General features: G+C 40.7%; 2 protein-coding genes across 3 annotated transcripts; one reads left to right on the top strand and one right to left on the bottom strand.

Moving 5' to 3' along the window:
* Positions 1 to 1,633: 1,633 nt before the first annotated feature.
* On the top strand, positions 1,634 to 7,752 carry FEZF2 (FEZ family zinc finger 2). The gene is given in 6 exon segments (XM_026676879.2): positions 1,634 to 1,970; positions 2,562 to 2,704; positions 2,706 to 3,470; positions 4,071 to 4,205; positions 4,392 to 4,524; positions 7,044 to 7,752. Coding segments are annotated over 5 exon segments (1,446 nt in total). The 5' UTR covers positions 1,634 to 1,970; positions 2,562 to 2,563; the 3' UTR covers positions 7,316 to 7,752.
* Positions 7,753 to 31,904: 24,152 nt separating this feature from the next.
* CEP15 (centrosomal protein 15) lies at positions 31,905 to 59,215 on the bottom strand. 2 transcript variants are annotated; one of them, XM_026679622.2, is made up of 5 exons: positions 59,088 to 59,215; positions 55,382 to 55,455; positions 52,533 to 52,656; positions 36,995 to 37,069; positions 31,905 to 34,258 (listed from the first exon to the last, which is right to left on the bottom strand). In XM_026679622.2, the coding sequence occupies exons 2-5, from the start codon at positions 55,432 to 55,434 to the stop codon at positions 34,130 to 34,132; spliced, it is 381 nt and encodes a 126-aa protein (XP_026535407.2). In that variant the 5' UTR covers positions 55,435 to 55,455; positions 59,088 to 59,215; the 3' UTR covers positions 31,905 to 34,129. The 2 variants fall into 2 exon arrangements, with proteins under 2 accessions (XP_026535407.2, XP_026535399.2); XM_026679614.2 differs by having other exon boundaries at positions 59,025 to 59,168.
* Positions 59,216 to 72,089: the final 12,874 nt, after the last annotated feature.

Raw genomic sequence — 72,089 nt, 5'->3', positions numbered from 1 at the left:
GCCGATCCTATCGGACCCGCCCGTTTGAAAGGCGTCTTAAGATCCGGGAACAAAACGGGAGGGGAATGAGGAAGGGGTGGCACAGCAGGGTCACCCCTTTTGCTCCTTTCACTTCTCTCCCTCCCTCCCCATCCCAGAAGATGTGGTATTGTGGCCGGTGCCTCGGCCTTCTCTCCAGGAGCTCGTCGTGTTTGCTCCTCAGGTGAAAGCGAGAGAGACGGGGGGGGGGGGGGGAGGGAGGACAGCCGCTCGATCCGGACGGCGGACGGCCTTTGGTCAACTTTTGTTCAAGCTACAAAAAGCGGGGTTTCCTCCTAAGTATCCTTCTCTTAAAAATAAAAAAAATAAAAAGACGTGGGAAATATGACAAGGAGGGTAGACGGTATTCAGGCCTTACTTTGCCTACTGCGGAAGCCTCTTTCTCCCCCCCACTTCTTTCCTTTCTCTCGCCCTCCCTCCCTTCCCAATAATCCGTCCCTTTCTTGTTGAAAGAGAAAATCAGGTGCCACGCAGCGCTTTAGATGAGAGTCTCCCTTATTGAAGGAGTTTTGAAGCGGCACCCAATCGCGGGGAGGGGGCTGAATCCCCGAAAAGCAGGGCAGCCTCCCACTCCCACCCCACCACCCCCGCTAGGTGGAACGTGGACCATTTCTTCACACCTCCCCCCCTCCGCACATACAAACCTTTTCAAGTTTCTAGTTCTCTCTGTTCCCTCCCTTCTCTGATTTTTTTTTTCTTCTTCTTCTTCACATCCTTTGATAAAGGCAAATTTCCCTATTTTGAGGTTGAGAAAGGAAAAGAATACATTTTAAAAAAACCCACCTCAGGGACGTTATTTTTAAAAGAGAAACAAATATCGAGGCGCGCTCAGAGAAAGAAAGAACTCAAAAGAAAGGGTGAAAGAAGGAGCGGAGAGTTCAGCCCTGCATTTTGTGGAAAGGGGGGGACTTCTCTGCCTCAGTGAAAAAACCCCTATCTCGCTCTAGAAAGTTCTTGGGCGTGTGTTTGTTTGTTTACTGTTTGCTTGTTTGTTCGCTGGTTTGACTGGATCCGTTCGTCTTTTGGCAAAAGCAGGTGGCCGGTCTATAGAAAGGCAAGACTTTGGGCGCCAGCCTTCAACGGCGTTTAATTCGTATTTACGCCTCCAGGACCTAATTAAAGGCGCTTGCTCTCGGCCGAGGCGCTCTCCAAAAGCGGGGAGGCGGGCCGGCCGGTCCTTAAATTTGAGGGTGGGTTTTCCCGCCGTTTCGCCCCACCCCACCCCCTCCTTTCCCGTTTGCAAAAGATCTGATGGAAAGACGCGCCGTCCCAATTGAACGAAGGGCGAGAACTCAGCTCCCGAATCCCTCGTTCCTCTCCTCCCTCCTCCTCTTCTCACTTTTGGTTAAACCAAATACAGCTCCGCTCGCCTCTTCTGGGCGGCTTTTATTTTATTTTTATTTTATATAGTTTCCAACCTCCCCCCCTTTTTTTTTTTTTTTGTCGCTGCGCGATTTGCTTGGCGCCCAACTTGCGAACAGCACTTTCCGCCTTAATTTGCCACATGCAAAACGACGCTTCGGCGTTTGCAAGTCGCTCTCCACACACACACACACACCCTCCACCCTCCCCTTTCCGCGCCCCCCAACCCCCCATCCCTTCTTCCCTTTGGAAGGGCTCTCCAGCAGAAGAAATCCAGGGTGTGCCTTAAATTGGAAAGGAGGGAAGGGGGGAGTTTCCTTTATTCTGCTCACCCCTCCCATCCGTCCAGACCTGGGCTGTAACGTTTGGCCGAGAAAAGAAACCCTCGCCCGCTTTCTGCCTCCCTCTCGCTTCCCGCCTGCCTGCACGGTGGCCAAAATCCCGTGTCACTCGGCTTGAAGTGACTTCATGTGATGTCAGCTTGAAATGCCAGAGACGTTCGGGAAGATGCTGGCGATCCAGGTCTGACCGGGCGGCTACACTGCGGAGCTCGGATGCGTCGGGCAAAGGTAACTCACCCCACTCCCTCCCTCCTTCCTCCTCCTCCTCCTCCTTTTCCCCCTCCGCCTCTTGGGGTCACGTCGCCACTCTTAAGCGAAAGAGGTCGCGGGGTGGGCAGCCTTTGCCTCCCTCCCGCGTCCCCCCCCCTCCCACGCCCCGCAAATATCCCAGGCCGGGTCGTCTCGGCACCCGCACGGAAAGGCTGCAGAGTTTGCCGGCGACTTTTTTCTTTTTTGTTTTAATCTGGCGCGCGTTCTGCTGAATGAATGAGCAGCGGTCTGGTCCCCCCTGCGCGCAGCCGGTTCATTTGAATGTAAAAGGGAGGAGGGGATGCGGGGGGCGCGAGAGAGGCGGTAAACGAGCGAGGGAGAGAAAGAAAGGAAGAAAAGAGGCGCTTATTAAAATGGATATTTGCCTGCAAGACTGAGCTGAGGACTGAGCCGAATTGGGCTTGACTTCTCGGCTTCTTCTTCTTTTTCCTTCTTCTTCTTCTTCTTCTTCCCGGTTCTTCTTGCTCTGTCCATTTTTATGGGCGACCTCCGGCTTCGGATCCCCACTTTTGCCGTCCTTCTTCCCCTTCCTTCCCGCTCTCCCCGTAGAGATGGCCTCGTCGGCTTCCCTGGAGACGGTCATGCCATCCGCCTGCATCCGGACCGGAGCCGCCAACCCCGCCAAGAGTTTGGCCTTCTCCATCGAGCGGATCATGGCCAAGGGCTCGGAGCCTCACCACAAACCCGCCGCCTGCTGCCGCCGCCGCCGCCTTCGAGGTCAGGCCGAGCGAATCTCCCGCCAAGAAGCTGCTAAGCCTCTGCTCGCCTCTGCCCGGCGTGATCCCGGTCCAGCCCCTGCCGGCCTACGAGATGCCCTCCAAGGCGCTGCTCAACTGCTCGGAGCTCTGGAAAGGTAGCTTGCGGCACTGTGGGGCGGCGGCGGCGGCGTTGGGCGGCTCGACCGGCGCCTTTTGCAAGAGCAACTGCGGCGCTTGCTACAAAGGGGAGCTGCCGCCTCCGCCTCTCCTGGGCCAAGCCGCCTTGCCGGGGGCCGGCCGGGTGATCAAACCCCAGGTCATCCACCAGACTGTGGCCCTGCCGGCCAACGGATCTAGCCTCTACTACTTCAACTGCCTGGACTCTTCCGCCTACCACCCGTCGGAGATCCTCCAGGGCCAACTCTTCGCCTCCGGCCTTCTGCATTCTCCCAGCCCGGCCGCCGCGGCGGCGGCTGCTGCAGCCGCCCTATCCGCGCATCAGAAACTCTTTCTGCTGGAAAACGCCAAGTTGGCCGCTTTGGCCCCGCCGGAGAAGTTCTCCAACCCCCAGTACCCCCACAAAGAGCGCCTCCCTGGCCAGCTAGACCAGGTGGTGAAGGAGAACTCCAGCCTGGCCGTCGAGAGGCCCGGCGGGAAAGCCCACCACCACCACGCCAAGCTGGGCGCGGGGTCAGGCGGCGGAGGCGGCACCTCGGCCGACGGGAAGCCCAAAAACTTCACCTGCGAAGTGTGCGGCAAGGTACGGGACGGTTTTCTCCGGCTTACCGGGAAGAGAGGGCCATCTTTAGGCTTCTCCGTTACTCCTAGGTGACCCACCCACCCTCATAGCTCCCTGATTATTACTGTGCTGAGGAATGAATTGGGCGGGGGGGGGAAACGGGCCTCCTCGCACGCCTCCTACATTGATGTGCCAGGCCATCCTGTCCAAAGTGAGGTTTCAAATTCTCTCCCTCTGTCTCTCTCTCTCTTTCTCACTCTCTCTCTCTCAAACACACACACACACACAACACACACACGCAGGGTCTTCGTCCTGGCCTCTTTGCAATCTTAGGCGGTCCAGATAGTTCATAGCTTGATCGCCTAAGATTGGCACCCACGGCTCCGCAACCCCACGTGCGCTTCCGTTTTTGCAAAGGGTGAAAGGCGGCCCTCGAGGTTAAGGGGAAGACAGCAGGGTCCGAGGCGGGGGTTGAGACATTAAAACGAAACATCAGATCGAGCCTTTTAGCCCACTTCGGGCTGGCTGGCCTGCCGACTGGCCGGCTTAGAAAGGCTAAACGTGGCGGAGAGCTCCGTATTCCGGCCTAAAAAGTTTCCCTGCCTTGTCTTTCTTTTGTAGGTGTTCAACGCCCATTATAACCTAACCCGGCACATGCCTGTTCACACCGGAGCCAGGCCCTTCGTGTGCAAAGTTTGTGGGAAAGGTTTCCGTCAGGCCAGCACGCTCTGTAGGCATAAAATCATCCACACGCAGGTACGCTGGGTCTTAAAAGAGATACCCCTCCGATCGCTGTGTATTTCCGTTTTCCTAAAGGGAAAGAAAAAAAAGGAACGGAAACTGGGTGAATTAAGTGCCATACTTTTTTTAGGCAAAAACAAAAAACAAAAACGCCACGGGTAATTTTAAGAGCAGCCGCTAACTCTCCTTTTCCACCAACAGGAAAAGCCCCACAAGTGTAACCAATGTGGGAAAGCCTTCAATAGGAGTTCCACGCTAAACACTCACATTAGGATCCACGCCGGCTACAAACCGTTCGTCTGTGAATTTTGTGGCAAAGGATTTCATCAAAAAGGTATCTGGGCCGGGCAAATGTTCCCGACCTCTGTGCGTGCAACCGATTCATTTAAATCGCAAAAGACCTTATTGGAAGGGGGGAGTTGTGGGAGGGTGGAAACGTTAAGAACCAGGGCGATTCTTTTTTTCGAGAGGAAAAGCCAGCTTGCCTTTTGCGCCTTGTATTGTTATTATTATTTTTTCTTAACGGGGGAAAACACCACAAATTCGTTTTTGTAGAACGCCAAGTTGCAAACGGGAGATCGGCGTGTGTACGTGAGGGAGAATAGAAGAAGGTCGGGAAAAGAATTTCCCACCGATTTTTTTTTTTTCCATTAAGCGTCTGATCAAATTTCGGCTTTTTCAGAGGTTTCTTAATAGAACGTGGCGAACGTTCGGGATAGAATCTTGGGGTCTCGGCCATTCCAAAATGTAGCGGCAGAATTGAGCTGACTTTCAGGTTACCAGAAGGTGACCCTCCTCAAACGTCCCGAACTGTGGGGGGAGAAGAAGGAGGGGATGTTCTTTCTCTGGGCTGCAACGAAAGACTAGTTCAGTCCTGTCAGTTGTCATTAAAACTGGGGGGGGAGTAAATCCTGTCCTCTTAGGGCACGATCCCGCCAGAATGAAAGCACTTGGAAAGATAACAAAAATAACAACTCCTTTGGTGTCCGTGGGAGGCGAGCAAAGCCCATGTTTTCGCGCACCCGAGTTAAATCAAGCAAAAGGATAAAAATGCTGAACCTGGACTGAACCCTGTCCTTTGCCTGAAATTGAACCGGCAGAGAGGGCCCTTTTTTTTCCCCCCAAACGGCGCCGCGAGAAAAAAAAAGGCCTTGGCAGTTTTTTCTTTCGCCATTCCCAAACTCGCTTCAACGGGAAGAGTTTGGGAAAAGAAACTTCCGAAAGAGCACGGCGCGGCTTTCCCCCCCCCGTACTTGCTAAGGAATTCCTCTGGCTTTCAGCGACACAATTTGTTAAGCTGGAGGCGTCGAGTCCCTTCTCCTCCTCCCCTCCCCCGCTCCCACCACCCCGGCCGATTCTCCCCGTTTTGCCTCGGGTCAGGACGCTGACCCGGCCTCTAATTTTTTTAATTCGTTAGTTGGCATCGCGGCGTGGCCCGTGACACAGATTGAGTTTGACAACTTCTGGACTGTCCCCTTACTTTTCTAATGAAGCTCGTGCAAAAGAGGCCGTAGCCTACAAGGCCCGCGAAACCGGGCCCGAAAAAGCGGGGCTGGGGGGTGGGGGTGGAGGGGGCTGGGGTGGGGGGAGAGAGAGAGAGCGGTTGAGCTGCTGCTGCCGCCGCCGCCGCCGCCGGCCTCAGACGCCGGGCTCCGCAACAGTTCCCTTCCCGCCAACAGAGATGTCTGAGAGAACTTGGGGAGGTTTTGAACTTGGCTCCTTTGCATCACTGGAGGTTTTCAGGAAGAGATAGGGCGACCACTTGGCTGAAATGGTAGAGGGTTTCCTAGAGATTGGGACTGACTTCGGTCCTCACTGTGAGTTGTGTTGGGAGATGGGGGTGCACGAAGGGAGCCTCAGGCGATCTCATTGTACACATGTTGTACTCTGACAATAAAGGGTAAATAATAATAATAGGGTTTCCTGCCTAAGCAGGGGGCTGGACTAGAAGACCTCCAAGGTCCCTTCCAACTCGCTTATTCTATGACTAATGGTTATGATTGCTTTCGGTTATGATTGACCGGGGCGGTTGTTTGAGAAGGATGTAAACTTGGGCTTTCTGCTAGTTCGCTTTGTGGTGTTGCAGAGTTCCTTGGTTCAGGATCTTTCGCTAAGACTCAAGGACAAAGTCAAGAATTGCCCATCTTTGCAATCTTCACCTCACTTTTGCTGACCCTCTCCCTTTTTTTCTTCTCTTTCTCTCCCTCTCCTCTCCTCTCTCTTTCTTTCTCTTTCTCTCCTCTCTTTCTCTTTCTTTCTCTCCCTCTCCTCTCCCTCTTTCTTTTTCTCTTCCTCTTTCTCTTTTTTTTCTCTTTTTCTTTCTCTCTCCCTCTCCTCTCTTCTTTTCTCTCTCTCTCCTCTCTCTCTTCCTCTCTCTTTTTCTTTCTCTTTTTCTTTCTTCTCTCTCCCTCTCCTCTCTCTTTCTCTTTCTCTTTCTTTCTCTCTTTCTTTCTCTTTCTCTCTCCCTCCCTCTCTTTTCTTTCTCTCTCCTCTCTTTTCTTGTTCTCTTTTTTCTTTTTCTCTCTCCTCTCCTCTTTTTCTTTTTTTCTTTCTCCCTCTCTCCTCTCTCCCTCTTTCTTTTTCTCTTTCTCCCTCTCCTCTTTTCTTTCTCTTTCTCTTTTTTCTTTCTCTTTCTCTCTCCCTCTCCTCTCTTTTTCCCTTTCTCTTTTCTTTCTCTCTCTCTCTCTCTCTCTCCTTTTTTTTCTTTCTCCTCTTTCTCTCCCTCTCCTCTCTTTTTTCTTTTTTCTTTCTCTTTCTCTCTCCCTCTCTCTCTCTTTTCCCCTTTCTCTCCCTCGCCTTTTCTTTTCTTTCTCTTTCTCTCTCTTCCCTCCCTCTTCCTGCTTCCCCCGGCAGGGAACTACAAAAACCACAAGCTGACCCACAGCGGCGAGAAGCAGTACAAGTGCAGCGTCTGCAGCAAAGCCTTCCACCAGATCTACAACCTGACTTTCCACATGCACACGCACAACGACAAGAAGCCATTCACGTGCCTCACCTGCGGCAAAGGCTTCTGCCGGAACTTTGATTTAAAGAAACACGTGCGGAAGCTGCACGACCCGGCCGCCGCCGCCGCTGCAGCCGCGGTGCCTTCCTCCAAAGAGCTCTCCAGGACCGGACCAAGCTAAAAGAGCCCCAGCCCAGCACCAGCCGCTCGCTCGGCAAAGGCCGACGGAGCAGAGGGTCTTGTTCGGCCAATCAAGACTTGGAGCGACCGTGAAGGCCGGAAAAAGACCAGAAACAAAAGCCCGAGAGAAGGACCGGTATGCGTGTCCAAAAAAAAAAAAAAAATGTTTTAAAAAGGGATACACACATACATGCAGACATATATGTATATATGTATGTGTGTATATATATACCCTTGCGAAAAGGAAGGGGAGAAAAAAAAACAATTTAATACTCTGTTGCTGCTACGGATTCCAGGCGGGTTTCCAGGACTGTAAAGACAAAATACACCGGCCGACAAAATATGTATATAGAGGACTGTACATTTAAATTTTAATGTCCACTCGATTAATTAAGGAATATATCACCTACCAGGCAATAAAAATCGCTTTTAATGTGAGTCGTATTTCCAGGTCCCCTCCTCCTAGACCTACGGTTTTGTTTTTATAAAAAAAGAAATGATACAATTCTGGTCCAATTTATGAGTAGTAATAGTTGTAATAGTGGACTGCACAGTTCAACCCTTAGAGATGTTAGTAGTAATAGCAGAAGGATCCGAAGCTATCGCCTCCCATCCACAAGGCCTGGAAAAGAAAAATCTTCCCTTTTGTATGTACGCCCCCCCCCTCTCTCTCTCACACACACACTCTCCGCCCCCTGCCCCCCAACTCCCTTTTCAGGAGAAGTCGTCGTCCCATGAAGCGACTCCACTAAACAGGAGTGGAGTTTTCGAAGCAGTCGCGCAAGACGCCGAGTTCGCGTGTTAAACCCGGAGCAAAAGGCTAAAGAGGAGCGGCCGGGCCTGGGATGGGGGGTTTCCCAGCAGAGGATGGGATTAAGATAAACCTCCTCCCTCCCCTTCTCCATAGGGGACTTTGGAGCAGAAGGGGGGGGATTCTTCCAGCCCTCTGCTGGAAAAGCCCCCCCTCCTCACCCCTTCCTCACTGCTCTATTGAATGGGCCGCTTTCGGATCTCACTTTAAAGGAAACCGAAGAATTGGCGAACCGAGATGGGGAGAGGCTGGCGGAGAAACGAGGAACCAAAGGACCGCTTGCTCTCGTCTCTCAAGAGCGCCTGGTTGGACCAGGCCTCTCTCCTTGCCTCAGGCAGCCACCAGTGCGTAGTGGGCAGGCAGGGCTGGGCGGGGGGGGGCATCCCAGCGGCGGCCCTTCTCCTCCCCCGCATCCCCCCCCGCTAGAGAGTCCGATAAACCAACCTTTTGGCATGGGGAGGTTGGCAGAGAGGAAGAAAGAGAGAGAGAGGTTTCGCAGCCTCGCCTTATTCCCCCTTCAACTGGGAGTAATGTGAATAGCCCGATTTGATTACGCATTGATTTGTTCCACTACGGAGGAAGTCAAACGTTCTGGCTCGCAGCAGATCACCGGCGGCAACCTGCGATCGCCAAATTGGGGCCCTCCCTCCCTTTCTCTGCCACTCCCCCCCTCCCCCTCCCCCAGGCGTCTGCCACCAACACCCACCACTAATTCCTTCCCTGGGTGGGTAGGTGGGTGGGTTGCGGGGAGGACTGTGTTTGTGTTTTTATTTGGGTTAGAAAAGAAAGAGCTTCTCAGCTAGGTGGCATCTTTCCATCCGTGGTTGGGGAGGAGGAGGAGGAAGGAAGGAAGGAAGGAAGCGATGGGAGACGATTATTCTTTAAAGTTGGATATTCATCTCGAAATTAGAAGCTATAATGTGCCATCTTCTGGTCTCCCTCAATTAAACTTCTTTTTGTTTTTCCTCCCTTAAAAAGCGATTTCCCAGAATGTATGTGTGTGTGTGTGTGGGGGGGTGTATTATCATCTTCATCCTCCTCATCATCCTCGCTGCTGTCCCTTCTTCTAATCCCTGGACGCCAAGGAAACGATCTCATGCTTGCTTGCCGAGTAATGACCCAAATTAAGAGGGGAAACACAGACCCTCCAAACCTATTACATTAATCATGTAATCATCCACAGCAGGCACCAGAAATGTTCATTAAAATAAAAAAAAAACCACCAAGAATTCAAGGGGTTGGATTAAGGGGAGGGAGGATGCTTGGCTGCTTCTGGTTCTTGCCGAGCCTCCTTAATGCGTTGATGTTTATTCCGCCCACAAGATCAAGGCAGCGGCGCCCACGCAAGTTCCCGTCGCTCCTGCCCAGCGGCCAAGGAAAGGCGGGGAATTAAGCCGGACACCCTGGGGTCCTGGGGACAACGTCCTCGGGACTGGTGCGGCTTCCCCTCCGCTTTAATGGAGTGCTTAACATGCTGAGAAGCGCCCGGGTTGAAATGAAGGAGGTTGCTTCCGAGCAAGCAGCAGCAGCCGCCGGCAAGGCCGCTTTCGCTTCTCCCACCCACCCCTTTTGCTACTTTCTTCTTGGCGGCTCTGCAGTAAGTCACAAAATAAAAGTTTGTGAAGCCTGTTCAAGAGCCAGGCCTGTCTCTCTCTCTCTCATGCAAAACGAGCCAGACAGACAAAAAGCCCAAGTTAGCACAAGTGAAAAGGGAACACAAGTACGACAAAGCTCCAAAGAAACACAAGTAGACAAAGCTCCAAAGGAAAAAACAAACAAACAAAAGTTTGATTGGGCAGGGGTGGGATTCAAATTTTTTAACAACTGGTTCTGTGGGCGTGGCTTGGTGGTCATGTTATTGGCTGGGCGTGGCCAACTCAATATCACTCACATCGAGGCATGCATCTCCTCGCCCGGCCTCTCGTGAGTGTGAAAAATGGTCATGTCACTTTTTTCAGTGCCATTGTAACTTTGAATGGTCACTCCACACAAGCAAAGTATCAGCAAAGGAGAGGGGAAAAAAACTCCAGAGTTCCAGAGACAGGAAGTCTAGTCCTGCCAAGAATGTAATAAGGGTTAACGGAGAGGCAGTTTTTGTAAGCAACACCAGAATGTTTCCTTCCTGCCTTCCTTACAGGATTAGTCCAGTAATTTCTTCTAACAACCGGTTCCTCAAACTGCTCAGAATGTTAACAACCAGTTCTAGCAAATAGGTGCAAACTGGTAGAATCCCGCCCCTGTGATTGGGGCAGGAGTCCCCAAATTTGGCAAACTTTAAGATGTGTGGACTTCAATTCTTGGAGTTGAAGTCCACAAAGTCTTAAAGTTTCCAGGTTTGGAGACCTCTGGATTAGAGAAAGGAAACACACTGGTTTTGAACAAAAATACTCACAGGGGTTAATAATGTGGAAGTAATCATGCCTGAAAATGCCCACCAGGATAATAAGGTGGAAGTACCTCTGCCTATCTTTATCTCCGTCTCTTCCTTCCTTTCCAATGTTCTCATTTTCAAGATAAAAATGCACTGCTCTGCAAAGCCTCGGGTCCTGCAACATTGTTTTCTCCTCCTGCTCGTACTTAACTATTTCTCTTTTATTACAACCTTAGGTTCCCATCAATACCTCATTTCCACAATGAAATCTTCCCAAGGTGGCCTCCTTCGTGGCTAATCTCATTCACCCTTCATTTCTCACCCTTCGTTTCTCATTTATTGGCTACCGTTATTTACAGGCAATCAAAATGTTCAGAACTTTTCCTCCAGCTCTTCAATGCAGAGGATGAAGAAAATCACAGCTTCTTCCAAATTCTTCCTGATTCACCCCACCCCACCCCGGGCTGGTGGTGAAAAGGAAGACCCTTTTTGCTAGCTGTGTAGTCTAGCTATGTCAACTGCTTTGTGTGCAGTTGACATTGTACTTCCTGAGTACAATGGTGGAAATGATCTTTTGTACGCTTCCACAGGGATGTGCATTGATGTTGCCCTGAATCAAATATCCAAGTGGATGTCAATATTTCCAGTTTACAGATGGATTTGCTCGTTTTGAGAGTTTGCATAATAGATAACTGATCAGTATTCAGACTGATCAAGAAAAGCAAACTGACAAGATTTCCCTCCTCAAACATTTGCTTTTGCATGCTCTTCTCGGGAGAGGCAAAAAAACCTAGCAGAGAGTCACTTGATAGTGACATGAGTGGCATATACATTTAATAAATAAATACATTTAAAGTTGGAATGCGTAAATAAAACTTTAAATGGGATTTGCTGTTTTGAGGGTTAGGGTGTTCCTGTAATCAAGCTCCTTTAAATGTTGCTTCCATAGATTCCATAATATATTCCGGATATTATGTGATCTTGCTAGAAACTGGGTTTGATGTAGCAATGGGCAACAGAGCTCTGAATGTTTAGGGGGGAAAAAAAGAATGGCAACAATTATCAATTAAGGATGGAACAGTAACATCAGCAAGACTCACCATCTTGAAAAGGTTGAAGAATGGCGGATTTAGAGCTAAATTGGCATGGTTAAGGTCCAGTAATAACCCAAAGAAAAACATGTACTGTGATACAGAGCAGGGGTTATCAACGTTGGCAACTTTTAAGACTTGTGGACTTCAACTGGCTGAGGAACTCTGGGAGTTGAAGTCCACAAGTCTTAAAGTTGCCAAGGTTGGAGACCCCTAATATAGAGGAGATCCCAGTCTGATTCATAAGGTTCCATTACTTTGTTTCTGGGATGCTATATCTTTGCCTCTGGCTCCACTTGATGGACCTCACAATTCTATCCATCAAAAATGTGGAGTTGTGGAGTCCCTCTTTCAGAAACCTACAAGCTATCCTTTTCTCCAGATGGTTTTTCCCCTGTTCTTCAATGATCAGTTTTCCAAAAAGGCAGTTCGGAGATGGTTTGGGGCAGCATATAATGACGGCATTCCTTACTTAGTCAATTATTCTACATTTGCTTCTTTGATCAAGTGGTCAACGGGGATACCTTTGAGAGATACCTTAAGAATCTGTGATGGCTTGAGATGCAGTCAAAATAAAACAGGCTGCCACAAGAAGCAGAGCAGAAAGAGAAAACATTAGGCATCTTAATGATAATATTTATTATTGATGGAATTTGTTTATTCAGTTTATATGCTGCCTCTCTTACCATCCAAAGTGACTCTGGATGATTAAGAGACATTAACTTCTGCAAAGAGAAATGTTACCGGTTCAAAGCATCCTTTGATCTCTCCGTAAGAATTGCTTTGGTACCTTGCAACTCATTCCTTCTATGGGTTCAGATTTCTGGTATTCCATTGTTACTCTACCTGCCCTTCAAGTAAATGAGAAAAAGGAATTACTTTTGTTTCCCAAAAGACCAAAAAAAACCCACCCTAAAGTTTTATTTGATGTATTAAGCTTTTGGAATTGTGTTGAAGGATATATCCACCAAAATATTGTTTTTATTAGCTCTCTTGCTATTATGAATATATTTACTCTAAAGTAAGTTGTATTTGATTTAATAGGGCTTGTTCTTTCTCAGTGTACAGAGAGAGCTGTTCTCCAACTGTTCCTTACAGCAGATGGTATCATAAGAATCAGTAACTTCTTATTAGTCATAACCAGAATACAGGTTACTGTATCTTTCCAAAGGTGCTAATTTTAAATAGAGAAAGAGCCCCCGCCCTCCTCTCCCCTGCACTCATCCAGAAAGATTGACATTCACACTATCAGGCAAAATACTTATTGGAAGTTTTCAGCTAGTTCATCTTGGAGTATAGCTTTTATAAATTTTTCTTTTGATTCCTGGAGGATGTTCAGTTTTTTTAAAAAAATATTGGAATGAAGTCCCTGAGGTCCTCTTAATGAATGGTGGATATTTTCATCCTTAATAAAGCTGACTGGGCTGCTAAGAATTGTACTTTACCTACGGTAGGCTTAGCTATGGTTTCTGGGTTACAAAACCCCAGATGACCAGGAGATGGCAGTAATTCGTTGGAATGTTATTTGTTTCATTGATGCCCTCTAGTGGTTATCATAGGTTTTTGCAACATATCCCAAGTTGAACAACATGTGGAGAGCTATGCACACACCTCACCACCTGTTTTGTACAAGGGCAACTTTCACAGTTCATATTAAGTTGGGACCATACTAGGGTAGCCTTTTGGAAAATAATAATTAGTACTGTTAAACAGCTATTTTTAAAAAGATGCAGCAGTCCAAGTTTGACAGCTCTAGATTTACCTTTTTGAAAGATTTTGAAGCCTTCTCCAACAAATGTGTTAGCCGGGTGCATTATATATCTATATGTGTGTATACATATCTGGAAATATTTTTATGTGTAAAATCCTTTTAGAAAACATCTTCCTGTGAGTATTTTTCACTCTGTAAAAGGAACTCTTGTGATCCCCTGGATTATTTTAAGGGATAAAGTGCCAGTTTCTAAGCAGTCCTCGGTATAAAAATATGGATTTTTATCAGAACAACAAGCTTAGCTCTGTGGCAAAATTCCCATTAAGTGCAATAAAGCCAGGGTATTGCATCTGGAAAGTTGGCTGGCAATTTTGAAGCTTCCATTGGGAAACCTTTTATAGTTCCAAGAGGTGCTACTACAGCATTTTCTGCCTCATGAAGGTCTGAAAAAGGATAACTCATTCTGTATTTTTTAACACCAATCCTTGTCTCCATTACACCTGGTAAGGTGATATTTCACATGGGGCTGTAATTGCAGGAGCTCAAACTTGAATGCCACAATGCTTCAATCACAATAGGAGAGATCACGCAAAAATTGCCTATTTCATCACGCTGAGCAACAACTGGAAAAATTGGATGTTTTAATCATGGACTAGTGTGAACACAATACAGAGTCACATGGCAGAGACGTCTCCAAAATGGCTTAGACTTCCTCTTAGATATTCTTCTAAGCTAGGGATGGGCAAGGTTTCTTTTCTTCTGCATCTGGTCTGTGGTTGACACTGGTTGTAATCTGGAATGGAAATAAAAGAGTTGAAAGCTTGGGTAGAGCCAATCCCAAAATGTGCAAACTTGGCAAAGGGGATTGAAAGCCATGCAAAACTAGATATTTTTTTTAAACAGCTCTTAATCTATCCTCGGATGCCTTCATTTTGCTCCAAGGTTAGCGTTCCAGTTCACTTCTTTAGAAGATCCTTTGAATATTAATTTAAAAATTAAGTAGAAATCTGGCATCCAAAAAGCAAAAAGCCAGCAATGCCTTGGCTTTGTTTCTAACCCCCACTAGAATGGCTGAGATCATCCCGGCAGTGAGACGGGTGTCTAGTATTTTTTGACTGTCCATACTCACTTGGCCAATTATTTTATGACCAAGGGAGTCTTCCCTAGCCACCATTCTAGGAGTGCATCCATCATATGTTCCCAAAACTGCACTTGGGCTCCCAGCTCCAAATATCTACTTCTTTGCAAACCAAAGTGAGGTCTTTATCTGATTCTCCTTTTACATTCTTCCCATAGATTTCTCCATTGAAATGCCCAGATGCTTTACACTGAACGTACAAAACTGCCTTTTACCAAATTTGATCACTGGTCTAGTTGTCCAGCTCTCCATCGTCAGGAACATAAGCAATCTCCTGGCCAATTGAAGAAACATTTTATGCCATTTTCGGCTGAGCTGCATCAATGGAAGTTATCTTATGCTCAGTCCATGTGGGATTGGGTAGGTTTGGCATTCTGTGAGTGAGGTCTTAAGGGAGCCTAGAATATAATATTAATGCATCATCTCAGATTGTCTTGTTTATTATGCCCTTCCTGTTGCTTTCAGGAGTCCTCCAGCTCCTTCTGGCTTGATTATATCTTACCTTAAATAACTGGACCTTAAGAAATCCACATGGATGAGATGCTGGGTATGTCAATAGTACAGCATCGGCCACAGTGCACAGAGGGGAGCCAAAGTAAACATGAATAATCCATCCCTTGTGTTTTCTGTATCACTCTGTAAGGCCAAATTTAGCAAATGGCTAATAGTAGTGCGATACAGAAGTAACTATTTCCAATTTTCTCCAATGGAAGTCTATATCCATTTATATATTCTCCCAGGCTGATGGATGAGCAATTAAGAGATTTAGACCTAAGTGCATTCTTAGATGTGAAAACAAGGCTAGACTATACTCTGCTTGAATGGTGTGTGTTTCTACACATGTATGTCTGGATTCTGAAATTTACATTGACTTTGAATCAGGATTTCGGAAAAGGACTCAGACCATTTCTCTTTCCCTTCTCAGCTTAAAATCTATAGAATATATATTTATTTATTGATTAGCCTATAGGTCATATCAACATACAGATTCAAGCACATATTACCAGTAACATTCTAAAAAAACAACTTAAAATGAGAGTAGGGTAAAATACAATGGTTATAGGATAAAATACAATAATTTAATACATAAATATGTAAAATAGAATAAAATGACATAAAGTTATATTTCTGTGTCACCTCTGCAATCTACCCCAATCAGGTCCGCATATGCCTATCTCAGTCGGACCATTTTAGTCAGAAATGGTGCTGTATTAAATATTGTTTTCAGATTCTGGTCACACATGAGGTACGTTGTTTTAATATGGGCCATACGTTTAATATCTGGATACAGGTACGTATTTCTCACCCCCTTTATAACAAGCAAAAATTGAATAATATATGAGTCAGATTTATTCCCTCTTCAGCTCCACAGATTTCATCTTAAAATCTATAGAAAATTTGAAAGATAACACTATTGAGGATGATACTGCTGAAACCTTTCATGCTTATTCTGAAATAAGTCCTTTTCATTCACAATGGTGCATATCTATGGGGCAACCTATATGGTATTAGGGAAGGGGTCATTAACCTCTGGTCTATAAAGAAAACTCCAGGTTTCTGAGGTTTTATCTTGGACTACAAAGAAGGAGTCATTCTTAGGTACTAAACAAAATAAAATGAGACTCCTGGCTGAAAGCACTATGAAGGAAGCTAAGGCTTAGGGACTATGGACACAAAATGTAACAGCAAAAGTCAGGAAGGAGATCCTGAAAAACCAGTAATTGAAAAAGTAACCAGCCAAAGACAAGATGATTAGATGGGATCATTAACAACACAAGGGGAATCTAAAAAGGATCTCAACAAACAATTTTTGGAGAGCTGGAGAGCTATTGTTCACGGGATCACCAAGAGTCAGAAGCAACTGAAGGAACGTCAGCAAAATGTCCCAAAATTATACATTAGTGATTTATTCCTGAAAAACCATCCATAAATCTACACTGCAGCAGTGTAAAGTTAACAGTATTGGTCAGTCAAAGAAAAATGGAAGTGGAGTACACTAATCATCATTATCCATTCCACAACCTTCAGAAATAGGCATTTAAGTTATAAGTTAAGGACCTGGCTATACACACTCTCTTACCTAAAGAATAATATTAGTTACAGGTTGCTATATTTGCAGTTCTTTTCTTTTTTCACCGCCTGTGCTGTTTCACAAATTTTCCCTACATGTATGCAAATTGTCTCCTTTATAAAGACAACGGCCCTTTAAAATAGATTGGGGAGAAAAAAGGCATACAAAGGCTGAATTCACAACCCACTTAAGTTGTGAAAGACCCAGCAGCTACACTCACACAACTTTTATTAGGTTGTTCTTTGGCTTGTTTATTGTGGCTTAATGTGCACATGCAGCCCATTTGCTTAGTTTATCTTTTCATGTCTTGTGAAAAGCAGAAAATTGGTTAATTCGGTAAGTAATTTAAGTATGTTGTGCTAAGCTAACCCATACATAGAATGGTTAGCCAAAGATCACCCTGAACACTATAGACAAAGGAAATATTTAATGTTGTTGCTATTTTATTTTATTTTATTTGTATCTCGCCTTTATTATTTTTACAGCCTTTATTATTTTTACAAACAACTCAAGGTTATGATCAAGTCAACAATGAACTGAAGGTTGCAAACAAGGTGTAACTTTCTATGCATTACACCAGTGCAGTTTTGAATTGTATGTAGCTTTCATTTGAATTTGTAAGTGGCTGTTTTGAACCAGGTTTACTCAAAGTAGTGAACAAAATACAGTGGATTATTACAATTGGTCACACAGTCAGTCAGATGTTTAGCCTGGATTTGCATTATTATTATTATTATATAGATAAAAATATGAAATCACAGCTGCCAATTCTTTAATTGGTTTTGGCCTTTATTTGTATCAAGTTCTTCCCAAGAACCTAGGATGCCTTGATGTATCGGCAGGATATATGCACAGATCCAAGTCATGTGGACTTTTGTAATTGACAGATGGAAATTTTGTCAATGCACATATTTTCTAAGTGCCATCCAGGATTTTTTTGGTATGGCACAGTTAACCGCTGGGACCACCATGCCTGGTTTATGCCATAATCTTTCAATTTTGATTTTCAGAATTTGATACTTTTGTGATCTGCCCTAATTCTTTGTCCTTTTGCTACTGTTGCCTGGTATTGCCACATCAGTTATTCATACTTTCTTCTTTTCAGCCACAGTTAAACCTGATGTGTTATGAACCAAGATTTTATCAGTTTAAATTCAAAGATCTTACAATATGTTCAACTGCTCACTTATTATTGAGCATTACTCTATACAAAATATATTATTGACCAAGCCCTTGTATTCCTGTAACATGTAACTTTAGCATATTTGTATATATAACATCTTCTAGAGCTGCATCTATTAAGCAATATAGCAAATAAAACACGCCCATTAGAGCTATTCAAAACAAATTTGCACACAAGGAGTATAACTGCAAATGTTTTGGGGAAAGTTTCTACAATATAAGAGTCACCGTACAGAAGGTTTTTGCCTCTAGTGCCTCCCAAGATGTATTTATTTGTTTAGAAATGTTAGCATGACAGCCCATCTTACATAGGAATTCTAGGCAGCTCATGACAATGAACAGGAACAACGTAATAAAAATTTCTACAAATCTGCAACAACAAAAAAGAAGCCAAGAAAACCCACCCAACAGAATTAAAAGTATAATAGTAATCAAACTCAATCACACCTATATTAGACTCCTTTAACTTCCTGCCCAGGCATCACACAGAAAAGCCAAGTCTTCAAAGCCAGCAGGAAGAAAGGAAGGCACCATGATAGGGTAGATCTCACAAGGTGATGTTTGATCCATGGTGATCCTTGTTCTCACAAGATGATGATGGTTAATATTGGCGCCTACAATACACCTAAACCTTTGTTTGGGATAAACCTCAGTTGGGATGGGCAGAAACTCTCACAGATGGGTGATCCTGCAAGTAAATGACCTTAAAGTCAATTGAGATAGGCTGGGAATTCTGCAAAGCAACATCTAAATTCAGTGCTACTGTAGTTTATTGTATATGTGCTCCTGAATCGCACTACTTACGTAACTCTGGACCAGCATTCCTCATCCTGGGATTCTCCAGAGTATTGAGATGAGTTTCTGATTATGTTGGTTGAGAATGTTGTAGATTGTACCGGTAGCCTCAATACATGCACTGAAAAATGATACCTCTTTATTTTTTCTGGCACTGGAAGAATCTCAGTTGGAGGCACACTCTTTATAATGACTACATTTGGATCCCTCTCTAGATTTCAACATGGCGTACCCAGACTTGTTATTCCAAGTACAGTGTCTCCCAGGGACACAGGGCAGCACATCCCAACCCAAGGAATTTGGTTGCAGATCCTTTGCTGTTTCTTCAAATATGATACAATGGTGTGATCGATGGTGAATGGTTTAACCAGAACTTTCGACCTTCCTCCCACCCCCACCCCCAAAAAAGAAGATAGAATGATAAAACAACACAACCAAGGTTCTGCAAATTTTTATGGAAGGGTACAACTTCAGCTAGAGAAAGAAACAAGAAGGAATTTTTTTTTTTTTTTTAAAAAAAACAAGTTTTATTAATTTTTAAAACACACAAATTATCATTATTCATTACATGTTTAAACCTTTTTCCATTGTAAATTTAACAAGTCAGATAAATTATGATTCTGTTTTAAACCATTTCCATATAATATACCAAAACCTCTTATTCAATTTCTCTTTACTTCTCTTTACTCTTATTCAATATCATTATTATTATTTCATCTGATTCTTTCTGACTTAGTTACCATTATTCTCATTCTATATTTCTACAAGTTTTACCAATTCTCCCCCAAAAAGACATATACACACAACACACAAAACAAAAAAAAAAAAAAAAAATCTTTTTGGAAAGTAACTTGGACCCAGGTGTCTCTCTCTTCATGGACTTCAATTATATTCATGCTCATCTTACATATCATTACTTATTTTATTTACCATTCTAACAAGAAGGAATTTATTAAGCAGTAGTCTTTTATCAGTTGGGGGTCATATATCCAGGATGTGTCTGTTTCAGGAGAGAGTTGAAAAAAAATGAAAATGGTAATCAGAGTATGTCCTTTTCTTTGTGCAATAAAAAAGGCAGGATTTTGATTACACGACTGTGGCTACCATCTTGGATTTTTGATCTCCTCCTTGGGGACACCTCTACTGAGATGAGCGGGGGACCATAGACGGGGTGGGTGGGTGGGATGACGACACAGCAACTGTTCTTCACCATGTACACAAGGGGTACATTTTGTGATCCATTTCTTGCTTCTCCGCCTTTCCCAGCAACAAACCGGGTTCTTCCGTCAATTCATTATCTCCTCACAGTGCAACTCGTAAATATTAAAAAAAATACTTAAATCAAGGGGGGTGGTGGCAATTCTGTTACACATATACCCAGACACACAGGCACACACACACACACACAAAAGGCTCCAATTATCTTTTCCCTCTCAAGATGTTTCTTCTGTCCATGACTGCTCACACTTCAGCAATCTTGCCAGCAAGCTTCAAATAATGTAATTCCCCCCCCGCCCCCCAAAAAAATAAGGAGAAGAAGGGGGTGGGGAAATTCTCTTCCAAAGCCGTAGTCATGAACATGAACAGCTTGAACAGGCCTAGTGACTAAGGGGGGGTTAGAGGTTCCTTTATGTAAAGAATGACACTTAAAACTTGCCAGCATTTGCAGGCGTGTGAGGTTTTTTTTTTTATCAAAAAAAGGGGGGGAGGAGGAGGGTTGGAATCCTAAAATAATAAATAAAATCCCTTTGGGTATAATATCCATTTGCCTGGCTGAGCCTTCCCCTCCCAACCCGCCAAATGTTCCCGTCTCTCTCTCCTTTGCAGAGAGAGCAAAGGACCAGTAGGTGGTGTGTGTGTGTGTGTGTGTGTGTGTGTGTAGGGTGCGTGCGTGCCTGGGTGGGAGGAAGGCTTATCCCAGGTGCATCCTAAGGGAGTCCGGAGGAGATGCTTCTTAAGAGGTTGGGCTGGGAAGCTGGGAACCTTCAAGGCAGCAGTGCGTTGCCCTTTTCCTGCACTTCACTCTCCAAACGTCTGAGCAACCGGTTTGCTGCTAGAAACATGTTAATTGCCAACAGAGCTCATTAAGGCATGCACATGCAAAACACAGCAAGGGAGATTAAATGGACAAAAGCGCAATAATGAACTGTCAACAACTGAGCCCATCTACAAGACCAGGAGCACTCAAGAATGAGGCATTTAGAGGCAACAAAGGATTGTCTGGGATAGGAAGAAAGAACGACCTAGACTTTTGTTGAGTCAACACAATTGATTACAAATGAGAGATTAACAGGATAGCTTCAGAGTTTTTTTGAAGGAGGCAGAAGAGAAAAGTCCAATTAAGTCCACCGAATGTTAACTACATCGCTTTCCACAGCCAGCCCTGGAGAAATTCTCATTAAACCATCCCTGGCGATCCCCTTTTTGGAAAGTAATTTGTCTCCCTGATGGAGCAGAGAAAGGGAGAGAAAGAGTTCTTGGCACAATGAGCTTAGGAGACACACTGCAAAGAGCCAAAAGGGGAGTTAATGAGCATCTGACAAGCCGCTTGGATCTAGGCTTGGCAGAAGAGTGATGAAAAGATGGAATTGGCCAACAACTTTTCTTTAGATCAAACATAAAAAGGCCAATCTGAAACAGGCCTGCTCAAAGCTGGTAGGGAAAAAGAAAAGAAAGGCCCCCGCTGCGGGGATGGAGTGGAGCCCTCAACTGCCCCGATCAGAATGGGAAATGCCTTGGCATCTCATCCCCCTATTCCCCCCACCCCTGCCTCACTGCTGCTGAATATCCAATCCTTACTGGGCAAGCTACACTGCAAAGCTTCCCAATTAGGCGATGAATGGGGATTTACAAACCCACTACATTTGGGGAGGGGAGAGATAATAAAATTCATACATGGGTGTTTCAAACTGTTCTTAAGTGTCGGAGATTAGAAGGAGGCCGCTGGGAGGGGCAAGCGGGCCCCCCCCCTCCCATCGTTTATGGCCGCTGGGTTCTTTTAAGCATGGCAGGGTCAAGGGGCAGGACTGACTGGGAGGTCGCCTTAATCTAGGTTAATCTCGGGGCTGCGTGTAAGGTGGATTAAGGGGTGGGTCCTTATTTCAAGGGCTCCGGGACAGATCAGCCCAAATGGCCATCTTCCCCTGACTGGATCTGATGTTTGTTCTATCATTTCCTAGAGAGAACAGACAGGGAGATCAATTCAAGCATCCAGTTTTTTGGTACGGGGGCGGTGGAGTTAAATCTCCCAAATAATAATAGAACAACTCAGCAATCATACGACGCTTTTCGTTGACATGGGTGAAAACACTTTTCAGCTCTCAGTTGCAGCCAGAACAGTTTTAGCTGGTTGCTTTGATCAAGAAATAGTCCTGCCCCATTTGGGGGGCAGGGGGGGGGAGGACTCCAGGCATTACAGAGCCCATTTTTAAAACCGCCTGGCTTCTTCTATCTTTTTCCTTCCCATAAAATATTTGCTAAGAGGAGAAGGGTAACGATAGCAAGTAGGAAAGCCTCAGTTTGGAAGCAGGCCAAAAGGTAACAGGATCCATCTCTGGCTTCAGACAGCGTTGGCTGCAATTCAGGGAAGAGCTTCTATCAAATTTGTGAAGTGTAAGGTTTTCCCAGGAAAACGTGGAATGTTTGTGTGCAGTGTTTGTTTATCCCCCAGTGAAATACATATTTTACATGCACATAAACATGCATGCTCACGTATGTGTACAGGAGCAGGCGAATGTGAATTCATTATGCATGTTTGGTGAATCTGCTAGCTATAGGTGAATAATTGCATCCTTCCCCATCCAGGCATGACAGAAATAGATAATGTGTACATGAGATTGTGTTCATTGCTCAATCAATATGAATAGTTGCAGACTGAGCATATAAGAGCCAACTGTGCTCTCTGTTTGTAAACTCTGTTGGGCAATGTATAAAATCTCTCCTATAAACACCAAGCACGTAACTGAAAATTGTAGAAATCATATTGAATCAGACCATCAATCAACCAATAACCACCAACCCCCTTTGTTCTGATATAAGATTTGAGCTGGCAAAGTGGGGCTACACAAAATGAGACACCAGGCTAGCTTGAGGTACGTCAACCCCCAAAAGTGGTCAATGAAGGGGCAGGAGAAGACTGCAAGGAGATCAAGTCAAATCTAAAGAGAATCAACCCTGACTGTCCTTTGGAAGGATAGATACTGAAAATGAAGTTCAAATAATTTGGCCACCAAATGAGAAAAGAGGACTTATTGGAAAAGATCCTGATGTTGGGAAAGATGGAAGGCAAAAAGAGAAGGGAACAGCAGACGATGAGATAGTTAGATAGTAGCATCGAATCAGTGGGTATAGGTTTGGGCAAATTCCAGGAGACAATTGAGGACAAGGGAGCCTGGCCTGCTATGGTCCAATGGGTCACTAAGAGTCAGACATGACTTAGCGACTGGACAATAACAATAACCTTGGTGAATGACATTTAATTCAAGTTAAGGGCATCACATTACATCAAAATAAAATAAAATTAGTTCCAATTTCTTCCCTGGAGAACTTAATTTGTCTGGACATTGTCTCCTTACTGGCCTGTACTTATGCGCACCACTTTAACCTTCAGTGTGAAAAAGGTTGTGCTTATTAGGTATAATGGTAGTCCTACTTGCTGTGTAGAATTTCTGCAGAAGGAAAAATGGAATGTTCTTAATAGCCTTGAAGAGCTTTCCCCAGGCTTCTGATGACAGCTTTGCTTGAGTTCTCCCCCAAAAGGGATTGTCTGAGTTTGCGGGCTCTTTGGAGTCCTTATGGAACAGACAAAACCTACACTGACATGGAGTCTAGAGATGTTCTCCTGTACTTTCTAGTGGGAATCATCAGAAGTGGTGGCACCCATGTGAAAAAAGCTGGTATTTATCACATCTCATGGCTATACTCTATCGCTGGGGTAAACACCATCTACAATGATATGTGATGAAACTGACATAATACAATCATGGCCTGGTGACATCAACCCAATAGGAATTTCTTCCTGCTCTTCCGATTCTCTCTCCTTCTATAAGACTGCTGTCTTATAATTGTTGCTTGAGAAACTAATTACACAAAGATGCCTACTGATGCATGCAAGGATGTGAACTTTTGAAGAGGTCTTCATACAGAGCTGACCTGGCATCTGTGATGCTTGATGAATGGTATCTGCCAAGTCTGATATCTATTCCTGTACATTTCCAAAATTCACAGGTAATTAGGACCTGTTATAAACATACATTAGTCCAGGATATACTTAGGAGGAGTCCAAAAAAGAATCTAGACATTTGATGGAATCAGAGACTATTTTGAGGTGAGTGTATACACACAAATAAATATTGAAATATTTTCTTAATGAACTTCAATGCAACAGACTTCATATACAGCTAGCCACATTTCCTCTGTGATTTAAGTAATTTGCATGCTAAGTTCATTACACAAATAACATACATGCCATAATTTTAGTCAACTTACTAGTTTTGGGTGATGACTTCAACCTGCTAATAATGTAAATCAACACAAATGATGTAATTGGTGTAATTTTGAGATGAAACCATCATGCTAATTATGTAAATTCCCGTGATGCCTTTTGCAAACAATGTTATTTCCTCAGACACTCTATGGAAGTGAAAGAAGGACTTTAAAGAAATAGGATAGGAAGAGTGTTAATGCTTTTGAACTTTTGTTTTGGAGAAAACTCCTGAGAATATCATGGACCAACAAACAAATGGACCCACAGACAAATCAACCCAGAATTCTCACTTGAAGCAGAAATGACCAGGCTCAAGTTATCCTATTCTGTACAGATTATGAAAAGGCCTAGCTCTTTGGAGAAAACTTTAGTGGACAGAAAGCTGGAAGGAAAGAGAAGATGACAACCAATAACAAAGTAGTACACTAGCAATGAATGTGTCATTGGAAGACCTGAAAGATCTGGTTAGAGACAGATTGTCATGGAAAAAAATCTATACATGCGGTCACTAAAAGCTGACACTGACTTGATGGCACTTAATTGGTCAATAATTAATTATTAAAATGAAATTCCAATGAATGTGGAGAGAGAAAGAGTAAATCATTAATTAAAGTTGGGGGAAATACCAAGGCATGTTTGCAGAAGTAAGAGAAGAGAAAAGGAGAAGAGAGGAGAGGAGGGGAGGGGAGAAGAGAAGAGTTGGAAGGGACTTTGGGACCTTGGAGGTCTTCTAGTCCAACTCCCTGCTTAGGCAGGAAACCCTACATCACTTCAGACAAATGGTTATCCAATCTCTTCTAAAAGCTTCCAGTGTTGGAGAATTCACAACTTCTGGAGGCAAAGTTGTTCCACTGATTAATTGTTCCAATTGTCAGGAAATGTCTCCTTAGTTCTAGGTTGGTTCTCTCCTTGATTAGTTTCCACCCACTGCTTCTTGTCCTGCCCTCAGGTGCTTTGGAGAATAGCTTGAATCCTTCTTCTTTGTAGCAACCCCTGAGATATTGGAACAACTCATGTCTCCCCTAGTCCAGGGGTGGGTTTCTACTGGTTCTGTCCTCCTCTGTAGAACCAGTAGCTCTGATTAGAACCGGTTCTATGTCTGCTGATGTTTTTGCCCACCCGGGCTCTTACCTGATCTTTATTTCCTGATTTTTCAACTTCAGCTGCCGAACGAGGCACAGCTGCAGTTAAAAAAAGCAAGAAAAGAGGGCTGTTTCAAAGGCTGCTTCTCTGCACCCAGCATGCTGATGACGATTTACAGGCACGCGGCTCACAGCAGGCAGGGAAACTCGTAAATCCCGAACCGGTAGTTAACCCTGTCGTATCCCACTCCTGCCCTAGTACTTTTCATCAAACTAGACATACCCAATTCCAGCATCTGTTCTCTATATGTTTTAGCCTCCAGTCCCCTATTCATCTTTGTTGCTCTTCTCTGCACTATTTCTAGAATCTCAACATCTTTTTTACATTGTTGTGACCAAAACTGGATGCAGTAAGTAAGATATCATAACCATAAAATGACTGAATGGCAGTTTTGAACAGAAATTCTTTGCTGTCAACAGAGATTCATAACTAATTGCATTGGAACTTTGAGGATAAGCAAGATGTAATGCAAAATGAAGATGATAAGAGAGGACTAGTGTTTTTCTCATCAAGGTACAAGATGAGATATCAGAACAGCCATGACATTATTTCCATGTGATCTATTGTTGTCCTTCCATGATAATGATGAGGATTGTGCACTGAAGTAAGAAGCCATATCAATGCCATAAAGATGCGAAATATCTTGAGACATCAGTTAATCTAATCAATCCAGTAGGAAAAACAGTCATGTCTTCCTATCAGTCCAATAAACAAGCAAGATTTCATCTTCACATTCTTATAGTAGAAAACTTCCATATAACTACTGAAACCACAACTCAGCAGCCACCATTTCATCTCCTATCGTGACCATAACATAATGCATACTATTAAGAGGTCAGGAGTGCTTTTTGCAATGGAAGACTTGGTAATTGAAGAATGCTTACTAGTTCTCTGGAGAATGATCCCAAATTGGCATTTATTTATATCGGTACTGAAAAATAGAATAATTCTTCGGATGTTCTTAATCATTCAATCATTCATTCTATTTTATTTTATTGGTTTCCTACAATTCCCTTAATCAAGCAATGGTGGATTAGATTGGTGATACATTTATGCCTGAAAGTAATATATTTATCAGTTTGGAAGTATGTATTTCTGTTGTGGAAATTGGTCCTTGGATTAATGAAATTGTGAGAAGAGGGCGAGCCTCAGTTCCTTTACCAGGCAATCCTTTCTCATAGAGATAACAAAATCTATGCTGGAGCAATTTTTCTTTTCCCACACATAACAGACTGGGTAGAATGGAATGAAAACATAGGAAGTGGACACAAGGAAGAAGAAAGTAAAAGAAGGGAAGAATTAAAAAACAAACCTCAACAAATCTATCCCCCCCCCTCTCTCACACACACACCCATCCATCCATCCATCCATCCATCCGTCCATCCGTCCGTCCATCTCCACTCAGTTGTTTAAATCATTAATAGGTAGATGAGAATTGCTCATAACTAAACTGAATGAACAGTATTATCTGTTAGGTCCATTAATTTCTACTTTAATGGACCAATTTTCAGATACTCAGGTAAAATATTGTATTAATTTTTACAGAATAATGGAACAACATGTAATAGATTTGGAAGAAACCTTGGAGTTTTTCTAGTTCAACCCCCTGCCCAAGCAAGAAGCCCTATAATGTTTTGGATGAATGACCTCTTAAAAATCTCCAGTGGTAGAGCACACACAACTTCTGGAGACAAGCCATTCCATTGCTTAATTGTTGTCACTGATAGAAAATGTATCCTTAATTCTAGGGTGTATCTTTCTTTGATAAGCTTACATCCATTACTTTTTGTCCTGCCCTCAGGTCTTTTGGAGAATTGGTGCTTTGCCACTCAAGACCCATTGCAAATATTAGGCATTTTAGTGGGGATACCATAGTGCAAGAAGACTGTGATAACTAAGAAGTAGCTCTGCTTTACAGAACCCTTTTTAGCCCCAGGAGATCCTAACAATCATCTCCTACTCATAAATGCCCCTGTAAGGACAAATTATTAGAGAAGGTTTATTTATTTATTTATTTGATTTGTCAATTGTTTACAAGATAATAAGTATAAGTATATACATAGTTATGAATACATGAAATGGGTACATATAAGAAAAATAAAAGAAAAATAAAAGAAACAATAGGACAGGGACGGTAGGCACGTTGGTGCGCTTATGCATGCCCCCTAGGTTGTGGTAGTCCAACTCCATGCATGTTTGTGAGGATTATATAGCCCAATCCAATCTACCTTTTGGCACAACTTCCTTGTGATCAGCCTGATTGATGAGATTAGAGGAAAAAGATAGAGACCCTGTTAATTTTATTTGACTAGTTGATGGCTTCTGTTTCCATCCTTAGCCAAAACTGAACCCAGGGTGAGGAATAGCAATAGCACTTAAGACTGTAAACTGCTTCACAGCCCTCTCTAAGTGGTTTACAGAATCAGCCTATTGCCCCCAACAATCTGGGTCCTCATTTTACCCACCTCGGAAGGATGGAAGGCTGAGTCAATCTTGAGCCGGTGAGAATTGAACTGCCCAACTGTTGGAAGCCGGCAGTCAGCAGCAGTAGCCTGCAGTACTGCATTCTAACCACTGCACCACCATGGCTCAAAATGGTCATAAGTCATTTTTTTCAGTGCTATTGCAACTTCGAACGGTCACGAAACAAATTATCATGTCGAGGGCTGCTTGTAAGTAATTTGAGTAGAAATCAGAGATGGAGAACTAGCAATTCTAAGAGGCAACTATACAGGAGGAAGAATGCCCAAGACCTTTTGATACAATATTCCTCAAACGCTATTTGATTTGCCAAGATGATTCTTCCTTGCTTCCTTCCCTTTGTTTGTTTCTGGCATTTGCCAAGCAGTTCTGCAGAAATGGAAGCTTTTTTTTTAACTTATGCAGCAAGCCTCTTCCTTCTGAATCATTCTGTTCACAAACCAAGGATGTCGTTACCTTGGATGGTGCCATCGCAGAACACATCCAGACAACAGGCAAAGCGGAGGCTGACTCAGGCATAATAGCCAAATTGCGCCCAAGGAATGCCTCGGCAGCCAGAAAATGGAGCGTGTGAGGGGGGAAAAGGAAGCATCTGGAAACCGGCACACAGTTAGGGCAATGCTTACGCTTCAGACATGCTCTAAATGCCGTTCATAGACGACACACAACCACGACATACTTCATTTCAGTTGGGCACCATAGATTTCCCCATTGTTTTTTTTTTTCCTATTCTAGTTTTTGTTCCTCAAGGAAGCCTAAAGCCTAGCTGAGCTCTTGTTTCCTTTGGATTATTAAGTGATTAAGAATGCACAATGCCTCTTGAAATGCTCCGCTTTCTCTCTTATTAACTGGCAAGAGTGTTTCAGGTTAATGTCTGGTAAAACCTGAGGGAAAAGAATTGAACTGTGCAGCTAAGTATGGGTGGAAAGAAAAAAAACAGGCTACTTTTAGAGGGGAAGACACAATCCATGCCCCACAGATCGATATCTGAAAATCAAAATGTCCCAATTAGCTCCCTTCGTGACCTCATGGCATTGTTTTGAGTGTTGGCAATCTGTGAAGCAGGCTTAAGTCATCCGTTGCTGTTTTGGAATGAAAGTAGTATTTCCCCATGACTCTGGCTTAGAATCACAGAACTGCTTCAATGTGTTTTAAATCTAGTACAAATTTCCTCTGTGACCTTGAAGGAAAATCAGGGAACTAGTGATCCCCGAAAGAGGGATTGATGACAGGAGTGACATATTCTATACCTATATAATTTTCCATTGACTTGAGGATGGGTGGATGGTAGTGCATTGTCTTTGTTATACACGTGGCCCTCAACCACAATGGAGCCTCAAATTTCTGCTGCTAAACGAAACAGTTAAAATGAGTTTTGCCCCATTTTATGACCTTTCTTGCCACAGCTGTTAAGTGAATCACTGCGGTTATTAAGTTAGTAATACGATTGTTAAGTGAATCTGGTTTCCCCCTTGACTTTGATTGACAGAAGGTCACCAGAGGTGATTATGTGACCCTGGGATACTGCAATCGTCATAAATAGGAGTCGGTTGCCAAGCATCTGAATTTTAATCACGTGACCATGGGGATGCTACAACGGTCATATGTGTGAAGAATGGTCGTAAATCACTTTTTTCAGCATCATTGTAACTTCAGTCAGTAAATGAATGATTGTAAGCCGAGGATTACCCATATGTTGACTCTTTATAAGTTTACGTCATGCTCATGTTCAAAATAGCATATATTCAGTAAATACCTGCATTCAGAATGCACAATTCATGGGATTCATCATCCATTTGATTGAGAGGATTCTGTAATGATGGCGATGATATTAGTGGGACAACTATGTCTATTCTTTTACTCCTTGAGAAGAGTGGGCTCTCTGTACTTTCTTTGTTCTGTTTTTCCTTTATAACTAATGGCTGTGAAGGAATGCGCTCAGTATGGAGAACGCTCTTGAACAGAAGTCATACATACCTTTTATTATTACTCATGCAACACACTCCAGGTTGTTTTCATACTGCTAAATAGTTGTTTAGTCAACATGAAGTGCAGAAAAAAATCTGACTGAAGTGAGAAGGAAACAAATTTGTGATTGGCTGGGGGAATAGTGTTCCTAGACTCTGAGGGCTAACTAACCAGAAGAGAATATTATAAGCGAATTGAGTTTATTTTGGTTCTGGAGCTATAGGAGGTAGCTAAATTCATACATGTGCAAAAGTCCAAATGTATCTGGTTTTGATTCGTAGCTTGCTGAAGCAGGGATGGGCATGCAAATGAACCAAGCTTTGCCTTGGATCTCCTAATGAATGTGCTGAATTTCAGTGATGATGCTCCATATTAACTGATTTTTATTATTAAGCAAAGAAAGGAAACAAAAGCTTCCTATCTTTGTAGCCATGAGAGAAGAGCATATATATAAGCCTAAGCCTGCTCTATGATAAACCATTATTTGATAAAACATTTATTGTTATAGTCAAATGCATCTATAAGATTAGTTAGAGCATTGAAAAGTATATGAGTGCAATCAGATTAATTCTCAAATGTTTAAATGCATATATATTCATGGAATCACACCTAAATCTGTCTTCCCAACAAAAGGATTGTGCCTGATTGTAGAATATGGACAGGTGTGTATAGGATGTGTTTGCAATAAAGGTAAGCTATTTAAGTGCACATATAATAATAGTATAAATAATTATAATTATACCAGTTTTTGTCTTCTTTTTGTTTCTCATGGCTTCCTATTTTCATTTTCTTTTTTTATTTTTACCCATTACTCATACCCAGTTTTCTGTTGTGATTAAAGTGCTGGATTAGTAACCAAGAGGCACATGACCCCACATGACACTGCAACAATCATAAATAGAGTCAGTTTTCAAGCATTGGAATATAAATCACGTGACCATGGGGAAGGCTGCAATGATCGTGTGAAAAATGGTCATGTCATTTTTTTGAGTGCCCTTGAACAGTCACTAAATAAACTGTTGTAAGTCGAAGACTACCAGCAGACTATCATTTTTAGCCAAGAACCATAACTGGAATTTGAGCATATGCTGCAAGGAGCTCCCATAAAACAAGTGTCATGGGAAAAGGAATCTGCATAGCTATGAAATTCTGGCAGCAAAAATTCTAGATGGAAAAGTGCAGGTTTTGTCCGTGGATTCAAAGTTCAATCCTCAGGACCCCCAGGAAGGGAAAATACCTTCCTGAAAGCTTGTAGCACTGCTAAATACTCAGCATTGAAAAAATTGGCAAGATGGACCAACAACCTAGATTCCATAAAGGTAGCATGTTGTGTTCCTATGTGCTGGAGCAAGCTGACATAGGAACATACCTCACTGTCTCCAAGTTCACACGAGCGGGGATGTATGTAACTCTCAAGACATACAGTAGATCAGCTCTTCCTCCTTTCTTTTAATTCAACTGGGTGGCAAAGAACCAAATCTTACAGAAGAAAACATTACCAACTTGTCTTCGTGACAGAACATTGAGTAGGTATAAAATCGCAATGGTCTCTATGCCAGGTTTTGTTTTTTGTTTTTGTTTTTTTAAATCTTCCCTGCTTCTAAGATAAAAGCTTAATTTGATATTTTTGTAGTTATATAACAGTAATATTTTGTGACATTTTGTATTGTGACACTATAGATGAAATTGTCATCGGACTGACACCCTTTACTGTTTATTACTTAATTAGAACTGTTAACAACACTGCAGAGAAGCGTGCTAATCTGCCATCACATATTATGAAAACAACGTTATTGTTACAAACACCAACACCCACTCAACAGGATAGTTCTAAGATGGCAGTTTCTGTTAAAAAAAGAGAGAGAGAGAAAGAGAAAGAGAAAAAACCTGATTTGTTTAATGGACACTTTAGCAGCGAAGAAAAAGAAGTTGATAGCAACTTCTAGCAATTATCTTTCGAAATGAAAATATTTGGTGTAGTATCAATTTAATGGGGATTTTTTTTTTTTTTGGTTAACACGTTTTAGAATTGAAATTCACATAGTCGGGAAACAATAACCACTGTAAATGTTTAGCCCTTGAAATTTCTGAAGGTTAAACTTGTCCTCCTCGAAGACTTTTGAAGAAAAGTGGCAGTAGTCCATCTGCTCCCTCTGCTGGTTATTAACATGTTACTTGCCTGTCTAGACAATTTACTCATACCTTACTCAATCTCTTCAGAGGAACTGTATCTGCTTGTTTCTATCTCATGCTTAGCTGCTCATATGCCTCCTTTTGTCTTTCTCAGACAATGAGCTAAAGGAAAATGCCCACTTGATCAAAATACAAGGACCAAACCAAGCATTTTATTTTTATAAAATTTTCTTTATTAAACAAATAAACAAACACAAAAACACACAATTCTTACAATAAAAACGTTGAACGTGGTATAGTTTCCCTAACATCAATCATTATCATTACATCACTAAATCCAATAATAATATTACATAATTTTCATATATACACTTTAAGTACACATACAGTATAATCCATTCTTTATTCTCATATTGATTGGAAACAAAGTCATCCATATTATGATAAAGTATTAAAACCTCCAATAAATGCTTACCGTATCTCTGAATTAATATACTCTTAATACAATAAAATAGATGTTCAAAGGTATTTATTTCTTGGAAATAGTTTCCAAATCTTCTCAAAGTCTGGTATTTGGCTCCAATTATAGTGACTGGTGATGTATCAGCAATGCTAAAAAGCTCCTATTACTACTAATGATAAAAGCATAGGAATGTACTGATTATGTGCCATCAAGTCATTTGCAACTTTTAGCAGCAACTTAAGATTTTCTCTACGATGATCTGTTCTTAACCTGGTCTTTCAGGTGTTCCAACAGTGTAGTCACCACCACTGTAACTGAGTCCATCCATTATGCTCCTGGTTATCGTCGTCTTCTCTTCTCTTCCTCCATTCCTAGCATGAGAGCCTTCTCCAAAGAGATAGATCATTGCACAATAGGTCCAAATTAAAATACTATGAACCTGGTAATGTGTGCCTCAAGTGAGAACTCTAAATTGCTTTGTTTGCTGATCCACTGATTTCTTTTCTTGACTGTCTATGGTATTCTCTGGAGTCTTCTTCAACACCAAAGTTTCAAAGTGTCAATGCACTGCTTAATTACGCAGTTCTGTTATTGGTAGTATTTACTGGTAAAGATTAAGCTTCTAGCCCTAAATAAAAGGGAATTCTATCTTTCCCTTAAATTTTGGCTCTAAGGAGCTCCATGCTTCCAATCTACCAGGAATCATTTTTAAGGTGCTCATCTGACAACTGTCCCTAACATCACAGTACAGAAAGAATAAATAGGTAGTAGCTTGTTAAGTATATTCCCTTGCCTGTCAACTATAGAAAAGTGTATAAAATGAAGGGCTTGTGTGAATAATTTCAAGATACATTTGCTCTAAATATTTATTTTGACAAAATAACTCCACAATCTGATATGAGAGCCTGTTGTTGTATGATTAATAATTAATTCCAAACCCAAAGTTGGGTAATTCTAACAAGCCTATAAAATCAAATTGTAAGCTGGATTCAACCTGAAATATTCTAAGAAAGCACTCTAATCTTTAGCCATTTGTATTTCCATTCAAATCCAACACAGAATAATCTAGAGCAGGGATGTTAAACTTAAGGCCCACAGGCTGGATTTGGCTCTATCAATTTGGCTAGATCCCTGTTTGACTCCTCCCCCTGGCTCTGCCGGTCTCTCTCTAACATTGGATTTTCTGTCCAGGGGATGACAGAAAACATATTTTTATGAGGTTAAGTCAAGCACTCAAGATGTGTTGTGATTCAAGTTGGCAGTTGAGTCAGATGAGTCAGAGGAGATGGAGGGGGTGCCTTGGTCTCCATCGGGCCTTGCAGAAGGCTCTGAGGAGCAGGAGATCTCAGAGCCAGATGCAGAGCAGGGCCCATCTACTCACACTCAGGTGGAGAGACAGGCACCCCCGACACGAGTGACGTCTAGCTAGCTATGCCCACCCTGGCCACCCACTCCCGCCCCCCCCAAGGTCAAACACAATCCTCATGCGGCCTCAATGAAATTGAGTTTGACACGTTTGACCTAGAGGATGTGCAAATTCATGGGCCTTATTTGAGTCTTCATCACCTGATTTTCTACTGAGTCCTTAAGTCTGTGCTCCATATCAATGATCTATACATGTCATTAAGAAAATCCTTTTATGGGACAATAAGCCGAATTACTACTTTCTACACTTTTATTGGGGAAAAAGGCATCTCTCCATAGCAAAAGTGAAGGACAAGTAACAGATCACATTATTTCTTATCTTAACTGAGTAACTAAACAGTGTACATCCTGCACTGTGTTGTTCATATTTGAGATCAAAGTCACTTCCATGTAGCTAACAGGCCTTTGGGGAAGAACTCTTCAATGCAGGTTTAGAATTGAGTATCTTATCCAACTAATATTTAAAAGAATTATTTAACAATCCACCAATCTGAAGCTTGAATAAATTCCCCCGTGGACATGGTTCCCTTTTTGTTTCCTGTTTATCTTAGTGCTGATCATATGTGCTGTATTGTTGATGTGATTTTTTTTTTAAACCAATTGGGGCTTGTGTTCTTCCTAAAAAAAATGGCTCCCACTTAGGGATGGATTCTTCCACTTTGGCCCAGTAAAGAGTCTAGGGAAACAAAATACAACACGATATGCAATTGAACTGCTTTACAGTATAACCTATTATTTACCAGCACAACAGCAAAAGGATCTGAACATATGAAACATTTTTACAGCTTGCTTTGTATTTGAAGCAATTCAGAAAAGGCCAAACTACTTAGTTGCTAAATCTTAAATCCCTCAATTATACAGTATAATGGAGATTGAAGGATCTCACTACCTAGAGTAAATATGCTATAATTGGATGTGCCCTCTTGTGGTGAATAAAGTATTAGAAAGGTAATCCTTCAATTTCATAATTGTTTCTTTCAGACAGATAGCGGTTTTTTTCTGAACCAGAGTGTTATTTCCAAACATTTTTATTAAAAAAAAATCTCGTGCAAAACATTATTCAGAGGCTAAAAATGGTTTGACATTTACATAAGCACAGTCATGAATTCTATTGGTTTAAAGAATGTTTATGTTCTTTAAATCTACAATGTCAAGGGAATAGTACAAACCTGTGAGGTTTGCTGCATGAAAAACTGTTATAATCTGGGATCCACTTTTAAAATGTAGATCTTGACATTAAAGAATAGGTCCTCTTGTCCACTAAATACAGACTTGCCCTAATATCACTAGAATTGAGTTATTATTACCCCTTTTCCTCACTTTTTTTTCTTTATTTTCAGAGGGCAATAAAATAATCTCAGTTAAATATAAATCTCAAAACCAGAGCATTGGTGCTGGTGAAAGAGATCTTTGCTTTATTCAGATTTCTGCTTAAAAATTATTTATGAAGGTTACCCAAACAAATATTCATTTGCTGCTCAACAAACAATAGCCTAATGTTTTAAACTAATAAATATTTCTTCCTTGAAGAATTACCTAAACCATCAGTCTCATCCTTCCTCTCTCAATAACTCATTTAAAAAAAACAACAACAACGTTTTTCTGCATTCCCATTTCTAAACTGTCTTCACTTGTCAATCATTCTTATTCCATTTTCTTCCTGTCCGTCATTGCTGCTCTCATATTTCTTGTGCAAAACCCATCCAATTTTTGCAGTTGTGAAAATGCTGATTCATCCTCAAATATATTGCCTTTAGCTTTTGAAGTATTTAGAGCTAGATGGGGTGGGGATGATGTCCCTCTTCTCTCTATAGTTCTGAATTTCAGAGGAAACATGGAACTAATCTCTTTTTATTTATTTTTTATTTGATAGATTTTTAAAATCTCACCTATAACACAAGGCAGAAAACATATCTAATACTCCTTCTATTTTCCCCACAAATAGTAACAGTAAACCCAGGTGGGGCTCAGAGAGAGTGACTGGCCGGAAGTCACCAAGCTGGCTTATATGCCCAAAATGGGTCAGACATTCACATTTTCCTGGTTTCTAGGCCAGCACTTTAGACTAAACTGTCTATGCTTATATTTTACATGCTAAGATATTTCCGAAGCACAATATGGTATATGATTGAATTTTAGCACTGTTTCTAAACGTGGAAATGTGGGAAGAGGGCAAATAATTGTACCACTTACATGTTACGTTTTGGGGGGGTCCATTTTGAGGACCTTCAAAATGTAACACAGTGCAACTGAGAGGCCAAAGCTGAAACAAATAGTATAGCCATTTTTCTACAGTACTGGTAGTCCTTGAGGTATGACCAGAACTGAGCCCAAAATTTATATTGCTGAGTGAAACACTTGCTAAGCGAGTTTTCCCCCATTTTACAACTTTTCTTGCCCCAGATGTTAAGGGAGTCATTGCATTTGTTAAGTTAGTAACCTGGTTGCTAAGTGAATCTGGCTTCCCCGTTGACTTTGCTCATCAGGTCGCAAAAGCTGATCACATGACCCTGGGACACTGCAACCGTCATAAATATGAGGCAGTTGCCAAGCGCCTGCATTTTGATCATGTGACCATGGGGATGCTGCAACGGTCGTAAGTGTGAAAAACGGTCCTAAGTCACTTTTTTTCAGTGCCGTTGTAACTTTGAACGGTCACTACATGAACTGCTGTAAGTCAAAGACTTCCTGTACAAGGTTTTTTTTTTTTAAAAAAGAATGGCTTTTATTTATCCTGATGAAAAAAGTCCTAATGCAGCTAGTCCTTCCCTTACAACCATTCATTTAATGGCCATTTGAATGTACAGTGGCCCAGAAAAAAGTGACTTACAACTGGTCCTCACACTTATGACTGTCACAGCATCCCCATGGTCAGGTGGTCAAAACTGAGGCACCTGGCATGTTGTTGTGACTGCAGCGTCCGGGGTCAAAGGATCACCATTGGTGATCTTCCCAGCCAGTTTCCAACAAGCAAAGTCGATGGGGGGGTGGGGAATACTGGATTCTATCGATGACCCCATGATTCACTTAGCAGCTGCAGTGATCTGCTTAACGACCATGGCAAAAAAGGCTGTAAAAATCAAGTGCGATTCGCTTAGCAATCGCCTTGCTTAGCAACAGCAATGTGGTCATATGACGAGGACTATCTGTATATAAAATGAGAGGCTGGAAAAATCTTGGAAAGCTTTCCGTTCTCACAATGAACATTAAGCTGAAGTGACAGGATCTGATATTGAATTGAAATTAGGAGACGGCCTTTATTTTGATAAAAGGGGGCTTGAAAGAGTACTGAAGACACAATAATCATTGGCTTTTTTTTTTTTTTTAAAAAAGACTAATTTCATTTAGCAGCAAGATGAAGAAAAGAGCTGAAATATCAGCATTAAAGACAATATAATTGTTTTGGACTTACTTCAAGGTTAACAATTTCAGGGTGGAGAAGCAAGTGCTCTCTGAATTGTAGATTTTTCGCTGCCGCTTCAATATCCTGCAACATACAGAGAATCTTTTGAAAAGACGGACGCTTCCAGAAATGACATCCACAATTCATTTTCCTTTTTAGTAGCTATGAAAATAGAAGTAATATTCTAACCATACACGTTGCAACTAATATTCACACCCGGAAATATAGGTAAAAAGTGACAGATTTATGTCCTAGGTTGCTTACGATTTAAAGAGAGAAAGAAAAGGGGGAAATCCACCCCCCTGTTCATCAGTATGGCATTTATTAGGTCAGTTTCACAGATTTCCAATAGGTTTCTAAGCTTTTAAACCCCCGTATGATTTAAGACTAGTATATTTATTAAATATATTAATTTATGAAATACACAATGGATGAAACTAAAGCTTCAGCTAAACTGCCCACTAGGTTCTCAAGGGAAACCCTAATATAGGGGTCTCCAACCGTGGCAACTTTAAGACTTGTGGACTTCAACTCCTAGAATTCCTCAGCCAGCTTTGCTGGCTGAGGAATTCTGGGAGTTGAAGTCCACAAGTCTTAAAGTTGATAAGGTTGGAGAACTCTGCCCTAATAGACAGGGAAACCCTAATAGACACAATCTTTAGCAGGAGGGTTGTGCTAGTGAGCTGAAAGGCAATTAGAAAGATGCTGGCTAGTGAATTCTGGGAGATAGAATAGAATAGAGATGTTAGGGACCTTGGAGGTCTTCTAGTCCAGCCCCCTGATGAAGAAGAAGTCCGACGGTAATGTCTTCTAAAACCAAACCACATCACAACTATATCAAGGCATAAACTAGAGTTAAACTGCAACCTCTGGCATATGCCAGGCCTTCAGTGACTTGGAACAGGTTAATGTCTGCTAGGGAGGCTATAAACTCTTGATCCCAACGGCACGAAGATGACAAATTGAAGTTCTCCAAGGCTAAGAGACTCAGGGTCTCTACAGCCATACTGAAAATGAAATGCAAAAGCTCCGACAAGGATGAAGCTGTGCAACATCAATGATAGCACGCTAGTAGCAAGCTCAACTGTTCCTTAAATGAATTAATAAATACAAATATCAGCTATCCCAATTTGGTCAGTTAGGTAAGAAAGATTCTCGAGTCCATTGTCAGAGAAAGTATACGTTACTAAAGCCAAGTGGTTCCAGTGAAGCAAAGCCAGATCTAAAGTTTCGAGCCCAAAACTTCTGGTTAACTTTTCCCTCTTCCCCCACCTATTTTTTGGGTGGGTGTGGGGGAAACAGTCCCTTGCTTGGTGGGCAAATTGGTGGCCCATTCCACGGTATAACCTTGGAGCTGCTGGCACCCTAGATGGTACAAAGTTTAGTTTTGATTCCCTTTATGCTAGCCCCCTCCTTCTTATCCCACCCAGCAGCTCCCCCCCACCCCAATTGCCTATGGCAGACTGGCATCTTACAAAGCAAAGAAATTTTATAACAGGATGGCAGTCCTGACAATAATAAAGGGGGAAAAAAACTATTCCAGGGTGCCTAATCTACTGGAGTCAGCAGACTCACAGGAAAGATTAAAAGCACATTGTGTATTTTCTCACAAAACATTTCTTATTTTGCCCATTACTCCCCACAAACCACCTGTAAGAAAGTAAACATTTATTTTGAACACAGGTCACAACATATGACACAAAGCATTTGGGTTGCCAAGGAATTTCTCTCTCTCTCACACACACACACAAAACAAAGCACAGGGCTGCAGTCCCCTTTCATTTTTACTTTCCACAAATATTGCTGAGATATATGTAGCAAGAAAAGAATTTTTGGAAATAACTATTAGGCTTAAGACTGGTCCTCTTAATTATTTCTTGAATTTACATGACACTAACCCCATAAAGATACACAACAGCTTACAACAAAATTAAAACGCCCACACTTAAAAAAAAGAATCTTTTTTAAAAAATGGTTTTCCTATCTAATAATTCCTGTTTCAAGCTGGGTTCGCAGGCACCTTTACAATCTGAAACTAATTCCACAGAGAAGTTGCCTGAAAAAGCACTTGCAATGTTTGTTGTCAAATTCTTTTCCTATTGTATCCTGTGTTTATGCTTTTGTTAAGAATGTATTTTGTCTGGAATTCTTCTATAGGATAATTAAGTAATGAAGCCTCCACAACTGAGGGAGCATATAAACCAATTAAATAAACAAACCGCCTCAGAAGAGTGAAAGTATAAATGCTAAGAAATGAAATATCTACAGGAAATAAAAGAGCAAATTCAGCTATAATTATGTAATTTTGAACTCCCTGCAGTTTAATGCAGCTTCAGAAACACATCATTAAATATACGTGGCAATTTTTTGCTCTAATGCAAAAGTGGATTTGCTCATCCAACAAAGTTAAAACATTTTTTTTAAAAATAGATTAAGAACTATTTTAAACTTCTACCATAATTTTCATGAAATCTCTTACTCGTGGGAAATCAAAATTTAGCAGTGTAGTCAAACAGTGTTCTGGTGGTAGGAAAAAGAGACTTTGGAGATATCATACAGCTGATCTAAACTTCAAATGTAATAATGTAAAATTTATTTTACATTTTTTTTTACACACACACACAAAAAGCAAAAAATGTAAAAACTCTGAAACATGTAGTAATTACATGTTTCAGAGTTCAGACCTATTCTGTCAACAAGAGAACTAGTACAGTTGGAAAAGCGCACGAATCATAAGAAAAAAAATTATGTTTAATTATAAATGGTAAGTTTATTGGATTTGACTATGCTGGTCTAATGATTGGGTGCTTAACGATGGGGTGTCACCAGGAGAATGTCACAATAATTCACAGAAGAAAATTCTCAAAGGGACGTCCTGTAATTTCCAAACCATGGTGGTGCCACAGAATACAGATATTGTCATGGTCCTGGTGGAGACTGACTCTGAGGAAGAGGAGGAACAGCCAACATGGAGTGGAACTGTGGCTCCAGATGTGGTGGTGGAGGCTGGGGAAAGGCAGAGGCCGGCTGAGCAGTCAGAGGCCCATCCCCTATCCATCCTAGGGCACAGGGAGGAGAGGATCAGGGTAAAACGTGGTCTACTCGGGAGGAGAGGGCCATGATCCTCTTCATGGGTTGCAGCTGTGAGATCTGCATAAAAGGTTGGACCTGCGTGCTAACAGACACTGAAGACAAATTAGTGTTTTATTCCTAAAGAAGCTTTATCTTGGTTGGCATTCTTCCAATGGACTGTACCTGGTTATCTTCCTGAAGTTAGCAATTATCTATCCTGGTCTGTTGTGGAACTTTATTCAGTGCGGTTTGTTTTTGGTTTTTGCTTTGTTATCGGCTCTTTGAATTTGAACCGTGTTTCCTTTGAAATGTTATTTTGAAAATAGTTTACTCCTCCACCGTGAACAATTAAACAGTGAAGCCAAGCTGAAGGCATTAAAGGACTTTTAGTTATGTTTTGGGTTTTGTTATATTTCTGATATAATCTGGATCATCACAGATATCGATAGATTTTAAAACTGCAAAGCTGGAATTAGTATAACAAATAGAGTAACTGTTTGGAATACAGTGTCAAACTCAAGGCCTGCGGCCCGCATTCAGCCCACAGGGTGCTTAGATTTGGCCTGCGGGGCTTCCCTGAAAACAGTGATGGACTGGCCTACGATGCCTCTGCCAGTGAAAATGGAACTCAGGAAAGCCTCACATGGCCCACCTGGTCTCTGTTTTCTATTGCAGAGGGCTGCGGAAGGCCATTGCGGCCGAAAACTGAGCCTCAATAAGTGACGTGGAGCTGGCCACGCCTCCTGGCTACACCCCCCACCCCCGAGGTCAAACAGAACCCTGATGTGGTCCTCAATGAAATCGAGTTTGACATCCCTAAGTTAGAGAGAAAAGGTAGCCTTATGTAAAGACTGAGGAATGTGGAGCAAATTTACTGCAGGTGGAAATGAAAAAAAAAATCACTGTCCCAGAGATTTTCAATGTGTGTGTGAGGGACAGGAGGGGAAGAAATACAAACTAATATCCTCCTTCCCAAATACAGATAGTCCTTGACTTATCACACCACTGGGGCCAGAATTTCCATTGCGAAGCAAGTCAGTTGTTAAGTGAGTCATGGCCAATTTTATGACCTTTTTGCCAGGGCTGTTAAACAAATTGCTGCAATTGTTAAGTGAATCAAATGTTCATTAAGGGAATCCAGCTTCCTCCATTGACTTGGCTTGTTGAAAGCTGGTTGGGAAGGATGCAAATAGTGATCGCATGACCACCTGGTGCAGCAACCGTTGTAATTATATTTCCATTGCCTTTCTGAACAAGTAATTATAGGAATGGTGTAATAAATGATGTGCAAGGACAGGTCATACATTACTTTTTTTCAATGCTGTTGTAACTTTGAATGCTAAATGAACAGTTGTAAGTCAAGGACTACCTGTAATACAATCCAACTCACATTGAGCTTAAGGTATCTCTTACAGGTGATACATAGCTAAATGTCTATGGAGATTCTCAGTCATCCAGGTCATGGTTGCCGCAAAGAGGCAATTGGGCTTTCTTGTTTTTCTCTGAAGACATTTTGCTTCTCATCCAAGAAGCTTCTTCAGCTTTTTCAGGCTTTCTCATCCAGTTCCAGTTCCCTCTTGAAAAAAGGACCTGTGAGAGATGATTTGCAAAGATATGCATTAAGTTCCTGCATTACTATGTCAGTGATGTAGTTAAGGGTTAAACTCTAGAACAGGAGTGTGAAACTCAATTTCATTGAGGGCCGCATCAGGGCTGTGGTTGACCTTAGTGGACCAGGTGGGCAGCCAGCTTGACACCACTCACTGGACGTGGTTGACTGGGTGGGCATGGTCAGCTTGATACCATTCCCCAAACTGCTGGCATGTTTCCTCTTCATACTGGGTAGACCGGGCCAAAGCCACACGGGCCGGCTTCTTATATTTTCCAGGACGGCCCCATGGGCCAGATCCTGTTTGACACCCGTGCTCTAGAAAAATGTTTCTCAACCTCGGCAACTTTAAGAAATCTGGATTTCAACCCTCAGAATTCCCCAATCAGTAGGCTGGCTAGGGAATTCTGGGAAATGAATTCCAGCCATCTTAAAGTTGCCTAGGTTGAGAAACACTGCTCTAGAAGCTAATTTTGTAATCCCAAGCCAAAAGCTGCAATCTTTCTGTAGCTACATGGTGGCTAGAAGGCAGGTCTGCTTGGGAGTGTTTCATATGATGTCTTATTAATATAATGTAAATACCTATTCTGGGGAACAATTGCAACATTACATCAAATATGCACCCTTGGAAAGGTTGTGTTTACGTCATGATATATAGAAAATGGGCCTGATTTGCATCACTGCAATAATCTAAATCTGGGATGATTATACACTTGAACACAGAGGGGAATAAGAGTAGCCTTCAATATGGAAAACAAGTTCCATTGTCAAATAAATCTTAAGGGAACTTGTAGAGGAGAGAGTTGTTTTAACACCTCAAGGTTATCATACAGTAGATTTCTCTTCTGTGATGTAAGGCAGGACTAGATTTAATAGCTAAATCACAGGAAGTCTAGATTTCAGCTGAATACAAGTAGTCCTTGCCTTACTCATTTGATGACCGTTCAAAGTTACACCACCACTGAATAGTGATTTATGAGCATTTTTCAGTTCCAACCTTTGCATCATCCCCATGGTCATGTGATCAACATTCAGATGCTTGGCAACTGGTTCATATTTATGATGGTTGCTGTGTCCCGGGTCCTGTGATCCCTTTTTACGACCTTCTCACAAGCAAAGTCAATGGGGAAGCCAGATTCACTTAACAACCGGGTTGCTAACTTAACAACTGCAGTTATTCACTTAACAACTGTGGCAAGAAAGGTCGTAAAATGGGACAAAGTTCACTTAACATATACCTCACTAGCAACATAAATTTTGGGCTCAATTGTGGTTGTAAGCCGAGGACTACCTGTATTAGGGGACACATCCTAACAGGAGGGCTTATTCAGTCAGTAATGGAACCAATTGCTGTACTCAGGAAGGGGGGGAAATGGAGGAGTCTCTTTTGCTGGGGGAACTGGACAACACTGGGAATGATAAAGTCGCTTCAAATCTTTTGCCACAAGCGAAGGGGCTGCATTATGTAGCCAACAAAATTCCATCATCTCAAGGAGTCTACGATGCCTAATTAATAGGGTGTCTTTACTTTCCAGAAAATACCTGAATCTACAAAGGTACCCAAAGGTGAGGACCCCTCATTGACTTTATAAGGCAAAATCTTCACAAAGAAAATGTTAGGGATAAGATTTAACACGATAAGAGGAATTTAAATAAACCAATTGCATTCTGATAAATCCCTTTCCTTGTTCGTACAGAGGTACACAGTACTTTCTTCTGGAAACGTGAACCACAGGCTTTGAATTTGGGATAAGCGACAGTGAAGCTGATTCACAGCTTGGAGTGAAAGCATTCGCTGCGCATACGTGATGAAGCCGATTATTCCCCCTTGAAGCCAGCTACCAAAGTAGCAAAGCTACAAGAGAGGCAGCAATCTTGAAGCTCTTCCCTGCTCAAGACAAAGATGACTTGCTAATAATGCATTCATAACATGTGCACAAAGATGAAGAAACGCAGCAAGCTGTTCACCAGACATTCAAAACTTCCACTGCAAACTCACCTCTCTTCGCTTTTCTTAGGAAATCGGCACATGGGCTCCCACTTCCATGTGCTCTGCTCAGAGAGAACGAGACTCGTTTTTTTTTTGTTTTTTTTGTTTAAAGGGGGAAGCTGCCGCTCCCCGAAGCGGTGACAACCCCGCCTTTTTTTCTGTGGGCTTTCAAACACAAACACGGGAGCTTCGAGCGCAGGCCTTTTGGGCAAATTGAGAGAGCGAGGAAAAGGGTGTGGGAGTTGGGTGTGAAGAAGCCAAAACTGAACAGAAATGGAAGAGGGGAATATAGCAGATGGCATCATCAAGAGCAGAGAGTGAGTGTGAAGAGTAAGGCATTTAAAGGAAAAAGGAAAAAAAGAAAGAAAGAAACCAGAAAGAAGGAAATTCCCAAAGGGACTTCCTATAATTTCCAAACCATGGCAGTGCCAAAGAATACAGATCTTCAGACAGATTTTTTTTCTTTTTAAAGTACAAATGTGAGATTCTTACAATAAATAGGGCAACTTGGAATACTGTTAGAAAGAAATGCTGCTCTAATACAAATACAGGTTGAGGGATGTGGGAGAAAATTTACTACAGGTGGGAATAAAAGAATGGAGCAGTCAGTGAGTTTTTTACTGTGAAAGAGGGGAGGGGGGACAGGAGTTGGAGGAATGTAATGTCATGTTTCTCCAATGTTCCTCTTTCCCATGTACAGATAGATAATCCTCGACTTATGACCACCATTGGGACCAGAATTTCTATTACTAAGCAAGGTGATTGTTAACTGAGCCACACCTGATTCCATGATCTTTTTTGCCATGGTTATGAAGCAAATGACTGCAGATAATAGAGTAGAATAGAGTAAACAGAAATTAGAATAGAACAGAATAGAGTAGAAATTAGAAAGGAATAGAACAGAGGAGAGTAGAAAAAATAGAAAACTTTATTGTCACTTTTAATGTACACTGATCAGCATACATTAAAATGAAATTTCATTGTATACAGCTCTCAAAGGGTTACCACCTCCAATATACACTACATGAACACGACAAAATAAAGAAATATATAAAATTATGTATATACCCACATATATTATATGCCGGGGGTAGAGGCGGGGTGGAGGGCGGGAGGAATGTAATGTTTCTCCTTCCCACATAATATAATTAGGCTCCTGGGATTTCTTTAAGGAGATGGTTTGCAACAATAGGCATTGTGAAGTCCAGAAACAACGCAACAAGGCAGCTGGAGTACAAAATAAAGGATCTACTGCAGCTTGGACAGAAAAAAATTGTACATTTCTCTGGCACAATTTATTCCTAGTTTGCTACAGTTTCATCTGGTTGATGAAACTTATTTTCATCCCAGCATTTTATGTCCATATATTATCCCTTTAGGAACATTCCAGCCCAGATCATTTCAATGACTGCCTGATTTTTTTCATCTTCAAAATGTTGTTTAATAGGAAAGAAAAATACCTCAGAGCAAGAGGCAAAAACAAAACAAAACAAAACCCAAAATGCACTGCCTTGCATTGATTTTAGTTGAGAAGGGCACTTTGGCAAGGCCTACATACCAGATGTGTCTTTTTGTTGCTCCTGTCCAGTTAGAGCATATTCTGAAAGCTATTGTCATCCAGAATACTGATTTAATGACAGCCAACTGACAAAAATTGTTGCTGGAAGCTGAAAGGCGCCTTAAGGGAGGAAAATGATGTCACTGAGATTTGATGGCATTTTTGTGTGCTAATAGCTGCAGGCAGCCATGCCGGTTTTAGTTTTCCTTTGAGGTTCAGTGACAAGGTTTGCTTTTGGCAATGCTCTTTAATCTATGATGGTCAATTGGACAAACACCTTTAGCATATTAACTGGGTGGCGGTAGCTCTTCATATTTTAGTCTAAAACACTGGGGATTTATAAAAATATCAAAGACAGCTAGGAATAAGAACAGGGGTGAGATTCAACCGGCGTTACTACCGGTTCGGTGATTACGTTTTGCACATGCATGCGTGCTCAACGCGCACTGTGTGTGCGTGTAAAATAATCTTAGGCTGTGCCGCCCGGACAGCTGAAACCGCTGCGTGCAGGTGCACAGCATTCAAAAAGCCTCTTTTTCCCAGCTTTTTCAACCTCAGCTGTGCCGCGCAATGCAGCTGAGGTTGAAAAAGCAGGAAATAAAGGACAGGTAAGAGCCCGGGCAGGCAGGTGGGCCAAACAGCAGCAGATATGGTTTGGTGTCTGCTGCTCTTCAGAGCTACCAGCTCTATAGAACTGGGCAGAACCCGTAGCATCCCACCCCTGAGTAAGAGAGCAACAAAGGCATCCAAAGGTGACTTTTGAGATTCCTACAGAAAGTGATTTATTCATTCAGTCACTCCCTACTCACTGGGACCCACTGAGTATCTCATTTATTTATTTATTCAATGTATTTCACCACAACTTTCTGTCAGTAAATGCTTTTCTGAATTCTTCAAAGCTTATGTAATTGTGATACCATCAAGTCATTTTTATTTCTGACACTCTCTTTTTCAGATTTTTTCAGCATCAAGGTCTTCTTCATTGCTGGTTAAATTTCCCACTCTCTCTCTCTCAGCTTGACCATCTCACAGGATTGTTGGGAAAATAGGAGGAAGTAAGAGTTTTAGTATTAAAAGTTTTAGTATTAATTAGTATTAGTTACTTACAAAGAAATAAAGGCAGGGTAAAAACAAATCTAATCAATCAATCAATAAAATTGCATGTGGCTCAAATATCGAAGCTTTAGCTTTGTTCTTGGTGCTTCCAATGATCAGCCTGTTTTCACCTCATCTAGTACTGAATGATCTGAAAACTGAATAGCAATAGCAATTGCAATTAGAATTATATATATACTTGGCAACTGGCATGTATTTATGACAGTTGCACTGTCCTGGGATCAGGTGATCATCATTTGTAACCTTCCCAGCTGGCTTTCCAGAAAAGCCAGTGGGGGAAGTCAGATTGCCTTAACAACTGCAGTGACTTGCTTAACAACTAGGATAAAAAGTTCGTAAAATGACAAGCAGGTCATTTAACAACTGCTTAACAAGAGAAATTTTGAGCACAGTTGTGGTCTTGAGGATGACCCAGCTGCGAAGAGAACTAAGAATACAAATCTTTATAGCTGCAGAACTTATCTGTTTATTAGAAGTGTATGCTGCCTTTTTTTTTGTACAAGAGTTCAAGATGGCATAACTAGTTCCCTTTCCTCCTGTTTGCTTCCAATCAGTCTTTGAAGTGAGAAAAGTTGGTTTAAGAGAAAGTGACTGGCATAATGTTGCCCAGGGACCTGGGACTTCCCACTCCATCTAATATCTTCACCTGAATACCAAGCTGCCAAAGCACCCTCCATTACTGTAATCACCTCTTGGAACAAATTCACAAACATTGGACAAGATTTTACCTCATCTTTGTGGGAAATGATATTAAAGTCTGCAGTGGGATAAGAATGCAGCAAGAACAGTGAAGTTTTCTGCCATCAACATTTAAATTTAATAAATGAAAAAAGCCATTCTAGTACAGGTAGTCCTCGACCTATGACCACAACTGAGCCTAAAATTTTTGTTCCTAAGTGGGACTGTTAAGTGAATTTTGTCCCATTTTAGAACCGTTTTTGCCACAGTTCGTAGGTGAATCACTACAGTTGTTAAGTTAATAACGTGGTTCTTAAGTGAATGGCTTCCCCATTGTGCTTTTAGGTCACAAAAGGTGGTCACATGACCTTGGAACACTGCAACCATCATAAATATTAGTTTCCAAGGGTATGAATTTTGATCACGTGACCATGGAGACGTTGCAGTGATCATTAGCGTAAAAAATGTTCATAAGTCACTTTTTCCACTGCCTTTGTAACTTGGAATGGTTACTAAATGAACTGTTGTAAGTCGAGGACTACCTGCATTCTTGTGGGAGTGGATGGCACTTTAGTAAATATCCAAAGATAACAGAGCATTGTATAGCTGAAAATTATTTAGAGGAAATGTTACATCTTTTTTTTCTGGGAAAATATGCAAATTATAGGAGGTGATGCACAAAATGTATCAGGGGTTATGATATTTAAATAAAGTTAGTCTTAAAAAGGTATAACTTAATAAGAACTTTAACATGTAAATCTGCAGTTGATAATGTGTGACTTTTCCTGCACAGAGCCAGTTTCTTCAATCATGTTGCTTGTCTTGATCTTCTTTTTAATAATGGTAAAGAGTTTTAATTTCTATAACAATATAAGTATTATGAAACTTAATTATTTTGATTCTACATGTACCCGGTTTAGAGAGTATATGTGCTATGAAAATGACTAAATCATTATTTTTTATCATTGTGCATTATTTATTCATTAATGAATGGTGGGTTGTAGAGTAGGAGATTATTAGTTTTAATAAAAACAGTAGAGGGGATAAATATTTAAAAAGAATGTGTCAATAATTTTTATCACATTCCAATAGTAACCCTTTCTAGAAATCTTACAAAGAAAAAGTTGGATTAAATGCTTCAACATTACTCAAAAACAGAACTCACTGGAGTCAGTGCTGCTTGCTCCAAAGTAAGTAAACGTAGTACCGCTGCCAAAATAACTGTGAATTTCAAAGAATCAACTCATTCTAATTTTAATATTACCCTTTGCTTAATAAAACCAAACAACAAGATGCCTTGAATTGGCATTTCAGCCATTTTTTCTGTTTTGGAAGTGTGTTTTAATTACAACTGAGAGAGCAAATAACAACTCTTTTTATAGCTCTGAAGCAAAACTGAAATGATTTTACTCAATTTAATTTAAATATAGGCAAATACAATGACACCTCATCACGGCATCGGTGTTTTTCCAAGAAAGCCAAATCAACAACTCTCCACATGGTAACTGTGAAATGTACAATGCCTGTTATTGGGAACAATTTTCTAAAGTTGGCACAAAAATCTGAACCTTATTTTCAAGGTTCTAATATAGTGTTCTGTGTAGATCTCATTCCTGTTTTATTTTGTTATCAGAAAGCATCTGCAGTGCTTCCTGCCTGTTAAAACCAGAATAGAACAAATACATCTAAAATCAGTAATGCTGTTCTTCCCTGCTAGGCAATTTGTTTTTATGGTCTTCTGTTTCTTTCAAGAATTTTCTGATAGTTCTGATATTCAGGCACATTACTCAGAACACTTCAATACAATGGCAGAAATAGTCTAATAAAACTTGAATTTTTCTCCTATAGGCTTTCCATTCTCCCCAGTAAGATAGAAGCAATGCAGGACTTAATCGGAATGTAAGAATTTACAGTAAGTTATGTATGTATCAATGAACCACTGGTCTCCATTAATTAGCTAGCAACAAGGTCATTCCCCCCCCTAGCTTTGCTATAACTTGACAAATGATGAAGAAAATGATGGTCACCATTTCTTCCTTCTTTGCAATTATTTCTTTTTAAAGATCACACTGAAATTTCTCCAAGCTTTAAACTGCTCATTCTGGCAAATGTAGCCAAATTCCAGTTCCTGTGAAGAACTCTGAGTCCCACTATGTGCAAATTTTCCTTTCTGATCCAGCCAGAAATAACCTCAAAAGCACTCTACTGAAATATGCACACGGTTATAGAAAGAACCCTCAGCTCCAAAAAGAGCAGAGTGGGTGAGTGGGTGATCTGTCACAACATGTTTGGAACAAATCAATTAAAGGGAAGCAATTTCCCATTTTTTTTTCCAAAGGAAAAAGTAACACATCTCTAGTCTTCAAAGCCATACTGCCCCAGGGATATCTCTAGAACAATTAAATAATGATAACTGCCACCATGCAAGCAACACCATGGAACCTCCAATGGAAAGACAACATGAAAATTAAGGCATAATTGAAACAAAAAATAACACTGAGAGAGATAAAGCGCATACGTCCATGTTTTAAAACCAGATGGGGAAGAATTTTCTTGCAAAATCAAAGACGTTGCTCTAAAAGTTAGAGCAAGAACACAGTGATTCATGAGTGCATGACAGACGATAAGGCAGTTGACAAGGAAGCATCTTGCTTGAGGAATAAAAAGATTAACCTGCCATAAAACAAGAAAAACCCTTCCTATCCAAAAGGATCAGTGTGTTTATGCTCAACCAAGTCAGTAATCACCCATTTGGAAATGGTTTCCTTAGAGACAGTAGAACTTGCTGACTTTGAGCCAGAAGAAAAAGAAGGGATGATGAGATTTCATATGACTTGGCTTGCTCCTAGAAAAATGTTTGGTCATAAAATTTACGGAGATAGCCTTTACTGGCATGGGTGAACAAGTGTGAAAGCGATATAAGGAGCCCATTGTACTTTCTCTGGAAGGCCTGTAGAAGCACTTAACTACTGCTTTATATTTGAAGAGTGGAGTGTAGAAATGTAGGGTGATTTGCCTCAGTACTGTAGAATGGCAATAAGTCTGTTAAGAGCTGCACATTATAGTAATTACCAACGGCCAAAAAACGATTTTTAAAAGAAGCTAAGAATGGCATTATACTTTCCCTTAGCCGTTTTATTCTAGATTCCTAGAAATAAAAACTTGCTATTCCAGAACCTGAACTTTTGCAGTTCTGTTTCTAATGATTTCTGCTTCTTTTTCAGACATAGGATTAGCCCTAGTGGCACAGTGGTTAGGATGCAGTACTGCAGGCAAACTCTCCCCACTGCCTGGAGTTTGACCCTGATCGGCTGAAGGTTGACTCAGCCTTCCATCCTTGGTAAAATGAGGACCCAGATTGTTAGGGGCAATATGCTGATATTGTAAACTGGCCATAGAGTCATGTAAAGCACTATGGGGCAATATATAACTTTAATTGCTATTTTTATTGCTGTTATTTAGTCATTCTGAGGATAGTTTGGTAGTTTTTCAGAAGTTAATTTTCCAAAGGAAAACTTAATGTACTATACCAATTACACACACGCACACACATTCACTCACTTCAAGGCAGGAATAGGAAGTTTTGCAAATACTTGCCTTAGGCTTTTAAAGTGCTTTAATGATTTAATAATTATTAAAAATATTTTTAATGCTTGGATAAAGCAAAACGCTTTAAAATTCTCAACATATTGTGGTGATAATCTTTAATGGCTAGGAGTCAAACTTAATAGTTTTGTGGGACTGCAAATCACAAAATAGATAGGGCTCCATCGTATTTACAGATTTGGTTATGGAGGGAATCTGGAACTTAAAAAATATATGTATATGTTTATGGTCAATATAATTCATTAGCCATGCTATTATTTTCTTAATATGTCAAATTAGCAAATATCAACTAGAATGAACTTATGTCTCCCAAGTAGTTGGTTTTATTCTCCATAGTGGGAAACAGATAGTCCTATATGCAATAGATGTATCAAATAGGCTTAGTTCCTATCCCATTAATACCACAAGTATATCTCTTTTACTTTCTTGTGTATAAATGAATGAACTTCTGCTAACCGCGAGGAAGAAAATTCCCTCCTTTTCTCTGAAGAAAATCTGAAACACTTAATTTTGGTATAAAATTATGAATATCGTAAAATCAACCGCTACACTTGGCGTAAGAGAAATAATGACTCTGGATGGGTCATAACAATCAAAGAAATTACAATCAAAGAAATAACACATAAAAAATTAAACAACACATATTACATTTTTGTGGATTTTCTTGATGTGGGAATTGGTTAATAGAATTATTATGCAATAATGGAAGGATAAATCTGCATCTGATATGCAGCAAGGAATATGTACTATTTATCAACATTTGAATAAGTAGGCTCTTCCCCTCCTTCCTCCCCTCAAAAAAACCCTTGTTAATTAGTACTTTTAAATTATATATGACTCTTTTAACATTACTGTATACATTTGTATTTTTCTTCTGTTGATTGGCTTGGCACAATTAAATAAATTGAAAATAAGAAATCCAGATGGAATTAGGTGCAAGAAGCAACAAGGACAAAAAGGCTTCATCTCAGAAAAGCAAGAGGTTGTTGCATGGTTGAGAAGTGGAACTGCATAACAAAATCACAAGGAATCTTGTTAGAGTTGAGAGAGGAAGAAAGGTCAAAACCAGAGCATTGAAGGTAAAGATGAATGTATGCAAACTGAAAAAACTGTGTAAACAATGTGTGTGGGGGGGTATGTTGTTAGAACAACAAGGACAATTGCTTTAAACTGAATGCTAAATACATGGATTCGGGAGCTAATGAAAGAGCAGAGAGAAAGTTGTTGCTTTAATTAAGGTGCCAACAATGCAGGCATTAGATTTAACAGATAGCAATAATAATGCAACAAAGACTTAGTTGACATCTTGATAAAAAAAAATGATGGCAATTCAGTAATTCTAAGAACAGCCCGCACACTGTTTTAGGAACAATACTTTTAGCAAGTATGTCAAGTTCTGGTCAATTCAAACATATAGCTGAAAGCAGAGGGAAATACTTTATATTGCCTTGTTCAATCACTTTACAGGGCAATTTAAGAGACCATTTGTGAAATACGCTTCTTAATGAGCATTTTTGTGGGGATTTGTCTATGATTCAATGAACACACTGTGGTTATGATTACCCAGAGCAGCTAAGATGATAGTTCTGAGTTCAGACCAGCATATTCCAAGGTACTACATAACAAGAAAATTAAGGATAACCATCAAAATAATGGGAGAAAGCTTTTCAAGAACAGTCACTCTTGCGTGTGATGAACCAGAATTCTGATTCTGAGAAAGCAGATTCTCATGGCCCTAGAAACCTCTAGTCTTTTTATTTTGGTTAGAAATGTATATGGTTGACATGTTGCAGGATTACGCGTCTCCGTTTTTGGCTGGATGAAATTAAAAACGTTAGTCACTATTTCAGCATTCATCAGGAAGAGGTATAGTTATATTTTGCAGCAAAGTTACCGCTTCAAAGCCACAAAAGCTTACATTTAAAAGTGATACATTTCTTTGATGAGCTGCATCGGCTTCTTGCGTGTGCCATGCCTGCTCAGCGTCTTTGTCTCTTAGATGACTCTCCATCTGCTGAAGCAACACCAATCTCCGAGAGAGTCTACAAAAGGGAAACATTATGATAAGTGGGCAGGCATTCCCCACCCACCCACCCCGCACAACAACCAGAAAAACAACCACCTTTTACCCTCACTCAATTTTTCTTCTAATTATGTTGAATGCAGCGTGGGAGAACAAAAAAAGAGGGGGAAAGCACATGAAGTCCCTTTCGTGCTGTGCTCCCAGGGAGAAAGTAACCATCATGTTGTACAACTAGCAGTCTCTGTGCATAAATGAGACAACCGGCACAGAACACCTCAAACAAGATGCGCCTGCAAGGCACAATTAGCCATCTAGAACACTAGTTATGAATTAGCTGCATTCTGTTACTAGGGTTAATTCTGCAAATTTACCGTAAGAGATCCTGTGTTCAGAAAAAAAAACTGTCACGTTTCTCATCCTACTTATACATCCCTCTGCACATTTTTTTTTAAAAAGAGTCCTGTTTTTTTCTCTCCCAATCCAGGTTCACTGAAAATAGTTTCTTCCTCTCAAAAGCAATCTTTCCAAACCTTTCCTACAGAAATGAGGCTCCATTTTATTCTCTGCATAGATTTTTATTTTTTTTAAAAAGGCTTTTGGGAAAAAGTATTCAGTAATTTCAAGAAAACTCTCCTGGGAGGAAGCAATACAGTACAGTTTGCAGAGAAATGGATTCTGTATATACACCATACACGCAAATGAAAATAGTAAACAGAGGGTGTAAAAAGTGGATCGGGCAGCCTTTTAATCTTACATGAGGGGAGATTTTCTTCACAAGGGAGTTGGAAGAATAGCTCTCAGAGAGATAAAGAAAACTACATTAGCATCAAATATACAAGAGAAACAACAAAGAGAAACTCTTAATAGACTAATGCCAAAGTCAAGGAAAACAAGACTTACATCATTTTTTTAGTTTGCTGGGTCAATTCTCTGTGCAATGAATATTGGGATATGTTAAACCAATAATAAAGGGGGGGGCACTGTTTTTTGCTTATTTTGGCAGAAATATTATGAACTTGGACTCAGTATGTGCATAGATTTGTACACAATCTGTTTTTCCCTTTTCTGTAATAATTGCTGTGTGGCAAATGACTACAATCTTAGGGACGAATCTTTGCTACTACCCATTGTATCATCTCCATAAAAATGGTGAAATCTCAAATTGTATCTAGAAAATAATGCATGCAGTAGATGCTCCACTATTGGACTATATTCCCTGCATAAAACATATCCATTCAACTAAAGCTAAAGAAATACTAGCTACATTCAGATTTCTATATAAACTATTCAGAGATTATGTCAAATTGTCACCCTATTATTTTCTGTATTATTTCAGTAGACTTAAATTATGTCATTATTTCATTTTTAAACCTTCACCAATTTAGATGGCAGTGTTACACTAGCTCTATTACTTCCTTTCTGAGAAGAAAAATTTCAATAGATTTTACTACAATTTTAGAACTTTTCAAAAGCCTTACCTCAAGAATGAACAACTTTTATTTTCAACCACAGAAGCAACTGGAGATGGAATATTTGCCCTTATAAATCTATTCTAATTACTTCCATATATTTAATAATTTTTCCTCTACCAGAATGAAAGATTAGGAGTGCACAGGAGGAGCTCTAGGTGGACCTAGTACCACAGATTTTACGTTAGGATATAAAGGGGGACAGTCTATTTAATCTCTCCACAAATGATCTGGAATCAGCTCTGAGTAGTGAGGGATCACATCTGTGAATGAGATCAAATTGTTAGATGCAGAGATCACAAAAAAGATCTTCTCAATCTGAGAGAATGGAACAAAATGGCAACTTGAATTTCATCCTAGGACAGTATGAAAATGTGTGTACTGGTGCTAGAAATTTAACCTACATGCAGAATATAGTGGTTAGGATAGGGAATGCATGCACAACAACTGACCAGAAAGAGGTTTTGGTTTTATGGTGATGGTTCAGTGAAAAAATTGCTGCTGTGCAATCCCTGTTAAAATGTAAATGTCAAGGTAGGGTTCATAGGGTCTGAGAGTAAAGTTGCCAATAACATACTTATTTGTACACATATACAGGTAGTATGTTATGCTATCAGCTACTGAGAAATTATGATAGGATGCAACTATTTTCTTCTAATCCAGTCAGCATGTTTCATACGGATTGTAAATTATGGAAGCAAGAAGCTAAAATAGGTAGACTATGGGCTACAGATCAAAATTCTGCCATTAACTTTTGAACAAGAAAATCGAGATGTTTAAAACAAAGTTAGGATATTGCAGTAACTCTAAAATTTCACTTTTAAAAGTGAAATTAGTGTTTCACTAAAAAGTGTTTTAGTAATCTGATTAGAATCTTAAGTGCTAGCTGCAACATGGAGAGAAATGCAGTGAAATGGGACATTATACTGAATTTAGAAAAGGCGTATCAGATCATTAAGCTATAGCTAAGATTCAATCAGAAAATTCAAGGTTGAAAGAGGACTTCATATTATGATTTATTTGAAATGCAGCACTGGTGGACAGCTCCCCCTAGAGGCAAAACATGGCACTTAACAAAAGTTTTTTCTGTTATTAAAATTTGTTATTTCTCTAAGAGATTGTTATCTTGTATTTTGAACAATCACACAGTTGCTCTGACTTTGATAAATCAATTCATAGTTTTGGGAATAGTCCTGCAAATTCCTAAGCATTCATAATCTATTTCACTGTATTTTTCTAACATCTAAAAATAGGACATTTTCAGAAACTACTTACATTTCTTCATGCTGCTTAGCAAGTTGAATTTCTTGCGCCAAATAGGATGCCATATTTGATATTAATAATTTCAACTATGAAAGAAAAAAAGGTAAAATAAAGATCCTTCAGACATAGACACATACATTTTATAACATTTATTAAGAAATAATCCTAAATATAAATGTTGAATTAGTGATGGGAACACTTTGCTGTAAAAAAGATGAAATATTTTAACAATATTAACAGCATAAGAGTACATCTTAATAATATTTAAGACAAAATATTAATACTGCATTCATCTGTAAACATTTCTTCTCTATTCTTACTTACTTTTATTTTTGTACTTGGTTTATTTTATTTCTTACTTCTGCAATTTTTTTTAGCTTTGGTCAGTTTTTAATTGTCCAATAAAATAAAAAAGCATCCAGGCACCTTTTTAATAGTAATTTTATTAAATATTGTAATGAAGAATTAATACAACTAAGAAAAGATTTAAAAATAAAGCACACACACAGAAAAGGAAAAATGGAAGAAAAAGAAAGAAAATATAGTAAAGGGGAAAAAAAGAAATATATAAAAGTACGACTTCCCACCTTCATTATAACAAGTGCTAACACCTGCCTTTATCTTTATGATATAAGGAAAAATGTTCAGATGCCTAAAGATTCAGATTCTTTTTTTGTGTGCTGTTGTTGTTAAATAACTCTTTGCTAATACAAAAGTCTTTTTGAAGTATAATTAGTCTTGGGATTCATCTATTCTGGAGAGCAAGCTCTATGCAGGTTATTTATAGAACTTGAAAAAGCTACACATGCAGAGAACCTTTGATTGAACAAACTCTATTTAAAGGGCTTATGATGCAATGGGGCCAGATCAGAGAATGTGGATGACATCGCTGAAATAACGGAAAGGTCAGTTTTTTAAAATCTGTAAGCAGTAATTTCTCACACTTGTGTCAATCTACATCATTTGCATAACACTGCAATAGGCATTTTTATGTTATTTGTACTGATTTATGCCATGTAATGGAATCATTTCTCCCCAAATAGCCTGTTAAATTGAGGCTTTATAATAACAGTGTATTACTACTTTGGGGTTTTATTTTTGGTACGTTGAAGGAGACATGAGAACATCGCTTGGCTGCATGTCTGAATTAAAGTTAATTTAATTTACTATGGACATGAGTGTGCCCATCCAAATACCATGCACATGCCTCACTGCACTTAAGATAGGATGGTGTGGAAGGCATTGAACCCTGAAGCAGTATAGGAAGCTTTAAGATATGCTTAGTGTTCTGACCTAGGCTTCCCCCAACAGCATGAAGCTGAGTCTTTGTCCCGATAAATCCCTTTTATTTGATTTACAATGAATTTCCTCTCCAACAAAGTCCCGGCCAACAGTCTTTCACAATAGTTCCCAATTACAAACCTTTATCAGGCTTGGAGTGAGGCCAGGCCTATATCTCTCAGACACTGCAATATTTGGCAAGCATGCTGGAATGAACTAATTGTTTCCTGCAAAGCCCCACTCCCTTTTCACTCCTCTTTTATACTCTAGGGGAGGGGCCATTCACCATCCACCTGTGGCTTTACTCCCAAGTTGGCCCTTGTTCCTCAGCTGTTCCCTTCGTCTGGCAACTCTGCACATGCACACACTGGGAACAGGCTCTAGCTGTTCTTCTGCCTCACTGATGTCGGACTCCGAAGGCAGCTGATAACTGTCAGTCAGGACTGGCCCATGCTCCTCCTCAAGCTGTCAGGCCACAACACTTAGGTAGAACAAAGCCTTTACTGATCCTATCGTCTGCATTCTAATTTAGAAATGGAACCTGCTTTAAGGCTCACTCATTTTGGGAGTTTGAATAGACATTTCATCAGTAACAATTTCTGACTGATTTAGTTTTTCCTCAAGTCTCTTCTCATTCTATGTTTGAGTTCACAGATCACGCTAGCTTAGTTTAAGCAGCTTGCTGTTATATTAAGTCAGCCATTGTTGTCTGCAAACTGGTTTAGAGCATTTCATGAATCCAACTAACTGTGGCTGGTTCATCAAAATATTTAAACTATGGCTTAGCATGAAATTGCCCTGATAAATAAGAATTGTCTATGGAAAGGCTACAGGTTACTTATACAGGTAGTCCTTGATTTACAACTTTTTGTTTAGTGATCGTTTGAAGTTACAAAGGCATTGGAAAAAGTGACTTACAACAGTTTTTCACACTTATGACCATTGCAGCATCCCCATAGTCACATGAACAAAATTCAGAGGTTTGGCAACTGGCCTCTATTTATGACAATTGCAGTGTCCCAGGCCCGTTTGCGACCTTCTGAAAAGCAAAGTTGATGGGGGAGCCAGATTCACGTAACAGTGATATGACTGACTTAACAACTGCAGCGATTCACTTGAGTACTGTGACAGGAAAGGTAGTAAAATGGGGCAAAACTCATTTAGTAACCGTCTTGCTTTGCAACAGAATGTTGGGTTCAGCTGTGATCCTAAGTCCTAAAATTCAAGGGGTTGGTCAGGAACACAAACAGCCAAGTAATTAGATGTATACCAAGCTATGATGTAGGCTTGGTCTGGTTTAGCCCAAAATCCAATCGACTACAGTAAACCCCTACAAGTGTTTCATTGCCCTGTAATAGCCCATTCGATTCCTGCCAACCCAGCAAACTGGGTGAAGCCAGTCATTGTGGGGGCATCAGATGTGATTGATAAACTATAGTTTACAGCTAATTTGGCAGTTTGAATCTCACCAGCTCAAGGTGGACTCAGCCTTCCATCCTTCCAAGGTGGGTAAAATGAGGAGCCAGATTGTTGGGGGCAACATCTGACTCTGTAAACAGCTTAGAAAGGGCTATAAAAGCACTGTAAAAGTAGTATATAAGTCTAAGTGCTATTGCTTTTTTTTTAAAAAAAAAAAAATTTATTATGCATTTTCCTTTATCCTATTTTCATCATACTTTCAATTTTACTTAAGTGCTATTGCTAACTGCAGCTTGTTAGATCGTTCAACAAACTGCAACTTTGGCAAATCGCCTGACTCCAGCCCGAGTCACTTTGCGGGACGCAGCTCGTTGGAAAGACCATTGGGAAGAGCGGTTTAAGGGATGCTGCGACCTTGCATCCCCTTCACACGTTTCCCAAATCTCTTGGCTTTTAAATCTCTTCATGATGGTCTGGTGCTAAGGAAGGAAAAGTCGCGGAGGGCAAGTGGAGCCAAAAGTATATCCAGTTAGTCCAAGCGTTCCTTTGTACGAAATAAACTGGGATCGCAGAGTACAATTCCATTTGCCACCGAGCTCCCGAAAAACAGCCACACTGGCTTGTCAGCCTGCTTTTTTTTTTTTTTTTAGTATCTCATCTCCCCCCAAACTCGGAACACTCCAAATAGAAACGGTCGGATCTCCCGACAGTTCGGGAGCGTCCAACTCAATAAATGGGGGGGGGGGGCAGGGGAGGGGAGAAATGAAAGTATTTTTTAGAAGACGCGCGCGGGAGACCCCCGTTCAGGAAATCGGGGGTTCGTATCCACCAACGCGGGAAATAGGACCGTACTATTCCAGGACGGATGGTGGGGGGGGGGAGGGTAACAGGAAAACAAAAAACCAGGATCCAGACGTACATTTCTGCGAATTACGAATTTAGGTGATGAAGCTACCTTTATTATGACCCTGCCACAGGTTAGGAGCAGCTTTTCAATCTCAACATCCTCCTCTTTTACCTTATTACCGCCATTAAGCAAACCCAACGCTTTTCACTCCCGGCAACTTGTTATCGCGGTACCATAAACGGGGATGGGAGTGGCGGGAGGAAGAGAGAGAAAAAGAAAGACGAGTGGCAGAAAAGTAGGCTGACATCGCCGCTTTCTGATTGGTGTACGGTTTGGGGAGGGGGCGGAGGTACAATAGCGGACGAACCGGCTCGCCTGGTGTAACGGAACGACGTGAGGGGGCGGGGCTTCCCGTTTGATATTTTGAAACCGAAACCGTTGGGCGTTAAGTAACGGAATGGTTAGGGAGTCCTCCGGCTTGCGAGCAAGTCGAAAAGGGAGGTTTCTGTGTGGGAAGAGAAACACCCGAGTTCGACTGGAGCAGGAAAGAACCTAGTTCCTGAATTTAAGAAATATTTTATACCTTGGTGAAGATTTTTTTTCGTCTGCCCGCCGCTCCTGTACGAACCACAAATACTTCAGGCGAAGGGAAGGCTTTTTATTAAGGGCAGGGTGTCTTCAAACTTTAAGCTCTAAGACTTGTGGACTTCAACTCCCAGAATTCCTCCTCCAGTCATGTTAACTCAGGAATTCTGGGAGTTGAAGTCTACAAGTCTTAAACTTGCCAAATTTGAAGACCCTTGATTAAGGGGGTCAAGCCTTTCCCCCCTTTCTGTACCCCTATAGGATAGCAATAGCACTTAGACTTGTATACCGCTTCACAGTGCTTTTACAGCCCCCTCTCGAGGTTTACTGCCTACTGCCCTCCAACAATCTGGGTCCTTGTTTTACCCACTTCGGAAGGATGGAAGCCCGAGTCAACCTTGTGACACCGAACTTTCAGGCAGCTGGCAGGATACAGAAACAAACGAAACATCCATTTGATACAAATGATGTGCCAGCAACAAATAAAACAACTGATCAGACATCATGAGCAAAAACATATGCCCTTAAAATATGTTGCATTGGTTTCCATTCATATTTGTTTCTTGTAACTTGTAGCACTTCTTGTTTGAGGGTCCCTGAAAGGACTAAATTTTTCACGTCAAAGAAAATGGCTTTGAGTCAAAGGAGAAACATGGTTTCATAAACTGCAAAAGGAGCCACTCTTATTAAAATGTTAAAACTAACTTTTTACCTAATACTTAACCTTAGAAAATTGATGGCGAAGTGCTGGAAAAAGTGTTAGCACTTCCCTTGCCAAAGGTGTGTTTTTCAAACAGCTTTCCAGAATAAAGGTAAACTTGTAGAGTGGGTTAGTGCTGTGCAAAACACGACTCCTAGCTTGCCACCTCTTTTTGCCCTTTTCTGTGTATTCCCTTATTTATTTCACATATAAGTGTTGGATGCTCAATCACCTCAACCGAGCTTGGCTGCTTTTTAAAAGTAAGGGTGAGACCTAGTAAATGGTATGATAGGAATGCCTGGATATCATGAATATATATTGAAATCTTGAAGAAAAATATGGATATTACCTTGAAGCCCCTTTCCAAGATATTTGAAAATTCATGGTCAGGTGTAACCACACTTACAGAAGGGCAAATAGCCCTATCTTGAAAAAAAAGGGGGGAAAGACTTGGTCAACCATCACCAAGTTAGACTTATATTATGGCCCTTTTGTACATTTTCAGTTTTAAGTTTGCACCAATTTTGCAAGAATGACACCAAGACATTTTTAATTAAGCAAACAGTAACTTTTCTTACAACATACACTAATTTTCACATAGTATATGTGAAAAATATTTTCACTCTTTTCATATCTTATAATTCATTTTAAATTTTGGTCCTCATCCATTATTTTGATAGTATTGTTGAAAGGTGTCAAAATGCCTTTCCTTCGAGGATTCGATTTTCCCGCTGGGAGAGCTCCGGCACAAGGATACGGACAACTGCTTGAAAGCTGGATCTTTTTATTTTTCAGGAAGCAAGAAGTCTGCGTTCCTGGGCTAGCTACCTTCGTATGGTAAGTCCCTGGTTTTTTTATACCCTTTTCTCTTTTTGTGTGTGAATGTTTGTATTTGTGCTTAATGTGTAAAATCCTGTTTGAATTTTGTCTTTATTCCTGCTGGAGGGCAAACTCCGCGGGGTGGTTAGATTGTATTATCGTTTTTTCCCCTAATCTCTTTTAGCTTTATAATGGATTTTCATATTTGTCTGGTGGCAATCTCCTGTCTGTCTCTTTTGTAATTTATATTTTTTGTGTCTTTTGTCTGTTTGTTTTGCTTATTTGGTATGTCCTGTGTTCGTAAGGGTTTCCTTTTCTTATTTGTCTAGTTTTCTTAATTACTTAGGCTTTTGTCTATAGGGATTCTTTAATGCCTTTCATTTGATTACTTTTCCTGTGTAAGTTTGTTTTATGGCTGGCCTGATATTCCCCTTTGTCTTTTCCTGTTTGAGTGACACTACTGTCTTCGTGAAGTTCCCTTTCCACAATCCTTCATTTTTTATTTTATTTTTACTTTAGAAGGTGGTCTCTGATTGAGTGTCTGGGTATACTTGGTATTCGTGATCAATCTGGATCATCATCATGGCTGCCTGTTTCTCCTTTAATTTTCTCTTCTGAGAGGGAATACAGGCCTTTGGGCAACTAAGGTAGGGTGGTATGCATCGACAGAGGCAACACATGAGGGCTCCAAAGACACAAATAGTGACTATGGTTGTTGTAAGGATTTTGAGCCAATGGAAATCTGGCATCCACGAGAAGAGCCATGAAAAGTCTAGGAATGATTGCTCATGACCAATATTTTGAGCTAGTTCTTTCAGGTGGTGGATGTCCCTCCCTACAAGTCCTGAGGTTTCGTCTAGATTGAAGCAACACATCCTGTGGAATGTTTCGCAGCCATAATTATGCTTCAAGAGGAGGAAGTCTATTGCTACCCTATTGGTAGCTTCTCTGACCTCCCTCAGTTCTCTGTTAAGGGCATCCAGAGCATGGGATGTCGAATTCAAGCCTTTTGCTAGGGTACAGGCTAGGCTATTCAAATTTATAGAATTTCACACTGCCAATCCAGGTACCCCTACCAGGGATATTGCCAATGAGACATATTCTGTTTTGGTGAGAAGGGAGACTTTGGAGTCACAGTCTGAGTCTAGGGTTTGGAAGGCTCTCCTGTGTCGTATCTGTAAGGATGGCATAAGCATGGTTAACCTTCCCAAGGTGCAGGGGCCATTGGTGGCATTTGCAGGAAGGTATGAGTAGGCTTTTAAGCCACAAAGGAAAAACCACCCTGGTGGGAGTTTCAGGTAACTATATGAGAATGATATGGTCTCTGTATAGTTGCATTTTAGTTCTATGTTGCTAAGACTGGTGCATTCTGTGACCCTAGGTGTGCTGCACCCAGTGACATTAAAGCATCTCTCAGAGGTGGTTACTGCAGCAATGTGTAGGGTGTACATGGTGTGGTCCTTGGTTTTTGTAGAGTGGCCCCAGCTAAAAATGCTTTCGTAGGAGTCAGGAAGGTTTCTAAATGTGGTGTAGCTAATGATGTTATGTGGCCTAGTTGCCACTCCCATTAGGCATGTGGTTAAGATGTCCTTGACTGATTTCCCTCCTGCTAAGCAAAAGTTAGTGGTGTTGAGTATTTCTCTTGCTAAATATTCCCATACGTTTCCTTTCTCTGGGATAAGCTTTGGTTCCAGGAATGCAGTTGCTTGTGTTACAAGTGTTACAATTGTTACAGATAATAATACATAGTATACATTGCATTTCATGTTTCCCATTGTTAGATTCCTTTTCTCCCCCCCCCCTTTTTTTTTGTACAATGTAAAAAAGTAACAATGTAAAAAAAGGGTATAGGTCAAGTATCAAAAATTACTTAAAGGTATGGCTAAAGTCTCTTCCTTGTTACAAAAAGGGGAAAAAAAGAAAGAAAGAAAAATGTAGAAGGTGAGAGAATTTTTTTAAAAAATAAATAAAATAAAAATAAAAATAGAGTTTTATAACTCAGCACCTGGGAGTCCAGTTTTGAGTAATTCAACGTGTGCACTTGGTTACTCACAGCTGTGTGTCTCAGTGGTGTTGAAGAATGCTGCAAGTGTCCAGTGATCTGTGTCCAGATTTTTCTTGAGTTTGATGGGTGGGATTGATTGTGGTGGAGTTTGGCTATGGTCTGTGACTGCTGGCTTTGCATGTGTCCAATGTATCCAAGAGTCTCGTTCTGCAACCTTTATGGCGGTGTGTGTAGTTAGTAAGACTTGGTAGGGTCCTTTCCACCTGGGTTGTAAAGGTGAGGTTCTGGTGAAGAACTTGATCCACACCCAATCTCCCAGCTCATATGGATGCAGGGCTTCTTCCAGAGGTAAGGTCTGGGTCAGTGCACTCTGGGTCCAGAGGGTCTGTAGTCTCTTTTGCAGGGCTGTAAGATAAGAAGAGAGAACCCTATCCCCCCTATCTAAGCAAAGGGAATTAGGATCTAGGCCTTGTAGGGTATCGGGGAGGTGACCAAAAAGGATCTCAAAGGGGGAAATACCTATATCTTGTCTTGGTCTGGTTCTGATATAAAAGAGGGCAATTGGGAGAACTTGTGGCCAGGAGAGGTGTGTCTCCTGACAGAGTTTGCCCAGTAGGGTCTTCACCTCTTTGTTTGCTCTCTCCATGGCTACTGATGATATCGGAGAATAGGGCACAAGGAGGTTTTGGGTAATGCCCAGGGCCTGGAATATATGTGTGAGGACTTGTGCTATGAGGGGCATGCATGGAGGTGGTCCATGTTTCACTTGGATAGTAACAGGTGTTGCTCCTTTAAGTAGTCCCACTTCTGATGCATCCCAGCCCCATAAGGAGGGTGGCAGGCTTTTAAAATCTTCATGAAGCCCTGTGTTGCTGGTTATCAGCATGATTGCCTTGTGTGTGCCTTTTCCTGGGATTTCCAATTGCAGCCACTGTTTGCCACATGTTATGGTAGCTCCCATTTTACATAGGAGATCCCTTCCTAGTAGGGATAGTGGAGACTGGGGGCAAATAGTGAATGAATGGTCTACTGTGAAAGGTCCTAGTTCTACTGTTACGTTGTGGGTAAATTCTACAGGGATTATTTCCCCCCCTCCCCCCACTCCCATTATGCTATCTCGAGCCCCTTCAGCCACTGAAGCTTTATATGGTGGTTCAGTAATTAATGAGGAGGTGGCTCCAGTGTCAACTAAGTAATTGTATTTTTCCCCCCCTCCTATAAGAATGGTGACAATGGGTTCCCCTTCAGGGCCGTTTTTAGGGGAATAGCCAGCCCGTTAAAGGTAGCCATGAATTCAGTGTTTTCATTCTCATGTTCTAGTCAGGAAAGGGGCAGGTCATTTTCCCTTCTTTGCTCCCATTGAGGTCCATTATGCTTTATCACATTGCCAGCATTTCCTTGAATTATAGGGGTTTTTTACCTGGCATTTGTCTGGCATCATGTTGCATTACAGCAAACATTTTTAAATCCTCATGTCTTTCTATCCTCCTTTTCCTATCTTTCTTCTCCTCTTTCAGTTTGTCTCTTTGATCATAGACAAAGTTAGCGATCCTACGCAACTCTGCTATTTGTAAGGTTGGCCAGTTAGAGACAAAGCAGTGGAAATGCTCTTTGATATCCACGGTGGATATCCACGGTGGATATCTTTGTGTTGTTTTTTGAAATTCTGACCAGTTTAAAGGCTTTTTACCTATTTCCTCTAAAGCTTTTAGTAAGTTATTTTTTGCTCTTGTGTATTCATCCCAGTGATTGGTATCATTGTAGTCCCAGTCAGGGCGATGTACTGGCCATGTGATGTGGGCTGGGGCTGCCTGTGCAGGGATAGTTGGCAGTTTAGCTATTTGGTCTGTTTTTTCAAATAGTTTTAATAGTTCATCTTTCGTTAGAAAGACTTGTAGCAGCTGGGTTATATCACCCCAGGATGGATTATGGCTGTCTATGATAGATTTCAGGGTTTGAATTACTGTTTGAGGATCAGCCCTGAAACCTGGGGTATCCTTTTTCCAGATGACCAAGTCAGAGGCAGAGAAGGGAGTGTGGGTAAAAACGTATTCTAATTGTCCCCTATTTCTGCCTGGCACTGGTTTGCTTAAAAGGGGAGCCATAATCTGTGCCTCAGTCTTTTCTTCCAGGGAATGGGTTTCAGGTTTTTCCTGATCTTTTCCCTCGGTCAGGTCTTTGGTCCTAGCCATCTGAGCCCAGCAGTGCCAATAGGGTATTTGGCTGGGTTTAATGCGTGTTCTAAGTGCTTTCAGGGTTTTATAATCTAAAGTACCACTATCAGGCCAAATTTGTCTACCTGTGTCATCTCGTAATAAAGCCCACTTTTTGCAAATTCTTTTTGCTTCTTTTTTATGCATTCCAGTCAGGACAGGCACTTGCCTTTCATCCCAAGCCTCAAGTAATTTATCCAAGGGGGTCTCTTCCATTGCCCTCGAGCTACAACTTCCCATATTCCCTACCTGATGTGGGGATTACTTTGGTTTAGCCGGGCTACAGCCGTCAGTTTTCAGACAAAAAAGGTCTGGAAAGAACTCCAGTTTCCCTACACACGGAGTATGGGCCCCTTTCTTTTAGGGAAACTGAGCCATCAGTTTTAAGACCCCCCCTAAAAAACTGGGATCTTGGAGGACCGTCTGCCCCCTAGCAGCACCGGTACGGGCCCCTCCCTACACTCAGCCATCAGTTTTCAGATCTCCCTTAAAGGCGGGGATCTGGAAGGAACTACTCTGCTTTTTAGACAAACTATTTCCAATTTTGTTTGTCAGCAGCCGGTACGGGCCCCTTCTAAATGCACAGGGCTTTGCTTGCGGGATGCACAGGGACTATTTTTTCCTGCTTTTTATTTATTTCCTAACACCAGTTCCTTCTGCAGCCCGCTTGGTTTTTCTTACGTCCTTCAGAAGGACTCACACTCCGTGATCACCCCTTGCATTCCCAAATCCAGCCGGTCACGGCTCATGTTTGAGCTAGCAGCTGGCTGGGGTGTGGCGGGCAATCACGGAGGAGGTGAGGTCCCGCTGTTTCCGCAGAGAAAACCCACAATCACACACCTGGTACACTCACGCTTCCACTCCCCTCCCTAGTAAGGTTATAAATTTGAAGCGGTACGGAAGGCAAACCCCGCAGGGTGGTTAGATTGTATTATCGTTTTTTCCCCTAATCTCTTTTAGCTTTATAATGGATTTTCATATTTGTCTGGTGGCAATCTCCTGTCTGTCTCTTTTGTAATTTATATTATTTGTGTCTTTTGTAATTTATATTTTTTTGTGTCTTTTGTCTGTTTGTTTTGCTTATTTGGTATGTCCTGTGTTCGTAATGGTTTCCTTTTCTTATTTGTCTAGTTTTCTTAATTACTTAGGCTTTTGTCTATAGGGATTCTTTAATGCCTTTTATTTGATTCCTTTTCCTATGTAAGTTTGTTTTATGGTTGGCCTGATATTCCCCTTTGGCTTTTCCTGTTTGAGTGACACTACTGTCTTCGTGAAGTTCCCTTTCCACGGTATAATTGTGGCTGAAAAAGTTTTATATTTTTATAGCATGATTGTTACATCCGACACTAAAACTGTCACTGAATGATTAGTTATCATCCTCACATTTATTTGGCACTCTTCAGGGAACCACTACTATTTGGTGTTGTTTTAAGATTTACAAAGCTATTTAAAAAACTAAGATTATAGGGAAGCTAGAAAATTGCAAAATTGGACTTCAGGAAATTTTAGGAATATGCAGTTCCAGGTAGAATCAGAGAGAGATACTAAAAGAACAAGGTTGCATGGATCACCAGACATTCCTTCTCTGTTATACCCAAAGATACTGTATGACTAGTGCCCTGTTATATGGTAAATGTTGCTAACCAGCATTTGGGATTTATATATCGGCAGGTAAATATGCTGGAGTCTTCCAGTTTTTATAATCAATTGTCTATGAATTTTGTTTTACTATATATTAACAACAGGAATTAGTTTGGACTGTGCATTTTAGGAATACTTGCAATACATGAATAAGTGAATCTCACCTGCCCAAGGGTGTAAATGGAATAAAATCCTTCAATGAATCCCAAAGGCAGGATCAGCTGGATGGCAACTTTGAATAATGCCAAATACTCTATGCTTCTGCCCTTTCCCTCCCATCCCATGCCAGAACCCAGAGCAGATAAGTATTTTCCACTACGTAAGTGTATTTCACTCAAGATTTGTAGATTTTCAATGATAAAAGCACTGTGGAATGTTAGGGAGGGCAAATAAGTCATCTAGTATTTGGAATAGAGATGTCACTATTGCCTTGCACTCAGATGAAAATGAGTGACATTTTCAAAATACTGGTAACAATAATAGTAGTAGTTCAAGGGGACTAGGCCTGTTTAGTATGCCCCAGTTAATTCAAACTTCAGGCTCATATCCAAATAAGGTCAAAGCTATGTGTGAACATGTACTTTGTGTTGTCTGTTCTTAATGACTTGTCTATTGCTGCTGTGAGGGAGAAAAAAAATACTTTGTAGATTCTTTGATTTCTTGGAGGAAAAGCAGAAGATGAATATATAATAAAGATAGCAAACATTTTTTAAATTGAATATATATATATATATATATGTTTTCTGAGGTTCTCGCGGGTATTTGTATGTGGATCTTTGGTTATTCGGGTTTTCTTGCAAGCAGTATATATCCTATATATATATATATAGGATAATGATTAAAATGGAGTAATTTTTAAATCAGCAATGAATTTTAAATTGGAAATAGTCAATGTTATACAGTAAATATTTGTGTATTTTTCCAGTTTTTTAAAAGAGTCATTGTTTAATTTTAACACTAGATGGCAGTTGAACACAACTGAATGTTGAATTCAGCTAGTTGAACACAAGTCAGTTAAAAAAATACAGTAACAAACAATAAAATACTCTCATCTAATTCACTATTAATTATATTTTTTGAAAGATGTCATGACCTGATATTTTCAGATTATAGAAATAAAAACAGGGAGCCGTTGACTTAAAACCACAATTGAGTCCAAAATGTCACTAAGCAAGACATTTGTTAAACGAGTCATGCTCTATTTTATAACTTTTTGCCATTTTTGTTAAGCAAATTACTACAGGTTGTTAAGTGACTCATGCAGTCATTAAACAAATCTGACTTCCCCCATTGACTTTGCTTGTTCGAAGTTCCCAAGGAAGGTTGCACAATGTAATCCCAGGACTCTGCAACCATCATAAATATATGTTGGTTACCATGTACCAATCAAGTAGAATATTTGTAGTTCAGGGTTGAAATGAGGGGTCCTTGGTGCTCTCTGAGCTTGTTTGTTTTCTTGCAGACATTTCATTACCCAATTAGGTAACATCATCAATACTACTGAAATATTTAAGCATATAACAGGTAACATTATTTTGCTATCCATTATGGAACCTATCACTTTTTATAGTGATCATGAATTCACTTTTTATTTTTGTTAATATTTAAAAGCATATTTTACATCATTGACCAAGTGCCATTTGATGTATTTTTAAGGATGCTAAAGTTTTGTATAATAAATTAGGAATTGGTCTCTTAGAGATGAAGACCAAGGCACTCATTTTTCAAAGGAGCTTGTTGATGGGCAGCTGTAGGAACGGGAAGCTATTGCAAAGTTGCTTTTCAGGATGAACTTCATGGCAATCACTCTAGAAGAGCAGCTGTAGGCAGCATGATTAGTATTCTTGCTGATAGAACACTCAGCTTCTGCTTCCAATTGTTTTAAGATTACAACACTAAGACCTCTGATATTCATGGTCTATGATAATGGTCAATTGATCAGGTGAAGGGACAGGAACAGGAAGAAAATCCTGGGCTGTGGATAAATTCCTCTGTATTTCTCCAGATCTTCTCCATGTCTTGCATTTGTAAGATTTTGAACCTGGCAAGGTATGTATATCTGGACAGCTTTGAGAGATACATAAAAATGCAATAAAAAAGTAAATATGAATCCTAACTTTCATGTGTGAAGGAAGGGGAGTTTAAGTTATCCAGTTATTTTGACCAAACTGAATCTTTGGATTATGTTAAGTTTCAAGAATTGTGGTTTATGAAAACCACAGTAATGAAATATCTGAACTACAATATAATCTTAGTTTGAACCATTTGTAGTAATCAGGAAAAATTACACTTCCACTTCCTGCTTTTGTGTGCAAAGATAGCTTGTATAGAATTGTAACAAGACATTAACTTATACAAGGAGGAAAGAAAATGCATGACAGAGGCTTGTACTTAATATTTTTCTTTTAACGACCGTAGACTTGTACTAGTTAACTTGACTGTAGAATATGAAAAATACCATAATTTAAGATAGAATGCTATTCCACTGTTAAAATCTATTTAAAGAGTATTGGAAAAGCTTATAATCAATAAAAGCTAATTCGCTAGTGAATATTTCATACTAAAGATCATTACCTCCCAATATATTTGTTTTATATTAATTTAAATGTGTTATTGCAATCAGAAATATTATGTGCATACAATTATTACCTTATAGAGTTACAGGCATTTTAGCACACTTAAATTTATGGAACATGAACAGGTATAAGTACAGACTGACTTCCTGCCAAATTATTCTAAGTGTCATTTAATTTAACTGAATTTGAGCATATTGTGTATTTTGTCTTTTGCTTTCAGTGGGATATGTACATATTAAATATTGTTTTATTAATAAATATTGTAAATATCAAGATAAAACTACAAAGATTAAAAAATAAAACACGATTAAAAGTAAAACCAAGACAAAATAAGGCAACATTCAACATTGAGAGATCATCTTGCTGATGTATGTGAACTAGAGAGAATTTTACATCTAGCTTCATCTTTTAAAGTTGTATGGCTAATGTGTATAAATGGAAAGTTTGGCCTAGACAAGGGGGGGCGGGCTAACATGTCTGCACTTGTGAACCTGTGTAAATCCATTCTGCTTTCAAGTGCTATAATTTTACCTGAAGGCATAAGGCATAAGGCATGGTGATAATTTGCCTCTTTCTATTACTGATGCTTTTGATATTTTATCTACAGAAATGGATGTGCTTGACAACATCAAAAAATAATATTTCTTAGGTTCTGAAAGTAAAGAATGCAAAATATTACAAGGCCAAGTGTAAAATTACGCAGTTATGTCATTTTCCAAGGATTTGGCACAAATTTGTTAAGTTTTGAACTACTGCTTTTTAAAATTATTTTCAATGTCTTAACAAATATAAGAATTTGTATTTTAGGTTGTGCTTAGATTCATTTGTAGAAATACTGTGTGTATACCTATGTCTATATAAAGCTATATATGTATAAAAATAGTGAAACAATATTAATACCACACTGTAATTTAAGCTTTTTGTTTCATTTTATTAAGGGAATTAAATAGTGACCATTCAACATGATGTTGGTGGCGCAGTGGTTAGAGTGCAGTACTGCAAGCTACTCCTATTGCAGTTTGGCAGATTGAATCCCAACAGGCTCAAGGTTGACTCATCCTTCCGTCCTTCCGAGGTGGGTAAAATGAGGACCCAAATTGTTAGGTGCAATATGCTGACTCTGTAAACCACTTTGAGAGGGCTGGAAAGCACTATAAGGTGGTATATAAGTCCAAGTTTATTGCTATGATATACATCTAGGTTGCAATTAATGTGAGTTTGAATAATATAATTGATTTAGTGGGAATTGTAAATTGATATCAGGTCACATTTAATGCAACCCAAAATTTATTTAATGTGTAATTAGCGCATACATAGTTGAGCCTAGCAGTTGTGCAGTTGCAGTTTGTGTATAAAACTAAAGAAAAAAAAAGATTACACCAGAGCACTACAAGCTTAAAAAGGCTAAGTTAGAGCAAAATTTGTACGTAAACAAATTAAATGTGATCATAGCAGCAGTAAAATAGGAAGATGCCTGAATTTACAATACACAATATTATAAAACCTGGAAGCAAAATAAAAGAAAAAAGTTGCATGAGGAGTAAAAGTGTTACAATGATAGACATTGAATGGATTGAATATTGCAATCAATATTAATATTTTATTGAGATTCAGGTTGATCTAATGACTAAGGCACCAGGCTAGGATGCAGAAGAATATTAGTTCAAATCCCACTTTACCCATGGAAACCAGATAGATGACTATGGGCCAGTCTCTATCTCAGTCTAACTTGTCTCACAGGGTTGTGGGGAAAATAGGAGAAGGAAGGTGCATTGGATATGTTTGCCTCCTTGAATTGTTAAAATAATGATGAGATACAAATAAATAAATATGAATATAAAAATTATGTTTAAAATTTTTCATTATCTTTTTATGTTGAGCTGGAACTAATACCCTTTCACTAATTAAGACCTAGCTCAGGGGTGGGATTCTACCAGTTCGCACCTATTCGCTAGAATCGGTTGTTAACATTCTAAGCAGTTCGGAGAAATGGTTGTTAGAAGAAATTACTGGCCTAATCCTGTAAGGAAGGCAGGAAGGAAACATTCTGGTGTTGCTTACAGAAACTGCCTCTCTGTTAACCCTTATTACGTTCTTGGCAGGACTAGACTTCTGTCTCAGGAACGTCTCTGGAGTTTTTTTCCTTTCCTTTGCTGGTACTTTGCTTGTGTGGAGTGACCATTCAAAGTTACAATGGCACTGAAAAAAAGTGACTTATGACCATTTTTCACACTTACAACTGTTGCAGCATCCCCACAGTCTTGAGAGGCCAGGTGAGGAAATGCGTGCCTCAATGATATTGAGTTGGCCATGCCCAGCCAATAACATGACCAACAAGCCACATCCACCCAGTCACATGACCACCAAACCACGCCCACCAACTAAGCCATGCCCACAGAACCGGTTGTTAAAAAAATTTGAATCCCACCCCTGACCTAACTGTATAAGGAGAGATAGTGGTTAAAGTGCTGCACTAGAAACATGAAGACCTAGATTTTAGACCTAACTTGGGGCAGAAGCCAGCTGGCTTATGAGCCAAAAATAATGTCAGCCTCAGATTGGGATATTTAAATTTTTGTAGTCATGTTAATGTGGATTTCTAGCTAGAGTAAGTGGGTGGAGATATAATGTATA

The sequence above is a fragment of the Notechis scutatus genome, chromosome 2 (genome assembly GCF_049901735.1).
Source record: "Notechis scutatus isolate UNSWTSFEM ecotype Mainland chromosome 2, rNotScu1.2, whole genome shotgun sequence".
NCBI lineage: Eukaryota > Metazoa > Chordata > Lepidosauria > Squamata > Elapidae > Notechis > Notechis scutatus.
Note: the sequence above shows the minus strand (reverse complement) of the source record. Positions and strands in the feature narration are given on the sequence as shown.

Bases quoted from the DNA above. Each gene is read 5' to 3' on its own strand.
- CEP15 (XM_026679622.2), bottom strand. From the start codon at position 55,434: ATGGCATCCTATTTGGCGCAAGAAATTCAACTTGCTAAGCAGCATGAA. The intron at 37,070-52,532 runs GTAAGCTTTTGT...TGTATGTTGCAG, and splicing joins GAAATGTATCACTTTTAAAT to GATATTGAAGCGGCAGCGAA. The intron at 34,259-36,994 runs GTAAGTCCAAAA...TTGTTTCCCTAG, and splicing joins CTGAAATTGTTAACCTTGAA to ACTCTTTACTGGGCCAAAGT.